The sequence below is a fragment of the Pinus tabuliformis genome, chromosome 5_2 (genome assembly GCF_031772625.1).
Source record: "Pinus tabuliformis cultivar Carrire ecotype Pingquan chromosome 5_2, CPIR1, whole genome shotgun sequence".
Taxonomy (NCBI): domain Eukaryota; kingdom Viridiplantae; phylum Streptophyta; class Pinopsida; order Pinales; family Pinaceae; genus Pinus; species Pinus tabuliformis.
In genome coordinates this window covers 379,953,000-380,025,088 of record NC_142306.1, presented here as the reverse complement: position 1 = coordinate 380,025,088, position 72,089 = coordinate 379,953,000, and positions in this window count along the sequence as shown.

Here is a 72,089-nt window from a genome sequence, read left to right as displayed (position 1 = left end):
TTAATTCCATAGTCACCATAATCAATGTTCTAAATTTATGGTCAACCCATAGTCAACCATATTTATTTTAGTGAACTAGGCTTATTTGAGGGTTGATAATTTTTATTTTAGGATTTATATACCTTAGTTTTATAATACCAATCCATTGGCTTTAATATTATTCCCTTTCCTTTATAACACATTGTAGTTTTAGAATTATTCCCCGGTGTTTATTATTCCCTTGGGTTTATAATATCAATCCCTTAGGTTTATTAATGTAAGGGTTTGTATTCCTTGGGTATAATATTATTCATAGGGTTTATAATATTAATACTAGGGTTTAATATATATCCCTTGGGTTTATAATCTGGTCGACCATGGTCCAATGTCACATTGTAACAAAGATTGTGTGAATATGAACCTAAGAGATTAAATCCTTCGATTTATTAACCACTTAGATTTATAATATTAATCAAATAAGAGATATTATTAAACATGATTAATATTGTATTAACCATATTATTAATATTTTTTAATTAATAATATTGTTTTCAAACTCATTATTATTAATGATAATTTTTATTTATATATATTTTTAAAATATATTATTTATTTATAATAATAACTATTATAAATTTATAATCACTAATATTTAAAATGTTATTTTTAATATATATATAATAAGTAATCTTTAAAATATTAATTTTTAATATTTATAACCATTAATATTTGAAATGTTAAGTTTATATATTAGTCATAAATTTTAAATTGCAATGAAGAATTTATAAATAGGATAAAATTCTCATATCTCATCTCCACTATTTACTTTTTTTGTTGAATCAAGTTTCAATCCTTCTATTTCATTGATCGGAAAAATAGTTTTCAATAAATACAAGTATCTCCCCGATGCCCACGGGACAGAAAAAATTAGTGAAAAAGCCCCTAGGGCAAAACTTCTTAGGTTTACAAAATAAAATCATTAACCCAAGAAATATAATCCACAAATGCCTATTGGTCATCAGAAACCCCACGAAGACTCCTGCCGAATCCTCGGAAGTGCCCCAAAGATTTGGGTTTTTCATGCCCACAATCAAACCAATGGTTGAGGTTGACATCACTCCGACAAGATGACCAAAGTTTAACGAACCAAACCTTCAAGCTGCATGAATAAACTTGATCATTGATCAAATCTACTAGATCCAACAGTGGAGAATTATATCACACCGAAGAACTTGAACCCAAGATAGTGTGTGATGAAGGATGGTTTCCCAAACCATCTCCCTGCCACGCATCAAAAGCTGATTGTGATCGCTACAAAATCACAAATACTACTTCCCGACTTAGAGCAGTGCGATCATTCGAAAATCTCTTGGGAAGCTGTTTTTCTCTATGAATCCCAAGAATTAGATTAATCCGGCTACCGGAAGAACCAGGATTCATCTCGCGTTTGCTTTTCCTTCTCACCTTAACATGGAACCTAGAAAGGAAGAGAGATGCTCCATTAATGAGGGAACTGTGATGACCGTGAACAGTGATATCCGTCTCACTGACTCAAGGAATTTTAGTGGTCATTGATATTTTACCCCTCACCGACGACCTGATTGCCTGAAACTGATAATGCATACAGAGAATAAAATTTAAGAGCTTGAATCATTATCTTTGTGTCTGAAAACTCTCCTATCCTCTTCCGCCTGTTCAAGGCAAAGAGTTCTCAGTCTACTTTGGCTCAACCCCTACCACTCCATCAAAACCTTATCCTCTCTATAGCTGACACCCTAGTTTGCAAGAAGATCTGCCGGCTTATTGGCCTTTCTGCGAAAATGATGGAAACTGACAGTATGGAGGTTTTGTATATAACCCTGAATTCTTTGGAAAACCTGGATTAATTTCCAGTGCTTGGAGACTTTTTCCGGTGTTGTTCCACTATTTATTCTTTTCATTGAGTTAATGATTAACTCAGAGTCCACTTCTATTATCACATTGCAACAGCTATTTTGACTCAGAAGATCCAGACATTGCTCTATGGCCATTAGTTCCACCATGTTGTTGGTGGCTTTCTCTAGGTGACAATGGAATATGAAGATAATATTTACCTTAGCATCCCTAAGGACTCCTCCATACCTAGTAGTTCCTGGGTTTCCTTTTGAAGCCCCATCAATGTTGTATTCCAAAAATCCTTCTCGGGGAGGATGCCAGAAATCCTTCTCCATGTCCATTGAAATGACTTTCCTATCTAGGCCTTAAGGAGTGAGCCACAGCATCCCCAGCTGCCTGAGAATATTGGAATCCCTATCGAAGGGAGGGTTTTTAGGGTAGTAGCAAATAGTGATTCTTACAGTCTCCTTAAGCTGTTTCAGGATTAACTCAAGCTGGCGGTATGGGGGATTATTTTCATCCTTAAATATTTTTTATTTCTCTCCTTCCATATGTTCCAGATAATGAAACTTGGAGCAAGGACCCAAGCCGAGTTGAGTAACTCATAATCTGAAAAATTTCTTCTCCAATTATTGACGGTATTAATGATGCTACCTCTGTCCTTGTTAGATTGTTGAAAGATGGTGGAAAAAATGTCCCATAACCAGGAGGTGAAAATGCAGCTGTTGAGTAAATGCTCCATTGTTTCCTCTTGAGCCTCACAGAGCTGGCATCTTGAAGGCCTGAGAACACCCCTTTTCCTAATTTTTTCCCAAGCCAAGATTTTATTGTCGTATACCAACCACATAAAGAGTTTAATTTTCATCCACCCTTGGTGCCTCCATAGGTTCTGCCAGATTTTGTTAAGAACTTGGGAATCCATCTCAAGGAGAATGCTTTTTGCCTCCATAAGATTAAAGGTTCTCTCTTTTTTATTGCCCCGCCTTAGTTGATCTTGCCCCTCTGAAACTAAAATCTTCCTCGGTTCCACCATTTTCCTGAGTGTCTGTACTTTTGAAATCAATATTTCTCCAAATTCTCCACTTATCCATGTGTTGAGTATGGTTTGAGAAGTCTTTTGCATTAACTAATCCTTCGGAATTTGTTCTCTATTTAAGGTCGAAGAAGTGAGCTTTGAATACTATTGGCTCTTTTTTCCACCTATCTTCCCAAAAAAGAGCTAGATCTCCTTCTCTGATTTCCCAGAAACTATTCCCTTGCACTAGGCTTCTATTCTCCCAGGCTTTGTTCCAGATGTGTGAGCCCTTTATATTTCCTGACATTCTTATCAGATCCCTGGTTTGCAAGGAGTTTGCATATTTTTCTTTCTAGATATTTGCCCATTGGGTCTCAGGATTATAAACTCAACGCCACCAAAGTTTGGCTCCTAAAACTTTGCTGAGTATTTCCTGATCATCCAATCCTAGCCCTCCATGGTTTTTGGGTTTACAAATTTTTTCCCAAGACACTAAGGCCCATTTTCTCCTTGTTTCCTCCTTACCCAAAAGGAAGTTTCTTTGTATATTTTTTAATTGTTGAAGGATTCCTTTTGGAGCTAGGAGGGTTGATAACATGAAAATAGGGATAGCTCAAAGAATAGATTTTGTAAGAACTAACCTGCTAGTAATATTTAAAGATCTCATTGTCCATTTACTGACTTTATCATGCAACTTATTAATCAAGGGTTCCCAAATAATTTTGAGCAATGGTTTAGCAGTTAGAGGAACTCCCAAATATTTGGAGGGAAGGGAATCCCTCTGAAGGCCAAGAATTCTGGAGATATTTATCTGAATAGCAATACTGGTATTGAAGAAAAATATTTTTGATTGGGAGAGATTAACTTCCATACCTGAGGCTGAGGCAAAGACATTCAGAATTCTTTTGTAGGTTGAAGCTTCTTTGACTGTGGGGACTCCCTACAACATGGTATTATCTACAAATTGTTGGTGAGTCAGGGCGTAACCATTCTCAGTAAGTAGGAGACACTTAATCTTTCTTGTTACTTTAGCATGCTTTATTGACCGACCTAGTACTTCCATCATAAGGATGAAAAGGAAGGGGGAGAGTGGATCTCCCTATCTGAGGCCTCTTGAAGGACTGAAAATCTCTGAGGGAGAGCCATTAACAAAAATAGAAAAACTAGATGAAGTCACCAATGCCATTACCCATCTGACCCATCTGACCTAGTTGTGATCAAATCCAAAAGCTATAAGAACTTTTTTGATATAGGACTAGTTCACCTTGTCGTAAGCTTTGGCAATATCCAATTGCATGATCATACCTGCCTGCCTCTTACTAGTTAATGAGTGTACCACCTCTTGAGCTTGAATAATGTTGTCCAAAATTTGTCTACCTTCCACATATCTTGATTGTTCCCCTGAAACCAGAACACAAAGTAAAGGTTTAAGTCTGTTAGCCACTCCTTGGATATTATCTTGTAGACCACATTGCATAGGGCTATGGGTCTGTATTTATCCGGTGTTTGAGAAATATCCTGTTTGGGGATTAAAGAGATGAAGGAGGTATTAAGCGCTTTCAGAATAGTTCTGTTCAACCTGGAGTCCTCCACTACTTACAAAATGTCTTGTTTAAAAATATTCCATCAAGCTTGAAAAAATCCACATTGAAACCATCTGAGCCTGGTGCTTTTCTATTATTAATGTCCATTAGGACTTCACTAACCTCCTCTTCCATTACTAGCATGTTAAGGTTGAAATTATCCTCTATGGATACCAGTTTCGGTATGTTATTAGTTACCTCCCTGATGAAGTGCTCTCTATCTAAATTGTTCTCCCGAGTTATACCTGGGAAATGCTGGACTAGTAGAGCTTCTATCGCTTCATGGGAAATATGAAGCTACCCCTCCTCATTCTTGATCGAAGATATTCTCTTGTGAGCCCTATTGGCAATGGTGGATCTGTGAAAAAATTTGGTATTACGCTCTCCCTCTTTGAGCCATTGAATTCTGGACTTTTGTCTCCAAAATATTTCCTCTTGTTTACATAGATTCTCCAACTCTTGCTGATGTTTATCCACTTGATAATTTATGGCTTTATTAAATCCTTTCATGATCAGAGCTTGGTTGAGAACCTGCATTTTTTTTTTTCAAATTTTTTTTTCACAAGATTATTGCCAAAATCCTTCTTGTTCCAATCTTTAAGTCGAAGTTTGATGTGCTTCAGTATTTTCTGCAGTAGGTACATTCTTGTCCCCTATATCTACAAATCTTTTGACCACCATTTCTCAATGTTGCTGAAGAACTCTGGGTGGGACAACCATATATTCTCAAATTTGAAAGGTTTGTTCTTGGGAGTTCCAATGCCCTTAATTTTCAATTGAACCGTCCAGTAATATGAACCTCCAAAGTGGAGAACTATCATTGTTACTTCCTTATCTGCTATCATAATATCTTCTGAGATTAGAAATCTGTCTAAATTTGAGGCCACATGGCACTCTCCACCTCTTTTATTATTCCAAGTGTAGAGGCCAATGTTCCTGTTTGTGTCAACCAGATTCACATCGTCTGAAAAGGTTTGAAATGCTAAAGAGTCTTTACTTAGAGCTCTGGTACCCCCTTTTTCTCTGAAAGAGATTTGAGCATGTTGAAATCACCTCCCATGATCTAGGGTCTCTCTGAATGTTTGTCCCTAAGATCCACAAGAAAGTCTAGAAACCTCATTTTGTCATCTGTTCTCTGAGGTCCATAAACATTTGTGACCAGAAAGGTATCCTTGTCTCCTACTGTTTGGATCGCTACTGATAAATAATTCTTGGAGGCCTCAGCATACAAAATGTCAATTTTTTGAGGATTCCAAAGAGTGAATATGCCCTCCGCTGTGTTCTCTACTTTGACATCTACAAACTCGAATCTACTAAGCCACTTGCTATGAATTTGTCTTACTTTTTGAATGGAACATTTGGTTTCTTGGATGAAGATAATATCTGGCATATCTTGTTTCATTCTATTATTAAGCATTCTCTGCTTTCTCTTACTCCCTATACCTCTAATATTCCATGATGTAAACTTCATATTTAAAGGTTTGTGAAGGAATAGCTGGCTAGGTCTTTCATCTTACCTGAATCTATCATTAGCTTTCCACATTCCATCAAGAGTTCATTTTCCTTTTTCTAGCCTCTTTTCTTGCCTCGGTTTCTAGTAGCTAATCCCATATTCGTTTTTATTGTTTTCACTCCTCCGTTGTCCTGCTTGTCTATGAACTTTCCTTTTTCCAACGCATTAGCATGTGTTTTCCATAAAAACAACTGTTGTATTCTATTGAGCTATTCTTGAGGTAACTAATCTACTACTGCCATGGTTCCCTGAATCAAGAACCCTTCCAGATCTACATTTTCTTTCTCAATAATTTCTTGTAGTTCATGGTCCTCTAGGTCCATCTCATTCTAGGTCATTTCCTGATCCATCTCCAGTTCAACATCACTCATTATGGCTTCTTTCTGGTAATCAATATCCTGTGTTTATTCCCGGTGGTACTCTTTCTCATTATTCAATGGACTTCCTTCCCTTGCTTGATCTTCATTTGAGATCTCTTCATCCTCCTCGAGTACCTGGAATTTGTTTTGACTGGTCTTTTGTCCTTCATCATGATGTTGTTTCTGTCCTATTTTGTTGCCTTTTCCTCGATTCACGACTTTCTGAAAGTTGTATGATTCCTTCATTATGTTAGTTTTGCTCTTGTTTACTACTTTACTTAGCGAACAATCTGTAAAAAGGTGTCCATGTTCATGACATCTGAAACATCTGAATGGAATGTGCTCATAGTCTATTATTTGCACCCATTCTTTATCAAATACTTCCAAGATCACCTCATCCAGTAGAGCTCCTGATAGATCCATTTCCACACATATTCTGGAAAAGGAATTATATTTTCCCCTTCTTGTGGCTTCAGAAGCTTTAACAAGATGACCTAATTTGTTGCCTATAGCGGCCAATGGTTCATTTTGCCAATAATCAAGATGTAGAGAATAGAGCCTTACCTAGACTGGTGCTGAAGTAAACATTTCACGCTCTGGAATAGAATTCATCATCCATGGCCTCATGTAGAGTCCAGCTACTGCATAGAAGTAAGGCCCTCCTTCAAATACTATGTCCTTGTCTTCGATATTAGTAAACACCATAGTAAAGAAACCCTTTGACCCAAGACGTAGGTCAATTCTACCTTAAGGTATCCAGTGGTATTTGATCCACAACTGTAAATATTTTTCAATGCGCCTTATTCGCATGAATATACAGATGATTTCATACATTTGCATGTGATCCTTGTGTGCGTGTAGAGATGGACCATTTAAAATAACTTTGTGTGTGATTCCTTCTTTGGGTTTGCAGGGTCCCTTTTGTTTTTTGTCTTTAGTTCCCAGATTTTTGTCTTCTACCTCATCTTTTGTGCCATTATTTTCCTTGATGATGGCCTCTCCTATCTCCTCTTCCAAGTTTCTTCTCCCTTCCTTCCCAGTTCCTCTAGCCCTTTCTAGAGGTTTCTTGCCTCTACTGGCTACGGCCTGCTTATAGGAGGGAGTGGAGCTTCGTCCTCTGTTTCCCTCCATAAGTATCACCGACTGCAACTAGCTACAACACTCGATGTTTGCTCCCACTGTTTCCTCCTCGTATCGAAATAACTATCATTTCCACTATGTACAATTTAAGGCTGTTAAATATTTAAAAAAATTGACATTATACATATCAATTATTATAAATATAAAAAAAAATAAAATTGAAATATGAGTTATTATAAATATTAAAAATAACATTTTAAATATTAGTTATTGTACTTTGTAATAGTTACTATTATAAATAAATAATATATTTTAAAAAATATATAAATAAAAATTATGATTAATAATAATGAATTTGAAAACAATATTATTAATTAAAAAGCTACTAATAATATCGTTAATAACATATCAATTGTCTTTAATAACATCTATTATTTGATTAATATTATAAATCTAAGTGATTAATAAATCTAAGGATTTAATCTCCTTGGTTTATTAGTTCCATAGTCACTATAATCAATGTTCTAAAGTTGTGGTCAACCCATAGTCAACCATATTTATTTTAGCGAACTCGGTTTATTTTAGGGTTTCTAATTTTTATTTTAGGATTTGTATACCTTAGTTTTATGATATCAATCCCTTGGGTTTAATATTATTCCCTTGCGTTTGTATTCCTAGGGTATAATATTATTCATACAATTTATAATATTAATCCTAGGGTTTAATATTAAAACTAAATCCAATATACTAGTGGTATATATATATATATATATTGCGCTGACAAATTCATAAATAAAATAAAAAATTCATATGTGATTTCCACCATTTACAATTTTAGGTTATTAAATATTTCAAAAAATTTAACATTTTAAATATTAAACAAAGTCTTTTAGTAGAAATCACATGAGAGAATTTTTGGCCCATGCGTTTTGATCCAACAAGTGTGGTTCATCATGAGGACGAGATGAAGAGGCACACCATGGCAAAGGCTTAAATAGAGAGCAATGTAGAGACATAAATAGAGAGAAATGTAGAGACATAATTTCAAGTAACAGCTATATTTGAATAATAGTGTTTAAATTATAATATTAATTTATCAATATATTAAAAACAAATATTATTAAGTAACGACTATATTAAACTGCTAGTTTTTGAAAGATAATATTTAAATAATAATATTGTTTCATTAATTTATTAAAAATATTAATAGGTAACAACAATATATATTTAAATTAATTTAAATATTATTTTTCAAATTTAAATATTATTGTTTATTATAGTCGTTACTTAATAATATTTGTTTTTAATATATTAATAAATTAATATTATAATTTAAACACAATTGCTCAAATATAGCCATTACTTGAAATTATGTCTCTACATTGCTCTCTATTTAAGCCTTCGCCATGGTCTGCCTCGTCATATGGTCCTCATGATGAACCACACTTGTTGGTTCGAAACCCATGAGACAAAAATTCTCTCATGTGATGTATACGAAAAGACTTTGTTTAATTCATCATGGATCACAGAAGCTTGAATATAGAAATTTTAAATATTAGTTACTATAAATATTTAAAATAACGTTTAAAATATTAGTTATTATAAATATTAAAAAATAACACTTTAAATATGAGTTATTATAAATATTAAAAATAACATTTTAAATAGTAGTTATTATAAATATTAAAAATAACATTTTAAAAATTAGTTATAATAAATTTATAATAGTTATTATTATAAATAAATAATATATTTTAAAATATATCAATAAAATTTATGGTTAATAATAATGAATTCGAAAACAATATTATTAATTAAAAAAACTATTAATAACATCGTTAATACTATATTAATCATGGTTAATAACATATTTTGTTTGATTATTATAAACCTCAGTGATTAATAAATCCAAGGATTTAATCTCTTTAGTTTATTAATTCAATAGTCACCATAATCAATGTTCCAAATTTTGGTCAATGGATAGTCAACCATATTTGTTTTAGTGAAATAGGTTTATTTTAGGGTTTATAATTTTTATTTTAGGATTTATATACCTTACCTTTATAATATCATTACATTCTGTTTAATATTATTCCTTTTGATTTATAACACATTGGGGTTTTAAAATTATTCCCTTGGGTTTATAATATCAATACCTTAGGTTTATTAATGTAAGGGTTTGTATTCCTATGGTATAATATTATTCATAGGGTTTATGATATTAATCCTAGTCTTTAATATCAAAACTAAATCAGATATATTAGTGGTTTTATATATGAATTGCAACGATGAATTCATAAATAGGATAAAACCACATATGTGATCTCCACCATTTACAATTTTTGGTTATTAAATATTTAAAGAAAAATAAAATTTTAAATATTAGTTATTATAAATATTAAAAATGATATTCTAAATATTAGTTATTATAAATTTATAATAGTTATTATTATAAATAAATAATATATAAATAAAAATTTTCATTAATAATATTGAATTTGAAAACAATATTATAAATTAAAAAACTATTAATAAGATTGTTAATATAATATTAATCACGTTTAATAACATCTCTTATTTGATTAATATTATATACCTAAGTGGTTAATAAATCCAAGGATTTAATCTCTTTGGTTTATTAGTTCCATAGTCACCATAATCAATGTTCTAAAATTGTGGTGAGCCCGTAGGCAACCATATTTATTTTAGGGGACTATGCTTATTTTAGGGTTTATAATTTTTATTTTAGGATTTATATACCTTAGTTTTATAATATCAATCCCTTGGGTTTAATATTATTCCCTTGGGTTTATAATATCAATCCCTTAGGTTTATTAATGTAAGGGTTTGTATTCCTTCGATATAATATTATTCATAGGGTTTATAATATTAATATTAAGGTTTAATATTTATCCCTTGGGTTTATAATCATGGTCAATCATGGTCCATTGTGACACTGTAACAAAGGTTGTCTGAATATGAAAATCAACCATAGCCTAACGTCACATTGTGCTAAATATTGTCTCAATATGAAAATCAAGCACGGTAAACCATGTCTATTTTTTGGTTTATAATATTTATCCCTTGGGTTAAATATTATTCCCTTTGGTTTTTAGTATTCATCCATTTGGTTTCTAATATCAATCCCTTATATTTATTAATTAAAAAATTTTCATTGCTAGGGATTAATATTATTCATAGGATTTATAATATTAATCCTTGGGTCTAATATAAATCCCTTTAGTTTATAATCATTGTTAACCATGGCCCAGCGTCACATTGTGACAATGATTTTCTCAATATGAAAATCAACCATGGTCAAAAATTGCATTGTGAAGAAGATTGTCTCAGCATGAAAACTAACCATGGTTAACCATGATAATTTAGGGTTTAGATTATTTATCTTAGGGCTTATATATCTTGGGTTACTTATCCCCTGTGTGTAATATTATTACCTTGGGTGTTTAGTATTGATCACTTGGGTTTATTAATCTAAGGGTTCATATTCCTAGGGTGTACTATTATTCATAGGGTTTATAATATTAATTCCATAGTCACCATAATCAATGTTAATGTTACTATTATTCAATCCCTTAGGTTTATTAATGTAAGGGTTTGCATTCCTAGGGTATAATATTATTCATCTGATTTATGATATTAATCCTATTGTTTAATATTAAAACTAAATCCAATATATTAGTGGTTTCATATATAAATTGCAATGAAGAGTTCATAAATAGCCATCCCTCCTATTGGAATTGGGTATTTTAATCCTTTTTCTAATTAACTCCTTTGATTTGATGGTCTAAAATAAAATATTCCAGTATATTCTCATGGTAGCCACTCCTTCAATGGATGAAATTAAAATCCATAACTTCCTTGCATAATTAAATGAGTTTTTTAAACCCTACTTAAATTAATTTTTTTATCGAAAATAATAATAATAAAAATGCAAATTTATAATCAAGAACAACTAAATAGCAGGGAGCGTAGGGTCACAGGTTAGGTTTTGAAGCATGTTTGCCTTGGAAAGCCTGCAACAGTACTAGAGGGTAGGGGAATCAGTAGAACCTGACAATACAGCACAATAGAGGATCGAAATTCAAGACAAAGGGAGACAGGAAAGGATTGACGTAGGCAGGATGAACCTGGAAGGGGGGGGACATGATCCCCTCCTATAAGAATGTTACAGTAGGAGAGACGAAAAGAAATGGGATGAACAGACCACAGGGAAAGGGAAGTAAGACATTGGTCATGGGAGCGCAATGGCACGTGGTTTTGGGCGGCAAATGCCTGCCCAGAGCAGTTATAAAACCCAGGTTCATCATTCCTAACAAAAAACTGGAAGAGTAGAGGGGTTATATGAAAAATCATGCATTGATCTGTAAATTTATAGGAGCCTGGCCAATAGAGAAGGAACTCATTATGGATCCAGCAATGTTGGCAACCCAAAGGTCACATAGACCTGAAACTAGGAGTGAAAGGATTATTTTCAGTAGTTTTTGCTCACCTAGTAGACAAGGAGAAGGTCTTCGAGGAGGGGCCCGATTTCTCTAATAATGCTCACCTATTTATACGACACTGGGAGGAATGCTACAACCTAGATCAGGAAAAAATGCTGGCACCGCCAATTTGGGTCCGGATGTTTGGCCTCCCAATGGATTTTTGAGATCTAGAAATTCTAGAAGGGATAGGCAACTCGATTGGAATTTTCTTCAAAGTGGCGGATACAACATGAAAAGGAAGGTACACTTCTTATGCCCGGATATGTGTGTATATGAACATAACAAAACCTCTCCCTGATTGCGTAGAAGTAGAATATCATGATGAAATGTGGCAACAGCCACTAGATTATGAGCATATACCGTTTAGGTGTAGGAGATGCCATGAATATGGCCACCTATTCAGATCTGGCCCCCACAACATCCCAGAGAACACTAAGGGAAATAAGAAAGAGGAAGGAATGAGTAAGGAAATGGAAGGAGGCTTTCAAGAGGTCCACAAAAGGAAAAGGAATCAAAAAACACTGGGTATCCACAAAATTCCTCTGAAAGAGAAGGAACAGGAGAACCAAAACAAATTTGTATTGCTACAAGAGGAGGAAATGGATGAGGTACTTGTGGAAAGTAGTGAATAACCTGATGAGCCAAAATAGAAAGAAAAAGGAAAACAACAGATACAGACAAAAACAGTGGAAGAGAGAGAAGAGGAAGTAAATAGAGAACAAATCGAGCAAAACCAGATGGAGATAGACACATAAAAGAAAAATTTTAGTGAAGAGGAACAAGTAATGAAGAGACTACTGCAAGAGTGGAGGCACCTCGATGAGAGGTTCATTCCTGAAGATAAAAAAAAACTATACAAAGAGATGTTTCAGCAGTATAAACTAAAACGGGGAACAATAGTGGTTAATCAACCTAAACATCTTGGATCACAAGGAGGACAAGTCCTGTAAATGGGAGCATCAGGCAAAGCAATGGAAAAAAGGGGTAGAAGACCCATGAGTGAATCCATCCAAATGGTAGGAGAAATTCTTGTTAACTCAGGAAGAGTGGTGCCATTGTCGGAGGTATTTCACAAACCAACCAAACTATTGAAATGATAATTATGACATGTATCATAAGAGGTCTGAACAGTAAGGGGAAACAAATATATCTCAAAGATAAGCCAAGTGTTATGCTACTACAAGAAACTAAGATTAGTGAAATGAAGATGAAAGAGATCATGGGAAACTTCAGGCCAAGGTATGAGGTACTAGGACAAGATGCCAATGGCAGTGCAGGAGGATTGGTTATACTTTGGAACCTAGAAGAGGTATGATTTGAGGATTGGACAAGTATGCCAAGAATACTCTCTAGAAAATTTAGGAACATTCACTCAGAGGAATGGGTCCTACTCTCAAGAGCTTATGGCCCCCATATCCCAGGAGAAAGGAAAATTTTCATTAGCAATATGAAAAAAGTGAGAAGCCTGTATCAAAATATTCCATGGATAATAGGAGAAGACTTCAATATGATTAAATCACTAAATGAAAAAAGAGGAGGAATGCACAGGGTGGATGTAGACATGGAGCTGTTCGGGGATACCATAAATGAGCAGAGGTTAGTGGATATCACAACCACTAATGGAACTCATACCTGGAATAATAGAAGAGGGGGAAAACATCAAATTTCCTCAAGACTCGATAGATTCCTAATATCTGAAGAGATAGTAAGAAGAGACATTTTTGAGGAAGTAATGATCTTGCCTAGGATGGGATTAGACAACTGGCTGGTGAGATTGGAGATTGAACTCAAATACAACCCTAAAAATCGACCCTTCTGATTTGAAGCATTCTGGCTTCGAGACCCTAAATTCATAATCAAGGTGGAGGAATGGTGGAAACAGAGTGAAGAGAGGGGTTGAATAAAATGCAAACATTCCAGTGAAAGCTAAAGGAAATAAAGAAAAAAATAAAGGAATGGAACCAATAGGAATTGAGGAACATAATGAAGGACCAACAACAGTGAAAGCAAAATATGGAATAAATCCAACAAGAAATTATAACGGAAGGGAGAAGCACCAAACTAGAAGTAGAAGAGGGAAGACTGGTTAGTCAAATAGAGGAACGCAGGAAGCAGGAAGAGATCGTATGGTGACAGAAATCAAGAGTGAACTAGCTAAGAGAGGGAGAAAGGAACACCAAATTCTTTCACAAAGCAATGATACAACAAAGGCAGAGAAACAAAATCTTTTCACTAAAAAAATGAAGGAGTTGAATGACAAACCCAGCATGAGGAAATGGAGGAAACATTGGCAAGACATTTCAAATAACTCTTAACGGAACCTCATGAGGAAAGACAGGAGGCCATGTGTAGAATTTGCAATGAGATCCCCAAGTTAATTACTAGAGAGCAAAACCTTGCAATCATGAGAGTAGTTACAATAGAAAAGGTCGAAGAAGTGGTACAAGGATTGAAGAAAAATAAGGCCCCGGGACCGGATGGCTTTACGACGGAATTCTACCAAGCAACATGGAAATTTATAGGCAACGACATAGTTGCGGTGGGGGATGAATCCAGAAGAAATCAAAAGGTATGTCCAGGACTAAATGCTACCCTTCTTTCCCTCATACCTAAATCCTCTAAGTCGGAGGAACCACAGGGATTTAGATCAATTGCCCTGTGCAATGTTATCTATAAAATTATCTCTACTTTAATAGCTAAATGACTGAAATTGATTCTTTATAGTATTATATCTCTTGAAAAAATAGACTTTGTAGAAGGTATACAGATTTTAGATGGTATAATAGTATGCCAGGAAGTGGTGCACTCACTAAAATCAAAAAATATGACAGGAGTGATGATAAAATTGGATCTATCCAAAGCCTATGATATATTAAATTGGGAATACCTAAGAAAAGTATTGGAAGCTTTTGGATTCTGTAGAATATGGATAAAATCGATTTCTTCAATGATATCTACTCTGGTCTTCTCGATCCTCCTTAATGGAACTCCGATGTCCACCTTCAATGCCACAAGAGAGTTAAGATAAGGGGATTCCCTATCACCCTTCCTATTTATTATAGCAGCAGAAGGTCTATGAAGGTATATCAAAAAGGAAGTATAGGAGAATAGAATTAAAGGAATAAGGGTATGGGGGAATGAACTCGCAATAACCCACCAATAGTTCGTGGATGATATTATGTTATTCTGTAATGTATCTCGTCGGGAAGTCAAAAGAATGAAGGACACCCTGGATCTGTTCAAGGAAGCCTCTGGAATACAAATCAACAAAAAGGAGTCTTGTGCCTACTTCTTCAACACAAATGGAAATGTCAAATCTTATGTAGAAATATTATTGGGTTACAGGGAAGGTGAGCTCCCAACTAAGTCTCTTGGCATACCCCTAACAATCAATTCATTAAAACTAGTAAATTGGCAACAAACTATATAGAAGATCGAAGATAGGATTGCCAACTAGACATTTAGATTCCTAAACCTCGCAGGAAGTGCGGTCCTACTAGAATCAGTCCTACAATCCATTGCAATTTACCAATTATCACAGATGGAAGCTCCAAAAGAAGCTTGCTCCAAAATGGTATAAATACTAAAGAAATATATTTGGGGAGGCTCACAACAACAAAAAAAATGGGCATTAATGTCATGGCAAGTGATGATTAGAAAAATGGAGGAAGGAGGCCTAGGATTAAAGGAACCATACCACACCAACCAAATTATGGGGTCCAAGCTATGGTGGAGGTGGATGACTGGAGGAGGGGACCTCTTGAAAACAATTTGGACCAAGAAGTATAACATGCCAGGAAGAACAGAGGATATCATAAGACATATAGAAAAACCACAAGGATCCAACATCTGGAACTTGGCGAGCGAGAATAGGGATATAATCACAAACCATGCCTTCTGGGAAATAAGAGATGGCAAAACAACAAAGTTTTGGGATGAAGCTTATCAAAAACTTGAAAAATTAAATGGCAAGCAAGAACTCGGAAGTCTTCTACAATATTCAAAATATGTAGGATTAAATAGAGTGGATGGTTTTTGGAAGCATGAAAACAATGAGGAAAATTGGAGAGTTTGGAAGAACCTAGAAGAGTGGGGCCAAAATACAGAGAGAAGACAAAGAAATATCTATAGGAAAGAAATGGAAACGTGAAAAATTTCAATTAGAGCTGGACCAGATATTCTGAGATGGGGATAGACAATGAAAGGTAACTTCACAGTAAAGGAGGCATATGATCTAAAGGTCGAAAAGGAATAGTAAGGGAACCGGTACTTATGGAAACAAATATGGAAGAGCAAGAGGTTGCTGAAAGTGGCCCATTTCTTATGGCTAACATGTAAAGGCAAAATTTTGACATGGGATCAAATGTAGAGAAGAGGAATGGAGGGACCAACACGTTGTGACCTGTGCAGGTAGGCAAATGAAAACCTAGAACACCTTCTGAACTCATGCCAATTTGCAGAACGATAGTGGGGAGCTATCTATGAGGGTTTTGGAAGGATGGACAGGAACCCTCAAAGCATAAAAGAGATGATCCAACAATGGGGATGCGGCCACTATAATAGTTCGGTACTAAATAGAGCACGGGGGCTAGCTATAAGCTTCAATCTATGGATGATATGGAAGGAAAGGAACAGAAGGATCTTCAAGAATGAAGAATTTAAACCACAAAAGGTATGGAGAGGAGTAATGGATCATATAACAAAAGCCATACTAGCAGAAGAATGGAAGCAAGAAGATTTGGAGACCATGCCGCAGGAAAAAAGTATACTAAAAAAGCTTAACCTAACAAAGGAGATGGTGAGAACGAATGCTTGGAAATTAGCAAGAATGAGTGGGGTCACACCTCAAAATTGTAGTAGACCAACAGAGGGCTTCATCAAATTAAACTTTGATGGAGCCTCCAAAGGTAATTTAGGAAATGCAGGAATATGTGGCATATTCAGAGATAGCCAGGGTAGGACTCGTTTGATGTACACGGCCTATGGAGGCATGATGAGCAACAATGAAGCAGAACTCATTGCAACAAGATAAGGGATAAGGATAGTTATCAGGCTTGGGTACAAACAACTCGAAGTGGAAGGGGATTCATTAATGGTAATCAACATGATGAGGAAATTATATAATGGGATGGCATGGGATAGGATTTTCCACAGCTGGAGAACAGCAAGCCTCATACAAGAACTAGGTAAGATCATGAAAGGATTTGACTATATAATAATAAAACACATTAAAAGAGAAGGAAATAAAGCAGCCGATTTCTTAGCTAATTGGGGAAGTGATCCACAGTTGGGACACATGGAACAAACCTGGCCTATCTAGCCAAAGAACGTCAGAATGGACCCGATGAATGAAATAATAACCAAAGATGAAGAACATGAATAATAAAAATAACAAGTATTATAACAGGTCCCCGATCGAGGTGATGGATTGGGTAAGGAGCCATAATGGTGACGTCAGGAGCTGGTCGGAGAAAGGACTACTTACCGTAGACCACATGGGGGAAAGGTAGAATGTGGAGAGGTATGGCTGAATAGTCGATAGAAGAGACATGAGAAATGTCAGAATGACGAGAGGTGGGAAGGACGGCGAGGAAGGTAGGATGGGAAAGCAGGGTGATGGGAGGAGGTATGATAGAGGGAGTAAGGAAGGAAGGAGAGTTAGAGCAAGATAGAAACGAAGGAGAAGCACTATGAGGAGGTCAGTTAATTAGCCAGAACTCAGGAAACGAAATACCAGGTATGTTTACTATCTTTGCCTTGTAATTCGACCATAAAATTATATTATGTCGGATGGGCTTAGAACCAGGGGTCGGGGGGAGAGGGCAGGACCTTGTGAGGAGGAGCTGGTGCACAAAAAACATGGGAATTGGGTGAGAAAAGAGCCTGGTAGCCTAACTTCGAGGCAGGAAAAGAGAGGGGATATACATATTGATTGGAAGAGACTTAGGGAGTCCAGAACCAAAGACATAAAGATGGCAATCGAGAGTGATAGTGAGGCTGGGAGGTATGATAGCTGGGAGAAATTAACTAGCCAGGGAGTCGGGGTAAGGAAGCGAAAATTGCATCACAGAAGGGAGCAAACTGGGGAGGGGAAATTAGGTAAGAATCCTAGAAAGAGGGAGAACACCTCCCAAGGGGGGAATCCTATTGCGAAAGGGAGCTGTATCAGTCAGCAAGGGAGGATGGGAGATAAATATGTTAGAAAAACCCACGGGGAAACCATACCAGGAAAGCCTCATCCATGAGATAGCCAGCTAGAAACAAAAGGGGGAGACCATGGAAGTGACACTAAGACAGTTCCCAGAAACCTGAGTGATGAGAAGGGGTGGAATAACCTGGGCCCTTTGTGGTATTTAGGAACAGAGGAGTGTAGTCACAAGCGAGATAGGACAAGAAGACAAAAAACAACTGAGATTATGGGAATTTGGTTGGAAAACGATTTTATTTTTATGCAGCACTATGTGTATGGTGAACAGATAGAAGGAAACGAAGATATGGCTCAGGTAACGAAAGTTCGCGGTCATGGTCGCAAGGGCAGGAAAAATGTTGGTCCATGCTCTCAAGACAGTGACACCAAAGGCAAAAGGCTGGGTCGTCGTCCCATGGACAAGACCGTGAGGGAAGCAACCAGAGGCTGTATGAAAGATACAGATGTTGGGATCAAGAGAATTATTGATGAAATGGAAGATAGGGTGAAGGAAGAGGATTCATAGGAAGAGATGGAGGAATTGTGAGATCTCATTCTAGACCCTAGAAACATGAGAGGTTGAATGTCTCAATAGAAACAAACTCTCTATCTACACTAGCTCATGAAGAGGATGATGTTCAAGGCAGTGGAGCAAGTTTCAATGGGAATGGCACTGATAATTAGGGATATTCCTGATTACAAATGAGACATGCATACCATTCAATTCCAGCTCTGTAAATAAGATATGCGCTTAGACCACATATAGAGACATTTCCCCTGTATTATGGAAATGGCACCAGCAGAAGAAGGCTCAGCGGAGGATCCAACAGTTGTTGAGCCAATCTAGGATGAACCAAAAGAATGGACTGAACATATGATCTGAGGTCTCTATTTTGTTTAGTGGCTGGTTTTTCTTTTTATGCATGTTTATGGGAACTGTAGCTAAAAAATGGTTTTTTAACAGCTCTGTTTATATGACCTAGGTAGAAATACTTCTAACTTACCAATTTTGGATGGCGTATAATATGCATAGGTCGCCAACATACTTGGTTTTCCATTGGGAAAGTTGAAACCACCTATGGACAGTATGTGTTCTCTGTTTGATCTTATATAAATAGAAAAAGGACCTACCTAAGCTTAGAAAACGAAAATAAATTACCAAATGATGATTACAATTTTATTGTGCCTCTCATTTATCTCCACGTATAAGGATTAACAAAAATGATATTAAAAAAAACAATAAAATCTATATGAAATAATATAGAAACACCTTTCATTCTATATGCATAACCTGATACATGTAGTTATCCCATCATTTAGTCATGAAACGTTTATCTCCATGTATAAGGATTAACAAAAATGATATTAAAGAAAACAATGAAAAGTATATAAAACAATATAGAGTGACAATTTTCCTTCTATATACCCGGCACATGCAGTTAACCCATCATTTAATAATGAAACACTTGACATTTGACATTCTCCTCCACTACTAGAACAAAGCACTCCAAATCCACTACTTCAATTCAATAATTCAAATCACAATTATTTCCTACATCCAAGAGAATGTAATCTAGGGATTGGGATTTAGGATTGTCATGGTCACTATGGCTATGGCTATGACAACTAATCTGATATTCACCCTATGAGTGCCATCAGTTAAAGATTTATTAAACTAAAGGTATTACAGACTCATGTGCTGGTGTGTGTTATTTGTTATTGAAACAACGAATTGATCAGATTACCAATACACAAATTAAAATGGAAAAATAGCAGAGAAATACAGTAAGCAAGACAAAGACATAAACCATTTTAATAAGCAGTTCACTCTATTCTCCAGGGCTACTTCTCTGATCCAGTTTCAGTGGTGGCCCTATTTTTATTGTGTCTTTCAGCAAAGAATTTACAATACAGGGACTCAATATGAGTTCTCCTGAAGTAGATTTTTCTTCACAGGGTGATTCTTGGATTGCCCAAGCTGCTTGGGGTAGACAAATTATTCTTCTCCTACCAGCTCTATGACCTCTTGGTCTACAGTGGAAAGAGCCAAATGTGATGCTCAATCTGCATAGATTACTCTATGGGAAGGCTTGTTTCTTCAAGCTCTCTGGTGCTCGACGCTGTCCGTGGTCAGCTCAGCCCTTTGTCTCTTCTGCTTAGCTTTACTCTTCTTTTTGTTCAGTCCTCCTCTTAGGGTTCACTATTCATTGTCTCTCTTGGTCGCTTGGATTGTTCTCAATTCTGATTCCAAATCAACTCTAACTGATTCGACTATCTCTATTCATGGCTTTAGCCATTCGATCCCTATGCCTGTTCAGTTCTCTTCCGCCTGTGCTGATTTACCTTCTGCAGTTTCACTTGGAGTTCCCTGCATTCGACGTCATCATGAACGCTCAAGGAGTGGCCACTTGTCCTCCTCTAAATGGTGCGATCATGATTTTTTGGTTTGTTTCTTTAGTTACACCATGGATGCGTTCTTCCTCCACCGTGGCGGTCAAACGTATTCCAAATCACTTTAGGACATGGCTTAATTCCCCGTCGATTCCGCTTCTTTCCATCGAGCACAATCTCAACCATCCGATCTGGGCCCTCCAGATCTGCTGCCATATGCACATTTCACACAGTTGACTTGCTCGACCAATAGTGCGTGATCAACGGCGGTTTTCTCTCGCCTCCACCTACCATGCGTCGATCGGTGTATGGAAACTCTCCGCTCCTGTCCAAAACCTCTTACTATTCAAGGGCGCTTTGATCAAAACCGCTAGTTTCCAGATCGCGGGTCCCGCCTTTGTACTTTAGCACTTTTACCTTTTCTCGCCATGGTCCTCTAGTTCCCCCATGTGACTGAGTGCTCAGGCTTGCCCATTTTGGCCCTGTTTGCCTAGCGATGCGCGATTACGCTAATCGCGCATCAAAAACCTCGCCCTTTTCCCATTCTAGGGTTCCCAGGGACTACTTTGGCCTCCTACGTGGTCTCTATGGGCCTCGGTTAGTGGGCTTTGACTGAGGTCCTCGTCGTTCCACATCAGCTGCCATGGCCACTGGTTCAGGGTGTTTTTGATATTGTTTTGGATTTCATTAGAAATTTGTTCCACCTGATTCAGTCATGGTTCTTGAAAGTCTTTCTATGGATCCAATTCAGATCATGGCCTCCATATTGAAAAAGCTTTTGGACCACCCAAAGTTGGTTTTTAAGCATTGAATAAGTGAGGATACTATTTCTTCACTTGTCCAATCTCAATCCACTTTGTGTTGCTCGCCTTTGAACCTTTGAGCCCAATCCTGAGGTACTTAACTTCTCCCTTGCGCATTGTCATCACCTTCTTGTCCAGCATTATGTCTTCCTACAACTCATTGAGGTATTAAGGTAGTAGGTCATCAATAGAAGGCAATTGACTTTGCTCTTCAGGGTCCTCAATCATTGAAGGTTCAAACAATCTCAAACAATCTCCATTTATGACTGAGTAGATGTGCATGCAAGCTGGTAGATCAAGGCGAAACACATTTTCACAAATCCTCTCAAGTATCTGAAAAGGTCCATACCTAATAGGCTTTAGGTTTTTACCTTCACTTTGCATCCTGCCTTTGCTGATATACAGCCAGGCTTGGTCTCCAACTTGACAACTATGCTCCATCTGATGCTTATCATGCCTAGCCTTATACTTGGCTTGGTTCTTTTCCAGCTGTTCCTGTACTGCCTGATGGATCTCCTGGATCTGTTTAATGAACCTCGTTGCCTTATCCACATCATTGTGCCCATCAACCATGGTATCTTTACCAAAGACAAAATCCAAAGGATACCTTGGTGTGAAACCAAAGTAAGTCTCAAAAGGAGGTCTCTGTGTAGAAGAGTGTTTGGCTCTATTGTAAGCATACTGCACATAACACAAATGTTCATCCCAAAGCTTACGATGTTTACTGCAATATCCTCTCAGTAACCAGATCACAGTCTTGTTTACTACTTCTGTATGGCCATCTGTTTGTGGATGAAAAGCTGTGCTTTTCTTTAATTTGGTGTCCATCAGCTCCCATAGACTAGACCAAAACTTCCACAGAAATCAGATGTCCCGATCAGAAACAATGGAAGTGGGTAATCCGAAATAAACCCATACATGTTCAAAGAACAATTTTGCAGTCTGTTCAGCTGTGACCTGTTTACTACAAGGTATCAAAATTCACATTTTATTGAACCTATCCACAACAACGTATAGATAATCATGACCTTTCCTAGATTTAGGCAGTCCTAAAATCCATGGAAACGCTTTCCCAAGGGTGAGAAGGAACTAGCAATGGAGTGTACAAGCCTAGTTTTCTATTGTTGGGCTTGCTTTTAGCACACATGGCACACCGTTTTACATATCTAGAAACTGTCTCATTCATTTTCGGTCAATAGCAGAATCTTTGCAGTTGTGCAACTATTTTGCTTGTACCACAAAGTGACCTGATATCGAAGAAGTGTGTGCTTCCCTAATTATCTTTATCCTCTCAATTTGTGGAATGCAGAGTTTCCCACAATGGTATAAGAGTCAACCCTTTATATCATAGTCCAATTCTTCTACTCTTTTTCCTTGACTCAAAGTTGCATATACATCTTTAAAATCCATATCCTAAGCATATTGTTCTATGTAGCTTTCATATAGTATAAAATTATGCTTAATTATGATAGATGCATTTATAATGGGTCTAGATAACATGTCTGCAACCTTGTTATGTATGCCCTTTTTATATCTAATGACTAAGTGAAACTATTGTAGAAACCCCATCCACCTGTAATGTCTTGATTGTTGCAATTTAGTCTGGGAGTGCAGATATTGGAGTGGCTAGTGATCAGTATGTATTACTGTCTCTTTGCCCATTAAGTAATGTTTCCACTTTTTCATACTCTGAACTAATGCATACAATTCTTTATCATATGTAGGATAGTTAACTACTCCAGGATTAAAAGTCTCATAATGATAACATATGGGTTTGTCGTGTTGTGTAAACAATGCTCCCATGGCATAGTCAATGGCATCAATTTGGATCTCAAATGGTCTTTGCAAATCTGGCAGTGCTAGTACAGGTGTTGTACTTATTTTTTTTTTTCAAGGTGTCGAAGGCTTTCTGATGTTTGCCTCCACACTGAAACACCTTATTCAATCTTGTTAAAGCATGTAAGGGAGCTGCAATTATGGAGAAGTTAGAGATGAACGTCCTCCAATATTTTGGTACTCCTAAGAAGCGTCTCACTTCTGTCACAAACCTCGGTTTAGACCAGTTTACAATGACTACCACTTTAGAGGGATCTATCTTCAATTCACCTTCCCCTACTATGTTACCCAAGTAGTTTAGAGATGTTTTTCCAAATTCACATTTTTAGAGTTTAACATAAATTTTTTCTCCTTTCAAAACATATAACATCTCCTTAACATGCTTTAAATGTTCTTCCCATGTTTTACTAAAAATCAGAATGTCATCCAGATACACAATAAAAAAATCATCAAGAAAAGGTATGAGTACATCATTCATTAATCTCATGAAAGTAGCAGGAGCATTAATTAAGCCAAAAGGCATAACTAGCCATTCGTACAATCCCTGCTTTGTTTTAAAAGAAGTTTTCCATGCATCTTGCTCTGCAACCCTGACCTAATGGTATCCACTGTGCAAATCCAGCTTGGTGAAATAAACAACTTCTTTTAATTGATCTAATATATCATCTATGCAAGGAAGGGGATAAAAATTCTTGATTGTTATCGTATTCAGTCCTCGATAATCAATGCACATTTTCCACGAGCCATATTTATTTCTCACCAAAATGATTGGTGACCCACATGGTGATGTGCTAAGCTTGATGAAGCCCTTCTCGAGCAACTCCTACACCTGCTTCTTGATTTTACCATTCTCTAAAGTAGAAAACCTGTACATCCCAATGTTAGGCAATGGAACATCCTGCTGCAAAATAATATCACTTACTATTCCATTTTTGGGTGGCAGGCCTTTAGGTTCTTGAAACAAGACATCATACTTTGAAACAACCTTTTCTATATCAGCTAATTTTTCATCATTACGACCCTCAAATACATTGGTTTTACCAGGTTTCTTTTCCTTTACAATCACGAGTAAGAATTGTTTGCACGAATTAATCATTCTTTTCATATGTCCTGAGTTTATGAGAGTATAGCTATTCTCGAGCTTATGAGCTCTTACAAAGTATGCGATTCCATCTTTAACCAATAGATACTTATTCTGAGCTCTATAGAAGATAGCCATTCTATCATACAAGTAGGGACTTCTTAAAAAAATTCCACATATATCCAAAGGAATTATATCTAACTCAACCTCATCTACAAACGCTGATCCAAAAGTAAACTTGAGTTTCCACTGTCTAGTCACTTGTAGTTGTGCTTTATCATTCACCCATCCTAATGGGTATGGTTTATTGTGAGGTGTAGTTGTTAATCCCAATTTCTTTATAATTGCTTTAGAAATCAAATGTACTTGAGAGCCACTATCAAACAAAGTATCAATCTTTTGGTTTTTGGAAATAACTCGAATATGGAAAAGCTCATGTCTTTTTCTCTCATTTTCTTCATCAATAACATATTGAGCAAAAATACTAGTAGATGCTTCAGAATTCTTACCTTTTATACCTGTGGCTGCTATGGTTGTTTCATCTCCCGAGTCTGAGCCCAAATCTCTCTGAATAGTTGCAACTGTCTTCTTCTTCTTGCCCTCAGACTTCTTAGGTCTCAACTTTGGGTGTAGAATGTAGCAATGCTCATCATCATGCCCCTCCTTTTTACAGTGAGCGCATGAAGCTTTGGCTTTCTATGTAGTGTTAGCCTTCCTTGCTTTCCACTTCTGTTTTGTTTTCTCCTTGCTCTTGCTTACAGTGGGTTGGGATGGTTCCCCAACTTATGGATTTCCATTCTTTCCTCTAACCTCTAGATGAGTAGCTTGTATAGATACCTCAACTATACTAGTGGGATTAAACATGAGGATGGTATGCCTCATGTAGCTGTGTAGACAACCAATGTACTTCAAAAGAGTCTCTGGTGAGTCTAGTGAAAATCCCAATGTCAATGCTCTCTTTCTGAACTCTTGAGTAAACCCTTGTACACTTTGCCCCTTCAACTGCCAAAGAGTTTGCCAACTCATCATGGCCTGTTGCATGTAAGCCAATGGATAGAACTGTTTCCTGATTGCATAAACAAAGTTACTCCAGATAGAGACAGTCTTACCATGGCTTTTCATATCAGCTTGGGTTCTACCTTCCCACCAAACCAAGGCAGTGCCTCTCAGGCATAGGTTTTATAGCTGAATCTTACTCTTGTCTGAGTTTTTGTTTTGTACCCTGCAATACACATCAATTTGTCTAATCCAATTGTCTAATTTTTCAGCATTTAGCTCTCCATCATATATAGGCAAATCAAATTTAACTTCTAACTTAATCAAAGATGTTTTCTTATTATTTACAGGGCTATTAGGAGGTGTGAGAAAGTTTTCCTCTTTCCCTTTTCCTTTGGAGTTTTCATGGAAGTGAGACTCATCTTCTTCTTTCTCTTGCTTAGAGCCTGATGCATCTTCCGCCTTTTTCTTTCTAAAGTCTCGGTACATTTCTTAACCCATGGACTTTATAGCTAGGAAACTCTCTATGAATTGAGGGTCTGGCCCCATAGAAATTTCTTCTAAAATGGTTTTTCGAGGATAGACTCTTCTAATTTCATGATTAGTTTCCACCAACTCTCCTTCTCCTAATTTGAGCTTTGATCTTGTGAGCATTCACAGCTATACTAACACAAGCTTATCTAACCTTACAACCTTAAGCTCTGATACCACTTGATCTGATATTCACCCTATGAGTGTCATGAGCTAAAGATTTATTAAACTAAAGGTATTACAGACTCATGTGCTGGTGTGTGTTCTATGTTATTGAAACAACGAATTGATTATATTTCCAATACACACAAATTGAAATGGAAAGACAGCAGAGAAATATAGTAAGCAACACAAAGACACGAACCATTTTAATAAGGAGTTCACCCTATTCTCGAGGGCTATGTCTTCGGTCCGGCTTCAGTGGTAGCCTTCTTTTTATTGTGTCTTTCAGTAGAGAATTTACAATATAGGGACTCAATATGAGTTCTCCTAAAGCAGATTTTGCTTGGTAGGGTGGTTCTTGGATTCCCCAAGCCACTTGGAGTACACAGACTCTTCTTCTCCTACCAATTTTGTGACCTCTTGGTCTGCAGTGGAAAGAGCCAAATGTGATGCTCAGTCTGGACAGATTCCTCTATGGGAAGGCTTCTTTCTTCAAGCTCTCTAGTGCTCGATGCTGCCCGTGGTGAGTTCGGCCCTCTGTTTCTTCTGCTTAGCTTTACTATTCTCTATGTTAAGTCCTCCTCTCCGGGTTCACTGTTCACTCTCTCTCTTGGTCGCTTGGACTCTTCTCAATTCTGATTCCAAATCAACTCTAACTAGTTCGATTGTTTCTGTTCATGGTTTTAGCTATTCAATCTCTATGCTTGTTTGGTTTCTCTTCCGCCTGTGTCAATTCACCTTTTGTAGCTGCGCTTGGAGTTCCCTACATTCAGCATCATCATGAACGCTAAGAGAGTGGCCACTTGTCCTCCTCTAAATGGTGCGAGCATATTTCGTCAATTTTTTTCTTTAGTTACGTTGGGGATGTGTTCTTCCTCCACCGTGGTGGTCAAACGGATTCCAATTCCCTTTAGAACGCGGCTTAATTCCGTATCGATTCTGCTTCTTTCCATCGGACACAATCTTAGTCATCTAATGTGGGCCCTCCAGATCTGACGCCATAGGCATGTTTCATGCAATTGACTTCCTCAACCAATAGCGCACGATCAATGACAGTTTCCTCTCACCTCCACCTACCACGCATCAATCAGTGTATGGAATCACTCCACTCCTATCCAAAACCTCTTACCGTTGAAGGGTGCCCCAACCAAAACAATCAATTTCTAGAGTGCGGGTCCCGCCTTTGTACTTTAGCACTTTTACCTTTTCCCGCCCGCAGTCCTCTCGTTCCCCCACGCGATTGAGTGCTCGGGCTCTCCCATTTTGGCCCTATTCGCCTAGCGATGTGCACATCAAAAACCTTGCCCTTTTCTGATTCTGGGGCTCCGAGGGGCTACTTTGGCCACCTGAGTGTTCTCCATGGGCCTCACTGAGCGCGCTTTGACTGAGGTCTTCGTCGTTCCTCGTCGGCTACCATGGCCACTAGTTTAGGGTGTTTTTGATATTGTTTTGGATTTCATTAGAGATTTGTTTGACCTAATTTATTCATGGTTCTTGACAATCTTTCTGTGGATCCAATTTGTATGAGCGACTGTACTATTTCTCGCTCGTGGGAATCCATTATACAAACACGAGGTTTCTCAATGCAATGCCATCACTGGAATAGCTCAATTTGCAATGGCTACTATAAGAAAAAGAAATATCATCATGCCTTCATACATAAGTTTTCTTTACTAAAAGGATGAGGATGTTGAGTTCATAAATTATGGTCCCAAGCTGCTACTCAACACAGATAATTTTTAGTAACTTTTTACTAAATTTTTCAGAAAAATTCAATGAAAACATTATTATCTTGATATCTCATTTTTCATTGGCAATGTATTATGTTTCTATAAAAAGGTGTTATAATGGTGCCAAACTCTTCAACATTGAATACTGATACAGGGAGAAGAAAAGAGCCAAACCCATGGTATGTTTGCCCAGTAACTCAAGTGGAGGAAATCAACCTTATCTTGAGGGCAGCACCCCTCTCGTTCTCTTGCTTAATCTTTAGAATGGTATTCTCATTAAGCATATCGCTCCTTCTAAAGCAAGGAAGTACCATGGATAGAAAACTAGGTCCCCACTTCCGAGTGCGAGTATCTTCTCTTCTCGTAGTCCAACCACTTTCTGCACTTGTTTCAGTGGTTATGTTTAATCTTTGTATGGTACCACTAGCCAAAATAATATCACGGAATGAAATATGAATAATTGTTCTTCAAAGGATTGGAATCGGCTTCCTTTTACGTATACTATCCATCGTGTCTGCAGTTACAGTTATCCATGTACTAACAGAAATTTATGATCAATTTCTTCCCTACACTTTATCTTGCTCCAATATTTTATATATATATATATATATTCTAATTCTACATACTTTATTGAAATAAAACTCTTATGTTTTATGTAAAAAAAAATTAAAATTAGCAAACATAAATTATCTTTTAAATAAATATTCCAAAATCTTTTACAACTCTTAATTAAATTAGTCGAGTAGAAAATTCAACATTTATTTTTGTTTTTATTACTTTTGTAAAAGATATTTAAATAGAAATGGGGTGATATAACTACTCTTCTATTCTTTAAAAAATGCTTTATGGTATTGCTAGGTAAAATATTGTGATTAAAATATTTTATAATTAGTTTATTTTTCATTCCACTTTAATTTACATCTATATATTCATAGATATTCAAGTTTTTATTATTTTAAATTGTATTTATTTATTTTTTAATTAATTAAAAATTATTTTTAGATTAAGCCTCTTCTGTTTCAACCTGCGGTGGAAGAGTAGATTTTGTTTTTCTTAATAAAAAAATTTTGACTGATCAGAAGCATATTTATGCACATGCAGCTGACATGCAACTATGGAACATGAAGTGCCCTGTGGAAAATATAATGTCAGACGAACCTAAACACCATCAATTCATCTCATTCCATTCCGGTTCATAGTGTTATTCTGGTTCATCTCATGGTGCTTCCATACTCTGCCAGCATATGATGATGGCGCTCTTTTGTCATTGTCGGATTAGCGGAGAAGAAATGATTGAATGAGGGGATAGCTGCATGTGCGAGGTTACACATAGAAGGAAAACTGTTTATCTAGGCGAGCATTAGAATAACTCAAGGGGACTCCATGCTCAGCCAGTGAATAAGACACTATTTAGTTTTACACACTCATTATGTTTTAACCAAAGTTCACATACATATCTTCAAATGGTCTCAACTTTGTTAACGCCAATTGTTCTCAACTTTCTCTGGCAAGCGTTCATAGTGAATTTTGAGTTTTTTTATAGGGAAGATACAGAGAAATAAACCCAACAAAACAAAACCAACCAAGAATGGTTCGATATTTTCTGATATGTTTACTAAGAGTTTCGCTCATTTTTTGGTACTTCTAATTTTCCATCCAAGTTCAACACCAAAGTTGCATAGACTAGATACATCTACAAAGGCATCTTGTTCCTCGGATTCGAAGGAACATTCCATGGTTTTTCTTTGCATGTATAATATTTGATATCTCGAAAAGCATGCCGAGATTTCACTCACAAAATTAATTTGAATGCACAGACAAAACCAAACCAAACCACGATGAATGAGATTTTTGATATCTAACAAATGGTTTTAATTTATCTAATATTTGATTTATACTGATCTAGCAACAAAATATATTCCAAGTTTGAGTCCTTTACAGTGTACATAGTCCGCTAAAATATATTCCATGTTTGAGTCCTTTACAGTGTACATAGTCCGCTAGAAACTTTGAAGTTTCCGGAGTAGATTAGCCCTACAATCCATATGCTCTTCTTACAATGAACTGAAGATTATAGAACAATTAAATTTTTTTAAATATATAACAAATGAAGGAGCCTTATAATTTATCTTCGCATCTGGATTTACAGAAACTAGTGGCCCCACTTCTATATTTGTAAGTTGAATTACAAAGAAAATTACAACTTTATCATTTAGCTAAGTGCTTAGAAAATACCAGAATGGTTACATGTTATTGATATAAATCGTGTCGTAAACTCAATCCTTACTCCATCATGTTCTTCGACATTTACAACCTGTTAAAACAACTATTTATTTACACCACTTAAAAAGGTTTCTTGACATTTCACAATAACATGTGAGTAGTAAATATGAAATAAGTAAAACCCTAATTTTAACTGAATTAACTAAAAGAGGGGACGCCATAAGTATTATTTATATATATGTGATCTCCACCATTTACAATTTTAGGTTATTAAATATTTAAGAAAATTAACCTTTTAAATATTAATGGTTATAAATATTAAAAATTAATATTTTAAATATTATTTATTATATATCTTAAAAATAACATTTTAAATATGAGTTATTATAAATTTATAACGGTTATTACTATAAATCAATAATATATTTTAAAAAATATATATAAATAAAAATTATCATTAATAATAATGAATTTTAAAAAATATTGTTAATTAAAAAATATTAATAATATAGTTAATACAATATTAATCAAGTTTAATAATATCTTTTATTTGATTAATATTATCAACTTAAGTGGTCAATAAATTCAAGGATTTACTTTCTTAGGTTTATTAATTCTATAGTCACCATAATCAATGTTGTAAAATTTTGGTCAACCTATAGTTAACCATATTTATTTACTGAACAAAATTTATTTTAAGGTTTATATTTTTTATTTTAAGATTTATATAGCTTAGTTTTTTAATATCAATCCCATGGTTTTAATATTATTCCCTTAGGTTTACAACATATTGGAGATTTAGAATTATTCCCTTTGGTTTATAATATCAATCCCTTAGGTTCATTAATGTAAGGGTTTGTATTCCTAGGATATAATATTATTCATAGGGTTTATAATATTAATCCTAGGGTTTAATATTAAAACTAAATCCAATGTACTAATGGTTTTATATATAAATTGCAATGAATAATTCCAAAATAGGATAAAAATCTCATATGTGATCTCCACCATTTACAATTTTAGGTTATTAAATATTTAAAAAAACTAACATTTTAAATATTAGTTATTATACTTTGTAATATTTATTATTATAAATAAATAATACATTTTAAAAAATATATAAATAAAAATTATCATTAATAATAATGAATTTCAAAACAATATTCTAAATTAAAAAGCTACTAACAATATCGTTAATACACTATCAAGTCTTTAATAACATATTTTATTTGATTAATATTAAAAACCTAAGTGATTAATAGATATAAGGATTTAATCTCTTCGGTTTATTAATTCCATAGTCACCATAAGCAATGTTCTAAAGTTGTGGTCAACTCATAGTCAACCATATTTCTTTTAGCCAAGTAGGTTTATTTTAGGGTTTTTAATTTTTATCTTAGGATTTATATACCTTAATTTTCTCATATTGATCCCTTGGGTTTAATATTATTCCCTTGGGTTTATAACACATTGGGTTCTAGAATTATTCCCTTCAGTTTATAATATCAATCTGTTAGGTTATTAAGGTAAGGGTTTGTATTCCTAGGGTATAACATTATTAGTAGGGTTTATAATATTAATCCTAGGGTTTAATATTAAAAATAAATCCAATATACTAGTGGTTTCATATATAAATTGTAATGAAAAATTCATAAATAAAATAAAAACTCGTATGTGATCTCCACTATTTACAATTTTAGGTTATAAAATATTTAAAAAAAATAACATTTATAAATATTAGTTATTATAAATATTTAAAATACCACTTTAAATATGAGTTATTATAAATATTTAAAATAACATTTTAAATATTAGTTATTATAAATTTATAATAGTTATTACTATAAATAAATAATATATTTTAAAAATATATAAATAAAAACTATGATTAATAATAATGAATTTCAAAACAATATTATTAATTAAAAAAAATATTAATAGCATCGTTATAATAATATTAATCATGTTTAATAACATATTTTATTTGATTATTATAAATATCAGTGATTAGTAAATCCAAGGATTTAATCTCTTCAGTTTATTAATTCAATAGTCACCATAATCAATGTTCTAAAATTGTGGTCAACCCATAGTCAACCATATTTATTTTAGTGAACTAGGTTTATTTTAGGGTTCATAATTTTTATTTTAGGATTTATATACCTTCGTTTTATAATATTAATCCTTTGGGTTTAATATTATTCTGTTTGATTTATAACACATTAGGGTTTTAAAATTATTCTTTTCGGTTTATAATATCAATACCTTAGGTTTATAAATTTAAGGGTTTGTATTCCGCTCAAGCAAACGGGGTGGAGGCGAATGGAAACTAGGCGATCGGTGGGCTAGGGTTTGTAGGTGGAATAGAAGGGAGCGCTGGAAGAAGCGAGCGCAGGGGAAAAGAGCAGGGGAAGTCGGGGCGGAGCGGTGGGAATAACAAGAAACCCTGCACAGGAGCGGAAATTTCTCAGGGAGCTGGTGCTGAGGGAAAAAATGGAAAACCGGCAAGGGAGGGGAGAGATCCCCTCCTATAAAAACATAGTTGTAAGAGAGGCAAGCGGCAGCGGCATCTAGAATGAGGCCAGGGTGAATAATAAAGAAGCACCAGTGATGGGCAAGTTGTGGTAAATGAAGACCGGAGGAAAGTGCTTACCTAGGGCACAGAAGAAACCCAGATACGTCATACCCAACAACAAGATGGAGGAGTACAACAGTTATATGAAAGATCATGCACTGATCTGCAAGTTCGTAGGGTATTGGCCTACTGAAAAAGAAGTATACAGGTGGATTTAACAAAGGTGGAGACCAAAAGGGCATGTAGAGTTAAAACTGGGAGCAAAAGGATTTTTTACAGCAATATTTACGAATCTGGGGGATAAAGAAAGGGTTTTTGAGGAAGGGCCATATTTCATGAACAACGCAGGACTGTTCATGAAATACTGGGAAGAAAGATACAATCCTGACAATGAAAAGATGTTGGAAGCCCCGATCTGGGTCAGATTGTTTGGATTACCAGTGGAATTTTGGGACCCTGAGATTATGGAAGGGATAGGTAACACGATCGGTGCCTTTTTCAAGGTAGCGGAAGCAACGAAGAAAGGAAAGTATACATCTTACGCAAGATTGTGTGTATACATGAATATAGCTGAACCTCTGCCGGAATACATAGAACTGGAATACCACAATGAAGTTTGGAAACAACCATTAGATTATGAGCATATCCCCTTCAGATGCAGAAGATGTCATGAGTATGGTCACCTATATGGACAATGCCCTTTAAACAAGGAGGAAGAATACACAAGGAAAAGAGAAGAACAGCAAAGGGAAGCAGAGAGAACCGAGGAGACAGACAAGGGTTTCCAACAGGTTACCAGAAACAAGAAAGAAGGTAAAGAAGGAATAAGAGCGCAGACACAAATGGAATCACTGAGCATTGAAAGTAAGAACAAGTTCAAAATCCTCCAGGAAAACAGTGAAGAGGGCGAGGACAAAGTGGTAGAGGAAGAAGATCCAGAAAATGAACCCATGGAAATAATCAAGGAAACCAGAGAAAAAGATACAGGAACAAGAGAAATGAATGAAAGGCAAACAGCTGAAAAGATAGAAATACTAACGGACCAATCCCAAATGGAGACGGAAAGTCAGAAAGAAAACGAGGTAGAGGAAGAAAGAATTATGAGAAAATTAATTCAGGAATGGAAAAACTTGGACGAAAGATTCATACCAGACAGCCAAAAACAACTATATAAGGAGACTTTTCAAAAATATAAAGAAAGGAATCGGGAGAATATGGAAAAACAGGATACCACATCAAGAGAACAGGAAAAAGGTCAAATTGGAATAGGCGGGGCTGGCAAAAGCAGCAGTAAAAGAGGGAGGAAAACAATGAATGAAACGATCCAAACAGTTGGCGAAATATTGATAAACTCAGGTAAAGTGATACCTCTGTCCGAGGTATTTTTCCACTCCTCCAAGAGTTTAAAATGATTATTATCAGCTGGAATATTAGGGGTCTGAATAGTAAGGGTAAGCAGAGATATATGAAAGAGAAACTAAAAAAAGACAGGCCAAGCATCATGATCCTACAAGAGACAAAGATCACCATGCAACAGATGGAAGGAATAATCAAAAATAGTAAACTCCAATACGAAGTCATGGGATAGGATGCAATTGGTTCATCAGGAGGCATTGCAATATTGTGGAACCCAAACGAGATAATTTTTGAGAGTTGGACCAGTATGACCAGAATCCTTATAGGCATGGGAAGAATAGCAGGGACGAAGGAAAGGGTCATCATCTCAGGGGTGTATGGACCTCATACTCCGGGAGACAGAGAAAACTTCGTTAAAAATTTGCAAGCAACTCGAAGACTACACTCGGAGACAACATGGATTGTAGGAGGGGATTTCAATGTAATCTGGTCCCTAAAAGAGAAAAAGGGAGGTATAAGGAAAACATACCAATATATGGAAATGTTCAATGATATGATAGATGGTCTGAGACTAGTTGATTTACCAACTATCAATGGAGTCTACACATGGAACAATAGGAGAGCGGGTAAGAATCAGATAGCATCCAGATTAGATCGGTTCTTAGTATCCAAAACAATTATGAACAGATATGTATTCATAGAAGCAAAGATCATGCCATCTCTTGGCTCTGATCACTGGCCGATCAGACTGGAAGTGGATATTAAGGCTAATCTTGGCAAGAAACCCTTCAGATTTGAAGCTTTTTGGCTTAGACACCCGGAATTCTTAGAAAAAATGGAAGAATGGTGGTCGCAAAGCACAGTACAGGGAAAAGGAAAAATGCATACCTTCCAACTTAAACTCAAGGAACTAAAAGGAAGGATAAAGAAATGGAACAAGGAAGAATTTGGAAATATCATGGAGGAAAAGCAGAAGCTGGAAGAAGAAATGGAAGCTTTGCAACAAAGGATAATAAATGAAGGGAGAACAGAGGAAAGCAGCAGAAAAGAAGGGATAATTTTAGGAAAACTGGAGGAAAGGAGAAAGCAAGAAGAAGTCTTATGGGGACAGAAATCTAGAATAAAATGGCTCAGGGAGGGGGAAAGGAACACTAGATTTTTTCATCAAGCAATGGTACAACACAGGCAAAGGAACAAAATATTTTCTATAAAAAACGAGAGTGGAGAGAGGATTGTTGATCAAGAAGGGATTGAAAAAGTGTTGATGGAATATCACAAAGGAATATTGATTGAACCTCAAATAGACAGGTCTGAAGCTATAAAGGAAGTTTGCACGACAATTCCAAGGGTTGTAACTGAAGACCAGAATAGAGCCCTAATGAGAGTAGCTAGTTTGGAAGAGGTGGAGGAAGTAGTGATGAGCATGAAGAAGGGAACAACACCAGGACCGGATGGCTTTACGGTTGATTTCTATCAAGTGGGTTGGCACTTTATGGGAAAGGAAATTCTGGATTTGATAGAAGAATCTCATATAAACCAAAAGGTTTGGCCAGCTCTTAACTCCACTTTTTTCACTTTGATTCCTAAAAACGATAATTCAGAGGATGCTAAGGGATTTAGACCCATTGCCCTATGTAATGTTATCTACAAAATAATTGCATCCCTGATGGCCAAAAGACTGAAACCCCTGTTAGATAGTCTGGTATCTCCTGAACAAACAGGTTTCGTAGAAGGTAGACAAATTCTAGATGGTCTAGTGGTCACTCAAGAAGTAATCCATTCTCTGAAGGCAAAGAAGCAAAAAGGAATGATGATTAAATTAGACTTGTCGAAAGCTTATGATAGAATCAATTGGCAATACTTGGAAGAAATTTTGGGAAGTTTCGGTTTTGGGAAGTGGGAATAGGTGGACAAAGTGGGTTCAAGGAGGCATACTATCTGGCAGACCATCACGGAACCACTGAAGAAAACCAAGACTGGAAGGTCATTTGGGACAAAAATTGGTGGCCGAAAATGACCCTTTTCGCATGGCTAGTAGCTAAGGATAAGATCCTGACGTGGGATAAACTACAAAAGAAAGGTTTCAGTGGGCCTTCAAAATGTTATTTGTGTAATAAGGAAGCGGAAACTCAAGAGAACCTGTTAATCAAGTGTGTTTATGCCAGGGACCTATGGATGGAAATCGGGAAATTATTCCAGAAACCTGAGAGGTGTCCGAGAGAAACAAATGAAGTTATTTTCCAATGGAAGAAAGAAAAATTTCAATGTAAAGTAATCTGAAAGGCCTGGGATCTCATTGCCGGTTTTGTGATTTGGATGGTATGGAAAGAAAGGAACTGCAGAGTTTTCCAGGACAAATCTAAAAACACGGTAACAATATGGAACAGAGTAGTGAACTTAACTAGAGAATCAATTCTGGTAGAGAAGTGGGATGTGGAAGACTGGAAAGCAGATCAGGGAGAGGAGCAAATTCTAAAGAACCTAAATTTAAATTATGAAATGGTGCATAACAAAAAAATTGATAGATTTAGTACGAGACCTCAAAGCTATGACAAGTTTGCATACCCCAAAGACAACTTTACGAAGTTAAACTTTGACGGGGCTTCGAAGGGGAACCCAAGCAATGCTGGATTCGGAGGAATCTTCCGAGACAGCCAGAGAAACACCAGATGGATCTATGCAGAGTGGGGTGGCAAGATGACAAATAATGAGGCCGAATTATGGGTGATTCACCAAGGTTTGAGAATTGCGATTCGAAACAGCTATAGAAACTTGGAAATAGAAGGAGAGTCACAGATGGCAATTGAAATCCTAAAGAAACTGAATAACGGGAAGAACTGGGAGCAGGTCACCAATAGTTGGCGAACGGCAGGGATCGTTCAAGAAATAGTGGATCTTCTTAAAAGAATTGAATATAAAATCTTCAATCATGTGAAAAGGAGTGGAAACCGAGCGGCAGATTTCCTTGCGAATTGGGGTTGCAAGGGTCGAAACGGCAAGATTGGCAATCAGTGGAGAACTTTGCGGCCCAATAGAGAGTGGGAGGAATTGGCCAGTATTATTAATTATGACCATGAACAAGCAACGAATGAAAATAATGAACAAGCAACAAACGAGAATCATAGCATTCGTACGACGGGCAGGTGAGATGGATCGGCAAGCCCAGACATTTAATGAATGTCAGATATGGCGAAGAAAGGATATCATGGACAGGCATGTTGTAGTACAGCAGAAGTGTGCGACGACAGGAATGAAGAAACCACCTTGCAGCAAAACAATTAACGCAAGTGATCAGAGAGGAGGAAAAAGAGGCATGTTAGAATCCATAAATGGAAATGAGGGAAGACGGATAATTGATAGGAAAGGCAGAGGGCGAAACAACAGGTGGCAGCGGAAGGCCAAGTTGACAGGTAAGCGGATTAGAGTAAGAAGGATTATAAATGAGCGGCAACAAAGGATTCGACAACGAGAAAACTGCTTAGGAACATAGAGAGCGAGGAGAGGAAGGGTGGTGGAGAGCTGTTACAGAGTGAGGTTGTGCCGAAAACCTACTGAGGTTGCCATGGAAACCAGGAAGAGAGCAAGGATTGCAGAAGAAATGGAAGCCGAGGTACGCAGAGAAAGGGGCAGAAAAGGCAAGGTGGTTGCGAAGGAAGAGATAGTTGAGGAGATATATGAAATTTACGATGATTCTGAGGAGGAAGAGGATTGGCAAGATAAGTGCAGGCGGGATAAGGAGCGAAGCCGAACTGTAGAAGGCTGGGAGAACCAGCAAACCAGCGACGAGCAGCTGGGACAACGGGGAGGAAGGGTAAGGCAGAGTGGCAGACAGAGGGGAAGCAGACGTGTGGGAAGCGGGATGGAACCGAGCAGCACGAGAGGCAGAGGAGCGAGCAGATACCGAGGAGAAAGGGGAGGACGATGAGGGCAGAGGGGGAGACCGGGCAAAAAGACAAGCCGGTCGCTGGATAGGAAAATTCAGCAAGCAGAGAAGGCATATAACCATAACATGAACCCCAGAATTAGAAGAATTATCCAGAATATGGAGGAAGACGCCATTCAAGCCCAGTCCGACTCCGAGATGGAGGACTGGGAAATCCTTCTCCACAACCCTGGTAACACTAGGGGTAGAATGTCCTTATTTAAATAGTCCCTACATATATACTGGGTGATGAAAAGATTGCTGGCTAAAGCTCTGGAGCAAGCTGCAATAGAGATGGATGAACTTGCGCAGGGAGTTCCCAACCTGAGGAGGGAGCTCAGAATTATTCAGATTACCTTGGAGATGCAGGAAAAGAAGCTGGAGGAAATCCAGCAATTGATAAAGGAAGGAAATCAGAATGCAAACAAGGAGACTACCCAGCGTCCAGAGGCAGAAGCCGAGTAATTATAGATATGTATCAATTTTGATGAAACTGCATAGTATAGATAATTTCAGTGTGCTTCAAGTATTAGATGTAGAAAATTGTCATATGCAAGCAAGTAGGATTAGAAACCTGAAAGACTGTTTAGTGTATTTATCTTGGATAACCAGATTATGGAACTTTTATTTTTTGTCGGCTATTAAGAACTTTAGGTGGCTTAAATACTCGGTTTCCCCAAGAGGGCGAGTTGAAGGCAACCTTATTTTGATGTGTATTTTGATTTGAAGTAATAGAAAAAAGAGAGCAACACCTTAGCCTACATAAAAAAATGTAAGGGTTTGTATTCCTAGGGTATAATATTATTCATAGGGTTTATGATATTAATCCTATAGTTTAATACTAAAACTAAAGCAAATATATTAGTGGTTTTATATATAACTTGCAACGAAGAATTTATAAATAGGATAGAAAACTCATATGTGATCTCCACCATTTACAATTTTTGGTTATAAAATATTTAAAAAAATTAACATTTTAACAAGTTCTCAATAGAAGTTTCAAGTAATAAAAGAACTAGCAAAACCAACCCATGGTATGACAAAGATTGTAAAAGTGTGGGGAGAGAAATTAAGGAAGTTGTTGATGAATCTCTTAAAATTGGCAAGATAAAAATATACAAAGCTCTAACTAAAAGGAACAAAAGGAAGCATATTCGTAAAAGACAAGAGAATCTCTTACACCTCTCTAAGGTAGCTCCTAAGAAATTCTGAAGGCAGATTCTAACTAGGAAATCTAAAGATTATAAAAAAAATTGCTTTACACAACTCGAATTCCTATTTCAAAAAGTTTTATGAATCTCCAAATCTCATGGATAACTTTGAAACCCTGCTCACAACTAAATAAGTTTTCTCATTTGAAGATATTTATTTTGGGGTTAATCTCTTGGCTAATGGGAAAGCTAAGGACATTGAACGTTACCACACGGAAATCTTAAAAATTGGAGGTCATGTCCTCATCCCCCACATTCACAACCTTTTCAATGAAGCAGTCAAGCAAGGGTTCCCTAAACCATGGACTTAAAGCCTCATTGTCCCTATTTTTAAAAGTGGGGATACAAATAACCCCTCTAATTATCGGACAATTATGATTAGCCCTCTACTAGCCAAGTTATATGGTATTATTTTGGAAAGGAAGTTGAGCATATGGCTTGAAAGTGAAGGTAAGTAGGTTAAAGTTCAAGCGGGCTTTAGAAAGTAGCACTCAACAATAGACCACCTCGTTATGCTTAGGATCATTTTGGAGGAATGCCGATAAATCGAATCTCTTTTGTTTCTTTTCGCACTTTAGAAAGACTTTCGATATGGTTCTTAGAAACAACCCTTGGAATAGATTAGAAGAGCTAAAGTCTCCTTTTGAGTTGAGAGCTTCTCTATAAGGTTATACGAGAATGTAATTGCCGAGTTAAAGAGCAATCAAATGTGGTCAAAAGATATTAAGTGTAATATCAGAGTTAAACAAGGTTTCCCCCTCTCCTCTACCCTATTTGGCATTTATATCAACATGCTAGAAGGTTATTTAGAGGAAGCAGGATGTGGTGGCACGATCTTAGCTAGGATAGTCATCATCCTTCTTCTTTATGCTAACAATATTGTTCTTCTCGCAAGGTTCCCATCTAATCTTCATAAGCAACTTATACTTCTTAAGGATTTCTGCTTTACCATGGGTATGATTGTTAACACTGACAAAACGAAATTTATGGTTATCAAATCCAAGAAGGACACTTACGCTAATTTTATGTATGACAATAGTAACTTGGAGGAATTGTCTTCCTACAAGTACCTAGGAATTGATATCCATCACAAGCTCAAGTGGAACTATAGCATTGAGAAAAGGATTAATGGGGGATGGAAAGCTTATTGTGGTCTTCAAAATAATTGTAAAACGACAAACCTCGTAATCTGGGATAGAAACAAGTTCCTCTTTGAAACTTTAGTCACTCCGGTTATCTTATATGGATGTGAGGTTTGGGGCTGTAGCATCTCTAGAGAATCCTCGAGAAAGATTGAGCAAATCCAGAAGCGTTTTATAATGTATAACCTCAAAATTGAAAGCAACACACCCTATCTTATTCTCCTTATAGAAGTGGGTCTTTCCCCTATCGAGAGCCTAGCTATGACTAGGCTTCTATTGTACAGGCATCAACTCAATAACATAGAAGACCATATACTTCCTAAGCTAGCTTTAAATTCCAGCCAAAACCACCTAAGGCTCAAACGAGGTTTGTATAAAGACACCAGGGCCTGGTTAAACCATTGGGAGATCGACGAGAATATTGCATTCAAAAGCATTAATAACATTAAAAATATTGTTACTTCTAAGTTCAAAGAAAATATTCGGTGTGAGAAAGATTTAACAGCTAAAAGAAAATTAAGATATTATAAGGAGGTCATCAACCCCACCCTAGAAGACCAAAAGTATCTCTCTATTTTAACTAGCTCAAAGAAGAAAATTAATATAGCCTAGATTAGAACAAACTCTCATGAGCTCCATAGTGAAACAACTCATTGTGTGGTTCCTAAAACACCATGGATGGAAAGGTTCTGCCATATTTGTGAGAATACAAACATCGAGGATGAGAATCACTTCCTCTTAGACGGCCCTGTATACAACCACATTAGATGTCAGTTTCAAAATCTTTGTTGCAATACTAACCTTCCTAGCCTTTTATGTTGTCAAAATTACAGTGAGCTCGGGAGGCCTCTCTCCAAGCTTTTTCAACATAGGAATAAAATCTTAAATCATAATAAATAATTCATTTATTTAGGTACGATAGAGCAAAGTTTGGTCTGAGTGGACGTTAACCACCACCATCATCATCATCATCATTATAAATTTATAATAATTATTATTATAAACAAATAACATATTTTAAAAATATATATAAATAAAAATTATCATTAATCATATTCAATTTGAAAACAATATTATTAATTAAAAAAACTATTAATAACATCTTTAATACAATATTAATCATGTTTAATGACATTTCTTATCTCATTAATATTATATATCTAATTGGTTAATAAATCCCATGATTTAATGTTTTTGGTTTATTAATTCCATACTCACCATAATCAATGCTCTAAAATTATGGTCAACCCATAGTGAACCATATTTATTTTAGTGAACTAGGCTTATTTTAGGGTTTATAATTTTTATTTTCGGATTTATATACCTTAGTTTTATAATATCAATCCCTTGGGATTGACATTATTCCCTTGGCTTTATAATACATTGCGGTTTTATAATTATTCCCCGAGGTTTATTATTCCCTTGGCTTTATAATATTAATCCCTTAGGTTTGTTAATGTAAGGGTTTCTATTCCTTGGGTATAATATTATTCGTACGCTTTATAATATTAATAATAGGGTTTAATATATATATCCCTTGGGTTTATAATCATGGTCAACCATGGTCCAATGTCACATTGCAACAAAGATTGTCTGAATATGAAAACCAACCATGGTCTACAATGGTCAACCATGGTCTAACGACACATTGTGCCAAATATTGTCTCAATATGGAAATCAAGCATGGTAAACCATGTCTGCTTTTTGGTTTATAATATTTATCTTAGGTTTTATATTCCTTCAGTATATAAATCCTAAAATAAAAATTATAAACCATAAAATAAATTTAGTTCAGTAAATAAATATGGTTACTTATAGGTTCACAACAATTCTATAACATTGATTACTGTGACAATGGAATTAAAAAACCTAAGAGATTAAATCCTTGGATTTATTAACCATTTAGGTTTGTAATATTAGTAAATTAAGAGATATTAATAAACATGATTAATATTGTATTAACCATATTACTAATATTTTTTAATTAACAATATTGTTTTCAAATTCATTATTATTAATGATAATTTTTATTTATATATATATATTTAAATATATTATTTATTTATAATAATTATTATTATAAATTTATAATGACTAATATTTAAAATGTTATTTTTAATATATGTAATAAATAATATTTAAAATATTAGTTTTTAATATTTATAACAATTAATATTTGAAATGTTAATTTTAAATATTAGTCATAAATTTTAAACTGTAATGAAGAATTTATAAATAGGATACAAATCTCATATCTCATCTCCACTATTTACAATTTTAGGTTACTAAATATTAAAAAAAAATAACATTTTAAATATTAGTTATTATAAATTTATAATATTTATTATTATAAATAAATAATATATAAATAAAAATTTTCATTAATCATATTGAATTTTAAAACACTATTATTAATTAAAAAAACTATTAATAACATCGTTAATATAATATTAATCATGTTTAATAACATCTCTTATTTGATTAATATTATATACTAAAGTGGTTAATAAATCCAAAGATTTAATCTCTTTGGTTTATTAATTCCATAGTCACCATAATCAATGTTCTAAAGTTGTGGTCAACCCATAGTCAACCATATTTATTTTAGTGAACTAGGTTTATTTTACGTTTTCTCATTTTTATTTTAGGATTTATATACCTTAGTTTTATGATATCAATCACTTGGGTTTATAACACATTGGGTTCTAGAATTATTCCATTGGGTTTGTATTCCTACGGTATAATACTATTCATAGGGTTTACAATATTAATCCTAAGGTTCAATGTTAAAACTATATCCAATGTACTACTCGTTATATATATATATATATATATATATATATATATATATATATATATATATATATATATATATATATATATAGACACATGTATATATATATATATATATATATACATGTGTCTATATATATATATATATATATATATATATATATATATATATATATATATATACATTTCACTGAAAATTTCATAAATAAAATAAAAAAACTCGTATGTGATCTTCACCATTTACAATTTTAGTTTATTAAATATTAAAAAGAAATAACAGTTTAAATATTAAACAAAATCTTTTGGTAGAAATCATATGAGAGAGTTTTTGGCCGACGCGTTTTGAACCAACAACTATGGTTCATCATGAGGACCAGATGAAGAGGCGCACGATGGCAAAGGCTTAAATAGAGAGCTATGTAGAGACATAATTTCAAGTAACGGATATATTTGAACAATAGTGTTTAAATTATAATATTAATTTATTAATATATTAAAAATAAATATTATTAAGTAAGGCTTATATTAGATGGCTGTTTTTGAAGAAAAATGTTTAAACAATGATATTATTTCATTAATTTATTAAAAATATTAATAGGTAACGGCTATATTAAACATCTAGTTTTTGAAAATTAGTATTTAAAATATAGTCGTCACTTAATAATATTCGTTTTTAATATATTAATAAATTAATATTATAATTGAAACACTATTGTTTAAATATAGCCATCACTTGAAAGTATGTCTCTACACTGCTCTCTATTTAAGCCTTTGGCATGGTATGCCTCTTCATCTAGTCCTCATGATGAACCACACTTGTTGGTTCGAAAAGCGTCAGCCAAAAATTCTCTCATGTGATTTCTACCGAAAGACTTTGTTTAATTCATCATGGATCACAGAAGTTGGAAAATAGAAATTTTAAATATTAGTTATTATAAATATTTAAAATAACATTCCAAATATTAGTTATTATAAATTTATAATAGTTATTATTATAGATAAATAATATATTTTAAAAATATATAAATAAAAATTATGATTAATAATAAAGAATTTGAAAACAATATTATTAATTAAAAAAAATATTAATAACATTGTTAATAAAATATTAATCATGGTTAATAACATATTTTATTTGATTATTATAAACCTGAGTGATTAATAAATACAGGGATTTAATCTCTTCAGTTTATTAATTCAATAGTCACCATAATCAATGTTGTAAAATTGTGGTCAACCCATACTCAACCATATTTGTTTTAGTGAACTAGGTTTATTTCATGGTTTACAATTTTTATTTTAGGATTTATATACCTTAGTTTTATAATATCAATCCATTGGGTTTAATTTTATTCCTTTTGATTTATAACACATTGGGATTTTGAAATTAGTCCCTTGGGATTATAATATGAATACCTTAGGTTTATTAATGTAAGGGTTTGTATTCCTACCATATAATATTATTCATAGGGTTTATAATATTAATCCTATTGTTTAATATTAAAAGTAAATCCAATATATTAGTGGTTTTATATATAAATTGCAAACATGAATTCATAAATAGGATAAACAACTCATATGTAGTCTCCAACATTTAAATTTTTGGTTGTTAAATATTTCAAAAAATTGACATTTTAAATAATAGTTATTACAAATATTAAAAATAACATTTTAAATATTAATTATTATAAATTTATAATAGTTATTATTATAAAAAAATAATATATTTTAAAGAATATATAAATAAAAATTATCATTAATCATAATGAATTTGAGAACAATATTAATAATTTAAAAAACTATTAATAACAACATTAATATAATATTAGTCATGTTTAATAACATCTCTTGTGTGATTAATATTATATACCTAAGTGGTTAATAAATCCAAGGATTTAATCTCTCTCGTTTATTAATTCCATAGCCACCATAATCATTGTTCTAAAACTATGGTCAACCTGTAGTCAACCATATTTATTTTGGTGAACTAGGCTTATTTTAGGGTTTATAATTTTTATTTTAGGATTTATATACCTTAGTTTTATAATATCAATCCATTGGGTTTAACATTATTCCCTTCAGTTTATAACACATTTGGGTTTTAGAATTATTCCATGGGGTTTATTATTCCTTTGGGTTTATGATATCAATCCTTTAGGTTTATTAATCTGAGGGTTTGTATTCCTTGGGTATAATATTATTCATAGGATTTATAATATTAATACTAGTGCTTAATATACATCGCTTGGGTTTATAATCATGGTCACCATGGTCCGCTGTCACATTGTAACAAAGATTGTGTGAATATGAAAATCAACCATGGTCTACCATGGTCAACCATAGTCTAACATCGCATTGTGCCAAATATTGTCTCAATATGAAAATCAAGCATGGTAAACCATGTCTATTTTTTGGTTTATAATATTTATCTTAGGTTTTATATGCCTTGGGTTTATAATATTTATCCGTTGGGTTAAATATTATTCCCTTGGGTTTTTAGTATTAATCCATTTGGTTTATAATATCAATCCCTTATATTTATTAATTAAAAAATTCTTATTCCTAGGGCTTAATATTATTCATAGGATTTATAATATCAATCCTTGGGACTAATATAGATCACCTTGGTTTATGATCATGGTCAACCATGTCGCAATGTTGCATTGTGAAAAATATTGTTTCAACATTAAAATTAACTATGGCTAACCATGATAATTTTAGGGTTTACAATATTTATCTTATTTTTTATATATATTGGGTTACTTATTCCTTGTGTGTAATATTATTACCTTGGGTGTTTAGTATTGATCCCTTGGGTTTATTAATATAAGGGTTCTAACTCCAATGGTGTATTATTATTTATAGGGTTAATAATATTAATTCCATAGTCACCATAATCAATGTTCTAAAATTATGGTCAACCCATAGTCAACCATATTTATTTTAAGTAAATAGCCTTATTTTAGGGTTTATAATTTTTACTTGAGGATTTATATACCTTAGTTGTATAATATCAATCCCTTGGGTTTAATAATATTCCCTTGGATTTATAACACATTGGGGTTTTATAATTATTTCTTGGGGTTTATTATTCCCTTGGATTTATAATATCAATCCCTTAGATTTATTAATGTAAGGTTTTGTATACCTTGGGTATAATCTTATTCATAGGGTTTGTAATATTAATACTATAGTCTAACATATATCTCTTGGGTTTGTAATAATGGTAAGCCATGGCCCAATGTCACATTGTAACAAACATTGTCTAAATATGAAGATCAACCATTGTCAACCATATTCTATCGTCATATTGTGCCAAAGATTATCTCAATATGAAAATAAAGCATGGTCAACCATGGTAAACCATGTCTATCTTTTGGTTTATAATATTTATCTTAGGTCTTATATGCCTTGGTTTTATAGTATTTATCCCTTCGGTTAAATATTATTCCCTTGGGTTTTTGGTACTAATCGATTTTGTTTCTAATATTAATCCCTTATATTTATTAATTAAAAAATTCCTATTCCTAGGGCTTAATATTATTCATGGGATCTATAATATTAATCCTTCAGTCTAATATAAATCTCCTTGGTTTATGATCATGGTCAACTATTGTCCAACGTCACAATGTGATAAAGGGTTTCTCAATATGAAAATCAACCATGGTCCAATATTGCATTTTAACAAAATATTGTGTGCATATGAAAATAAATCATGGCCAACCATGTTGCAACGTTGCATTGTGAAAAATATTGTCTCAACATGAAAATTAACCATGGTTAACCATGAAAATTTTAGGGTTTTTAATATTTATCTTAGGGTTTATATATCTTGGGTTACTTATCCCTTGTGTGTAGTATTATTACCTTGGGTGTTTAGTATTGATCCCTTGGGTTTATTAATCTAAGGGTTCATATTCATAGGGTGTACTATTATTCATAGGGTTAATAATATTAATCCTTGGGTTTACTAAATATCCTATGGATTTTATTAATTAGATTGGGTTGATAATATTAATCCCTTTGGTTTAATATTACTCCAAACAATAGTCAACCATAGTCAACTATAGTCAACCATGTCTATTTCAGGGTTTATATTATTTATTTTAGGGTTTGTATACCTTGGGTTTATAATATTAATCCCTTGGATATAACATCCTTGGTCAACCATGTAGCAACATCGCATTGTGAAAAATATTGTCTCAATATGAAAATAAACCATGGTCAACCATGACAATTTTAGGGTTTAATTCCCATGGGTTTAAACCATGGTCCAACTTTGAATTGTAACAACAAATGTCTGCATATGAAAATAAATCATGGTCAACCATGTTGCAACATTGCATTGTGAAAAAGATTGTCTCAAAATGAAAATTAACCATGGTTAACCATGATAATTTTAGGGTTTACAATATTTATCTTAGGGTTTATATATCTTGGGTTACTTATCCCTTGTGTGTAATATTATTACCTTAGGTGTTTAGTATTTATTCCTTGGGTTTATTAATCTAAGGGTTCATATTCCTAGCATGTACTATTATTCATAGGGTTAATAACATTAATCCTTAGGTTTACTATAAATCGTGTGGATTTAGTTAATTAAATTGGGTTGATAAAATTCATCCCTTTGGTTTAATATTACTCCAACAATAGTCAATCATAGTAAACTTTAGTCAACAACATTTATTTTAGGGTTTATAGTATTTAATTTAGGGTTTGTATACTTTGGGTTTATAATATTAATCCCTTGGATATAATATCCTTGGCCAACCATGTTGTAACGTCGCATTATGACAAATACTATCTCAATATTAAAATCAACTATGGTTAACCATGACAATTTTAGGGTTTAGTTCCCATGGGTTTACAATATCAATCCTTTAGGTTTATTAATCTAAGGGTCCGTATTTCTCTCGTGTACTATTATTCGAATGGTTCATACTATTAATACTTGGGTTTAACATAAATCTCATTGATTTAACTAATTAAATTGGTTGTCTCAATATGAAAATCTCCCATGGTCAACCATGATAAAGTTATGGTTTAGAGTATATATATTAGGGTTTATATACCTTAAATTTATAATATTTATCCCTTGAGTGTAATATTATTCCCTTGGGTTTTTAGTATTAATCCCTTGGGTTTATTATTTCTATGGGTTTATAATATAATTCCATTGGGTTTATTAATCTAAAGGTTCATATTCCTAGGGTGTACTATTATTCATAAGGTTCATAATATTAATCCTTAGCTTTAATATCAATTGCATGAATTTAATTAATTAAATTGGGTTGATAATATTCATCCCTTGGGTTTAATATTACTCTCAACCATAGTCAACCATGTTTATTTTAGGGTTTAAAATATATATTGTAGGATTTATATAACTCAGCTTTATAATATTAATTCCTTGGGTTTAATTTTATCTAGGATGCTCTCATCTCGCATTATGACAAAAATTGTCTCCACATAGGGTTTATATAACTTGGATTTATAATATTAGTCCCTTGGGTTTAATATTATTCCCTTAGGTTCATAATCCCTTGGGGATTTAGTATTAATCCCTTGGTTTATTGTTCCTTTGGGTTTATAACATCAATCGCTTCGGTTTATTATTCCCTGGTCAACCATATTCCTAGATGGAATTGTGATAAGGATTGTCTCAATATGAAAATCAATGATGGTGAATCATGTTTATTTTACTCTTTCTAATATTTATCGTAGGGTTTATATACATTGGGTTTATAATATTATTCCCCTGGGTTTAATATTATTCCCTTGATTTCATAATCCCTTAAGGTTTTAGTATTAATCCATTGGGTTTATTATTCACTTATCACAATTCTAATTATTATTGGACCATTGTTGTTATCATGAGTTGATATAATAATAATAATAATAATAAGTATAATATTAATAATTATAATATTAATTATTATTATTATTATTATATAATTATTATATTATTTTAATAATATAATGCTAATATGCTATTATTATCCGTTATTATTATTACTAATTAATATTATTAATATTAGTAGGAGTTAATAGTATTATTATAATAATATAGTAATAATTATAATACATTATTATAATAAAATAGAATTATTACTAAATCATAGTGAGCCATGCTCAAATTTGATTTTGCGACAAAGGTTGTCTCAATATGAGAATCAACCATAGCTAACCACGGTCAACCATGGTCCAACGTCACATTGTCACAAAGAATTAATTATTATTATGTAAAGATGAATTAATTATTATATTTTTATTTAATTAATTAATATTCATACTATTATTATTTAATAATATTTAATTAAGAAAATATTATTATTGTTTAACAATAATTAACTATTTAACTATTATTTATTAATTTTTTTAGTATTTTTTCATTATTAATATTATTGTTGTTATAAGAACTTATAAAACAAAACAAAATAAAAATATTTATATTTTTTCTTATTATATACGTATCGATGGTTTGTGTCATAGATAGAAATGAAGCCTTGTAGGTATATCAGCCACATTTACTAAAATAATTATTGTTATGAAGATTATTATTGTTAATTAATATTGCTAATATTATTATGAGTTAAAATAATAATAATAATAATAATAATAATAATAATAATAATAATAATAATAATAATAATTATTATTATTATGAAATATTATTATTATTAATTAATATTACTAATATTATTAATATAAGAATCACAGATATATAAGTATATAATAATATGATTGTTATTATTCATATAGTTGGTTTTTAAAAGAAATACACATAATAATTATTAATGTGGTTGACATAGCTAACCACATTGGAAAATGTGGTAGCATATATCTTCATATAGGTCTATGTGTGTATATCAACCACATTGGTAACTGTGGTTGTGGTAGTAATTAATTGTGGAAAAACTGAGAAATTTGGGGAAGTTTAGCAGGGAAAATAGAAGTCATGGGCTACGTGCTCTGTGTAAACCCCCCAAATTTAGTAGAAATTCATCCACATTAGGCAATAAGCCCTCCAAATTTGACAGAGAGTTTGTCATTTGCATTGTAGCAGACTGCAAGAACTCCATGCAACCATGCGAAAAATCCCTTTGAATTTTGGACCAGAAGTTCAATTGAAAGGTTTTTCAAATAGAAATGATAGCAATGGTGTTAATATTATATTTTCCAAGCAAGAGATTAGGTTTTGATTTGGTGACATTGAAAGTGGAAATGAGGTGGGATTTTATTAAAAAAATGATGATGATGACAATTCACATTTTGCAATGAGTGGGGGTTTTAGTAAAGAGAGTTGACCCAAGTGAAATGATTTTGAAGCTTCTGTCACTGATACAGATGGTATTCTCATTCCAGTCCTACCAAATAATTTGGTACAATTATGCTTGATGTGTGTTCCTTTAGTCAAGTATGATACCTCTTTAAGGAAGGTTTCAAAAGGTTTGAGAAATATACTATCATCACAAGACTTTTATGCCACATGAGCTGCATTTAAAATAAATATAACCTTCATTTCATTGGTTGTACATGGTAACAGAGTCCAAATATTCCATTTGCAGGAGCATTCATGGTTTTTCCTTCCTCCTCTACCTCTGGATGGAGTTGTTTCTTCTCTCGAATAGAACGTTGATCCTTATGAGTGGTGGCCGATTGAGACAGATTCTGCTTTGCATGGAAAAACATTTGTGATGGGAGGTGATAGAGAAATAATATAAATGGTAAATATGGCATTAACCATTTAATAATCTCACCAAATTCCAAATCTGCATTGGATCTGTTGTTTGCGTGGATGCAAAGGGCTACCAGCGAACCTTCCATGAGTGTTGTGGTATGAATTCCCTGAACTTGTCTCAGAATCCAAGATCCAAAGAAGGCCTTCCCAGTCTTAGTAGATTGGATGGTGGAAGCATTATTGTGCAGCAATGAAAGGTTATATTAGACACGGTGGTAGCATAACACATCAAAATCAGTCATAGCCTAGTGCAAAACAAGTTCCAACTTGGTGCCTTTGCTTGGGAGACTCGTGGCTATTGTGGAAATCCCGAATTGACATTATCAAATTTTATCTGCTATGTGAGGATCTGTGTTAGGATCTATTGTTTAGGAAAGAAACTATGGATGTTGTTGAGGAACTGCCTGTGAAGTGATCTACATGGGGCTAGTGAGAACCGTGGGATGTTGCCAGCAGTGTGAGGAAATCTCTCATTGTGTGTGTATTTTCCTGAAGATGAGACTGTTTGACCTATCTGTGGAGTCATAGGGTTGGTGGAGATATCCGAGTGTTCAAGGAGAATTTGGCTGTGGTGGATTGACTTCTAGATCCAGAATTGATAGGGGAGAGAATGGGTCTTCAAAGTAAACTAAAAGAGTCTCGTAGAAAACTAAGGAGAAAGCATAAAAAGGCGAAATGAAAAATATTGTCTAGTTGAATTTAGTGATGTGTTTCAGGTTGACGCTGATGGACTTGTAGCTGATCAAGATGCAGATTTGGAATTTGGTGAGCTTATTAAATGGTTAATGCCATATTTACCATCTTTTTTAGGTATGAAATATGAAATATGGGAAAATGAAATAAAAACAGTACTATGGAAGGTAAATTTACTAGATTATGTTGAAGATGTTATTAATGATAGTGGAGAGGCATCAACATTAAGTCTTATAACATTTGTAGTAGACGACAACATCACACTCACCATAATATATGAATATGGAGAGATTCTTGGTACAAAGTTTTTATGGGATGTTTTAGAGATGAAATACTGTTTGAATGAGGGCAAGGATGCTGAAGATATTTCTCTTGAAAATCATCCCATATTTGATTGTGAAATTGAAGATGCAATGATGGGTGATGAATGTGTGTTTGTACTTGAAACTTGTGATGATCAAAACACATCCATTATTGTAGAGCCTGAAAGTTTTCCTCATACGGAAATCAAGTTTGATGAGATTTATATACCTCATCATGATTGGATCAATTTGATGATTGAAAAACATCTTATTGATGAATTACTATTTGGTGAGAAGGAAGGCCTATCTTCACATACAGATCAAATGCAGAACATGCTTGCAACAACAAAACTAAGTGAAGACGCTGAAGGCATAACTATGTCAGCAGAGAGGGATGGAGTAGGGAGAGATGGAGAAATGAAAGCTATCCTGAAGGAGCAAGAAGGCAAAAGAAAATGTTATCCTCTTTATAAATCTAACATTGTTTTTTGCACAGATATTGGGAGACAAGAAAAACCAATCAAGTTTGAAGAACAATTGAATTTTCTTGAAGCATGGCTTGAAACACCATTCTTTATGAATTCAACATAGAAGTTGCATTAATGAATGATGAAGACATCATCGCTGACGTTCAGATGATTGACATCGGAAATAGTGAGAAGGAAAATTATCCTATCCAGCATGCCATAATTCTGAGAAGGGAAAGAATAAGAAATCAAGCTTTTCTTCAAAGGGGAAGAAATGAGGTGAAGGTACAGCACTACCTCATGGCAAAGAAAGTGAAGATGAAGCCTCATCCACAAATGAACAAGTATGGGCTGTGCTGCAAAAAGACAAAAATGAAAGCTCCGTCTTTTGCCATTGTAAGCCTAGCTGAGACTAAGACCAGTAGGCGTCGTATGCCATTTGAGTTTTTTGGCGAACTCTTTCTCCATTAAGGTGGAGTGTTAGCATTAATGGATAAAGTTAAGCTTTCCTATGTTTAGGTGTTTGTTTCTTTAAACAAGATTGAGATTCTATTTGTTAGGGAGTGGTTAAAACCACCTGATTATGTGAAAGCATATATGTACTAGGTTTTTCTCTTGATCTAAGATGTAAGAGTGTGTGTATGAGTGTTTATTCACTCTCCAGGTATCTCAAATAGAGAGCCATTTAGGTAATAAAATCGGTTCTTTATCACATTCGTCCAACTGGGCTGACAAATATTGAGCATAAATAGTATTTCACAATGATAAGTGGATCAAAGTTGCCCCAATGTAGGTACCTCGATTGAATTTGATAGTTGTAGCCTTAAAAAAAGTATTGTTGTAGTTGGAGGTAATGAAGAAATGGAGGAAGATGCTCCTACAAAAGTCTATGATCCTATGAAAAACTACTGGAGTTTTGTCTCAAGGATGCATTCTTCCATGAAAAGTTGTGATGGTGTGGAACATAGACGCATGGTTTATGTTAAGGGTGAAAATTTAGGCTTAGGAATCCAAATAGAAAGGGAGCTATATGATCCTGTAAAATATTCATGGATTAGAATGAATCTTGGTCTTCATCGAGGACATTCACGAGGTCTGACTGCCTCAACAAATTCACAACTCTTTGTTACAGATTGGAAAGATTGTCTACTCAAAGTGTATGTAATTGACAATGATTCTTGGGAAATCATTGATATTATTCCTACAAAGATAAGTCGACTTGTTTGTCACAAGGATAAGCTTTATGGTCTTACAAGAATGATCAAAGTAAACCTATATAACTGCCATGTAATATCTAATAGTCCTAATGGGATCTAGCAACTTGATTTAGGGAAAAGGATTGGATCTGAGAGAAGAGATTGGCTTGAATCTGTAACCAGAAGAAATTGCATTCGCGAGTTTGATTGGAGGAGGGAGGATATTAGAGAGTTTGGTGAGATATATTTAGGGTTGAATTCAATTAGCTTGGAGGCTAGAATTGAGTTGAGGATGATTTCAATGAGAGGAAGAGAAACTGTTTTAAGTAATCAACAAAATATGTTACATGGTTTAGGTAGAGAGGATGATGATGGTTCGAAATTCTCAAACATGATTTGTAATACTAAAGATAACAAGGAATATGTATGGAATTTCATATGATAAGAACCAAAGAAGAATTTGAAGAGAGGTTCCCTCTCCTGGGTGTCGAGCAGTGCTCATTGTGCTCTACTTGAGGACTAGATGGTCCCTTTGGACTGCATATTAGGTTTTCATATTCAGCTATCAATTTATCAATTCATGAGGATAATTTTTTAGCTCAGTGAGACCAATTCATTATTCAAGAGTTTCTACTCAGATCTTTCTCATATTATGCACATCACTTTCTACAAGCCAAGTTTGAGGATTTCAAGTCTTAGGCTGTGAAATTGAAAAGTACAAAAACATTAATTAGTTCTATTAAGCATTTTTGAAAATCCGTGTTTTGACCAGATGCTTTGGCATATTAGCTCTTTTCGAGCTTTAAAGGGAACTGATAAGTGATAAAGTATAGTGATAAGAGATAATTGTTATTTATTTAGATCACCCCTAAGCAAGAATTATTTTGGTACTTTTGCCCCAATGTAAGATTTTGGGTATTCAATTCATCCTCTCGTTGTTTTGGGTTTGAGTTTCCAAACATTGGACAAGATTTTTGGTGCCTTATTCCACGAGGAAATGTAATAAAAATTGTATCATTTGAAGAGATCAACATGGAAATGGTGCTAATTCGTGGTTTTTTTATAGAAAAAAATAGTAGGCTATCAATCAGTTTGGTTTAACTTATCGAGTGGTTGGGCTAGTAACCCAAAAATTGATCTTCCATTTTCTATCAATTTCAGAATAAAAATCACATGAATCTTATATGATGATGCACTCTTTGACCTAATACATGCTTCACACTTCAATGAGATGTTTCCTCATAGGAAAATTAGGAAATATTATTCTACGTTGTAGGCATTAAACTCTTGGTCATGGACCATGAAATTATAGTTTCTTCGTTGCACTTAGAGAAAGGAAATACTGACATCGTAGGATGGAAAAATTCTGTGTAAAATTATTTTCCATTAATAGAAAAATAGAACAATCTTCACATCTGAAATTTCAAAGGTTGACAACTGAATATACATAAGGCTGTCTCTTCAACTCCTAATGATTCACAAGGACTCTACATGTAAATAAACATTTTGTTTTCTATCATTTCAAATTAATTACAGTCTTACTGGGTCAATTAAGTCCCCTGATTGTACAGAACAAAAACATAATTAGGCCTTTAAAACTACGCACCATCAACAAATTTTCATATCCATAATACGAAAAACAATAAACCTCTTAAGAAATCAATATGGTGAAAATAACAGTTTCTTGCTGGAGTTCCCATCACTAAACTCCTGCTCAGAATGAGGATTTATAAAAGTAATAAAATTAAATGAAAAGACAAAAGAAACAAGTTCTACATTTTGAGGTACCAAGGTAAAAAGTACTATTAACTACCATAAATGGGTCTAAGCTTGAATCTATTGAGAGTTTGAAGGGTACAACACAGGCAAGGTACTGACTGGTAATTCACAGAAGTTGTAGAGCTAGTAATGACTATTAATATGCATACTCTAGGTTATGAGATTGTTTAATTATGTCTCACCTCTGAAGTAAATACACCACACCAGCATTGGAAGAATGGCTGCCAAACCCAACATGTGAACTACACATGTTACAGGGTTTGCAACTATGCCTAGATGTTTTGAATCCATTGCTCGATTGCAGAGATATGTGGGTTGTTGTTCACCAATATATGTTTTTCCTTCTCTACTTTAACCATATGTCAAATTCCCTATGTAGGATTTTTAGCCTATCTTTCATCTAGTGTGATCTTCAACGGCCTAAGTCCCCATAGGACTTGAGACAAAGTATTTGTAAATGGGAGTGCAACTATGACTTATGGATGCACAACTGTAACATTTATTTCTTGTAACTGAGAGATGAAAGGAAAGAATTTATATTTATGTTTTGTGATTACTCTATGAGGATTTGGGCATATTTGATCAGACCTATGATTTTTGTCAAGTGTCCAAGAATATGTCAGGAAAAGGACATGAGAGTGTAGAGAAAAGAGAATATTAAAAGGACATGGCAGAAAGTATTTTAAAAAAATGCACTAAGCTAATCACAATTGCATTCATAAGTAGCAAAAAGCATAATACAAAAACGAAAACAAAGAGTATCTATATTTTGCATAAACTCTAAAAATTATAAAAGAGAACAATCTAAAGAAAAAATGTGTGATGCTTGTATGGTGAATTTGAAGATGGGTCAAAATCTTGTGCAAATGAGACAAAATTGTGCCCTATGGATTTGCAAATGATATAAATGAAAAATATGAAATTTACAAAAAAAAAATCTACTTTCTATTTAAGAAAAAATTGGCATTTCGAATGGATTTGCAAGTAAAAGATCATTGTGCATGTAGTGCAAAATCTATAATTTAAAGAAATTATGTGTACTTTCTATTTGTTTATTTATTTGAAATAAGGAATTATTTCAAACAAGGAATTTATTAATTATTAAAAAAATTAAAAGTAAAGGTTTTGAGAATTTATTAGCTTAAAAATTTTAAAAGTAAAGATTTTAGGTTTACATTTAATCACTTTGTGTTGATCCTTACGTTTTAATTTTTTTAAATTTCAAGATAATATTGAATATATTGTGTCGTTTTATGATGTAATCATCCATTGAATTCATCTTGCATCTTAAAGTGTTCACTTCAAGCAAGGCATTAGGAAGTTTATGAGTCTAAAAACTAAAGCAGTAGAAGATTACCTTCTAAAGCAACACCAATGTCCATACCATGCTTCATGTGAAAAAGGTGGCATCCCTTTTCCCACAAAATGGCATATGAACTTCCACAGTAGCCTACCCATTCATTTGGAAATTATATCCACTATCGACCTCTTGGGAAATATCACATTAGTTTAAAACTTGCTTACTCAGTCTTCACATAGCTATAAAATGGGTCATCAATTAACAGAGTTACCTTTCCATCATCTACCTTATACGTCTACCAGATCACTGATACCCTATCCCCCTATGACACGTAATGATCTATACATAGTTATTGTCTCAATCGCCGACACCTAACATACAGACGAGCTTGTAGATTTAAGCCCTAATGTCCCGATACCTGATATATTGAAAGGCTAATGGTCGGGATATCAAGCCATTGGGCCCTCTGGAAGAGGATAAAGAATGTCATTGATACTAATTATTTGATATCTTAACATCCAAAATCTGAAGATCCACGTCGTCACTATCTGGCTTCTAGCTAGCCAACACCTTGGTTCCAAGTCAACCCTCCATTACCATCTCAACATGCCACATCACTTACCACATTGGTATGCTATGTCAGTTAGACACACATTGGTGGCACCTCATAGTGACACATTAGCATGGAAAATCAACTTCCACACAATTGACATGTGACATCCCAAAGTCTACATCAACTCACCACATGATTACTCAATCAATATCAAAGTTTCATGTTGGTGACTAGTGTCCTACTTATTGATCTCTAGTACCCAATATTGTAACATTTTCATAGTCCGATATGGCAAAAAATAATACATTACATTAGTGTTGGTTGACCTTGAGGTGTCCTAAATATTGTTAGCCTGACATCTGATCTTTCAATGGGCTCTAGTCCCCAATCATCAAGTGACAGTCCTTGAACCCTCTATCTCCATCAACTAATGGATAATGTAGGATCTACTAATATCTGGGACATGTTTGACATGGCATCTAGGTTATTTGGGGCTTCTTGAACGATTATTTTATGGGGAGGGTTGTAGCTTATATTGTGTTTTTAGATTTATTTATCAGTTATATCACTATAGGGGTTCAACCTCAATGAAGCTCCCTTATTTTGTTATAATATATCAAAATCGCAAAAGAAACAAGTGTAAAAGAATTTTCCCATGCGATCAAATCAAATCACAATACAAATAGTTATATGGAGCCGTAACCAATATGTATATATGTGTGGTAGCAATGCAATTAGATCGCAATCGCGGAACGCAACAGGCATTTGTATGAAGTTACCATGGGAATCAACAATTTTCGATTGCAATAAGCAGCTAATAAAGTGTTGAACAGGCTGGATCGGAAGCATATATATATCATGTTTTATAAGCCCCAATGGGTCTGCGATCATCACATAATGTTTATATATGTATATGATTTACGTCGATTGTGATATGCAATGGCCGGACCAGATATTTTATATATGATGTACTTTATAAGTCCGGCGGGTCCACAATATCGCAAGGTTCGAGTTCAAGCACCAATTGAAAGTGTTGATTGTAATTTGTGATAGCATCATGACCCAAAAAATGATATATTGTGTTTTATAATGTCGATGGATCTGTAAAGCACCAAACGCATATGTCTTGGTTCTTTTGCTGATTGCAATCCGCGATAATGATTTCGGACCCGATGAACTATTAAATTAAGATTTATGACAAATCGAGTCTGTAAGGGTATTAAGGCATATTAAAAAGGTGAAAGGGCAGACGTGATAAGTTTTTGAAGCACTATTGATTCGTTTTCAGTTCTGTGCATCTCATCATTATTTAAAAGGCATTTGACTTTAAAAGGTGCGATGAAGTAGTAAAAGCAATTCAATCAAATTGCGATCACAAATTGCAGTGGGAGGATTATACAGGATAATACCCCTCTACCGATTGCGACTTGCGATATTGTATATATGGGAACATTCAATGGGCGGATCCAATGGGTTATGAAACATAGTTAACTCTTTTTGTGTTCTGTTTTTCATTGATTTCGCTAAATAAAGGGAAAAGTAGTGTTAAAGTCGAATTCGAAGAAAAGGTGATGGGTCAGGTTTATTGGTTTTTTCACAAATTAGAACACTCCCGGCATATATGTGCCCCCTTTCAAAGCTTTTGGTGCAGTTTTACATTTGTTATGAGTTTCAACATTTTACATGAAACAAACTTAAATAATCTCAAATAGAAATAGTTATGTAACTGTTATAAAGCAGTTCATTAACTGTTTCAAGGGATCAGTTTCCAAAACTGATTTGATAGAAGAGATAAAAGCCTAAAAATGGAATTGTAAAGGTTGTTGTTCGAATTTAGTTGAACGTGGAGACTAGGCCACTATATTCCTGATACAACTATTGATTAATGAAAGAGTCAAATGTTTCCATGAATTGTTGGGTATAATTTTGTAACCTTCTCTGACATGAGTCATCTTATGTTTTCTTCTTTCAAGTACAGTAATGAAGCTACAGGTCTTTATTTTCTTATTTAGATAAAGTTAAAATTCCTTAAAAGAGCGCTCATATACTTGAAGTTTTTAGCTTCCTTTCTAAGCTATATATAATAGTTTCTGTGTAAGGCAACATATTATCATTAACTTCTCCAAGGTTCGCAGATAGCAGTTCGTGTGTTAAGTAGCATATTATCTATGATTTAGTTCTCATTTTAATAATTCTTCTAAGTGACGGATTGTAGGTTCTGTGTTAAGCAACATATTATTTTTAACTTCTCCTTAAAGATTTCTTCATTCATCATTTATATCTAGCAACAAATGGCATTTTGAGAGTTTATGGTCACATATGTATTAAGGGTTAAATACCAAGTTTTCCAGGTCCTTCATTTAAGAATACAACAAACAATAAAGTGGCAAATAAGTGACAACAAACAATAATCATTAATGTCTTAAGAACAATTTCTCGACGGCTAGGAAATTGGTTTCTTAAGGTACAACATTAATTGGCATCGTTGCTAGGGAAAGAAGACAAGAACACTTTTCCCTGGGTTTTTCAATATTTTCCTCTAGTTTTTTAGTGAGGAGGGAATATTTTTCTGTTTTGAATAAAAGAAATTAAATAAGAGCACTTTTCCTTGGGTTTGTTAAATTTGAACCTGATTCTTGACAATGACAATTTTCAACAGTTAGTTGTACAATCACACTTGTGATTTTCACTTACAACATTGATTAGTGACTCCACTACACTTTGAAGTTTTATTTTCTAGGTGTTAATCGCTCTCCCTGCATTTTTAGTCCATAAATTTGATCCATTTGATTTTACTGGAATCACCGGCTATCCTCATGATATGCCTGCATTTTATGTTCGGAATGAGTATCTTCCAAAATTCAGTAGAAAGGAATATGAAGATCCAGCTCAGCACCTCCAAGAGTTTCATAAATGCATGGAGAAGCAGGGCGTCATTCATGAAGATGTGAAGATGAAGTTATTTTTGTTTTCTTTCAACCTAGAAGCTAGGTTTTGGTTCAAGTCTTTGCCTTGTTCAAGAATTTCATCTTTGGAAGATTTCCATTCAGTATTCAATTCTTATTGTGGAACTTATTATCCACACAAGTTTACTTTTGAAGGCTATTGTGAATGTTATGATGCTAAAGAAACTTTAAAGGCTCAAGATAATCTTGTTGATGAAAACAATGATTTTTTTGATAATATGTCAAGCATTCAGAGAGGTTATAGCCAGATTAATCAGATCCAAACAAACACATTAGAGATAGAAGAAAATTTGGTGATTGCAGGAAAAGCACCAGAGACACAACCTATCCAAGACAAGGGAAAGGAAAATATGGAATCCTCTCAAAGTCAAACATTGGAGGATATGTGTAATGCAATTAAAACTTTGTCAGATAGGTTGAATGAGTTAGAGTTAGAAAATAAGAATTCTCCAAGACCTACGTTATATGCAGTATATGAAGATGAAATTGGTATCAAAGGAGAAGATTATGAATTTTATGAAATAGATACCATTCACGATGAAAATAAAATTGATGAATATTGAAAACAATTCTCTGATTTTATGGAGACTGAACTACATAAGAAATATGACTTGAGATTGAGGAAAATATCAAGAAGTCAAGAAAATTAAAGTGAGAAGAAAGTTTTAAGTTCCTCACCAAAGGCGACTCCATAAGAATCTCAGCCTACAAAACAAGTGAATAAAGGAAATCAAGAGAGTATTCAGATGGAGGAAAATCTAAACATGAATCAAGAATTTTTGCTTAGCAGTCGAGAAGAGGAAGAAATACTTAAGTTACAAATAAATCCCTAGAGTTCCTATTTTGTTAAATTTGATGATACTCCTATCTATAATGAAAATGATTTAAGTGGGGAACAGGATGAAGCTCTTCAAGTTCATTAGTTGGGTGTTAAACATATAGGAAGAAACCAACAAGTGGGATATATTGCACAACAATATATTGAACCATTTATCATAGCAAAAGAGGATGTCTCATGTAGAAAGAAAGTTGATAATGATATTGTATATCATTGCATTGAGGAATATAAGGATGCCCATCAGTGAGAGGTAAACAATCTATTTGAAGTTGATCATATGTCATATAGTAATGGGAATAATTTCCTTTTCTTGCTAAGGTTAGAATTACAAATTATTTTCAATCAAAGCTTAGAGATGAAAAGTGGAGACATGAAAGTGACATACATTACATTAACATAAGTCACCTAGAATTGACAATGGTTACATAGAGTTAACATGGTCAATTATGGTCAACATGGAGCATATGTTAAATTATGGTCAACCAAAGGTATCATTTTTAACATGCCCATAGTCAACCATAAGCATCATGCCCACAATGAACATAGGTGCCATGGCTAACCATAGTCACAATGGGAAATATGGTCTATCTATTGGTAAAATGTGAGAAACAAAAGTCAATGAAATTGATTTTGGTTGACTATGTGATGCACTCTTGTTGTTAGTAGGGCTCTTAAAGCTGCCTACAAACTCTACTTGCCAAAACTCCCTCCTCAACTAGTGGTTATACAAAATTAAAGTTCCTATAATTTTGAATAAAGAACATTTTTGTTTGGATCTTCAGATCCTTCTCTTTGTTTTCATCCTTACACAAAGTTACAGTATGAAACACAATTTTCTTCTCGCATACTCAACACTCAGATAGATTGTCTATATCTATGTTTATAACTTGACTAATTTAAGATCACATCGTTTACTTCATCAAAATAATGTGCATCCTTATAGGATGAACCATGTGTAACTAAATTCTAGAACTTGATTCCAGGCCCCTCGAGTGGCCTGCTCTATTTTTCCATGGATTCTTTCCCCTTGTTGTGTAGAGAGGCGCATTCTACAAACCAATATGACCCCAATGTGCAAGTATGTGACTTCCTCAATTTTTACTAATGTCTCCAAATCTTAAATTATATATAACTTTTTAATCTTATTAATGTATTGTTATTAATTATTAAAATATAACTATGTATTTGAATGGATATTAAATTATGTCACGAGTTTAATATTTTCTTTATCATATACGTGAATATGAATGGATCATAAATTTACTTTTAACATGTTTCTTTACCACATTAAATTTCTAAACTAGGTAAAATTTTAAATATTTTTACTCTTTACTAAAGCCAATGTCATTTCTTAAATCAAAAGAAAAATATTGATTCAACACAAACAATGAAAGTATTTCTCCAAAATCTTTTAATATTTCTTTTAACTAAACATTTGTAAATTGAATCTTTAATAGAAAAAGTCATATCCTAGGAATATATCAAAATCTTTAAAGACATACATATTTCCACATCAAAGTTGTAATATTCGAAAATATTAAGTTGATGTAGTTTTATTATAAATGTTTCTATCATTCCATGTAGAAGACATCATTACATCTAATATTGATATTATAATATTAATATTATATTTAATATTAATATTAATATATTATATTTATATTAATATTATTAAATTTAATTACTTTAGATTAATGAAATATTAAATTTAATATAATATTCAATTTGTTATATTATAATATATATTAATTTATCATGATATATGTTAATTATAAATATATTTGGAGGGAAGATCAAAGACATATGGTGATAAAGGTGGAGAGATAGGGGGAGTGACAAGAGAGATGAGGAGATACAATGAAGGAGAGGGAAGAGGAGGAATAAAGAAAGAGAGAAAGAAATAAGCAAGAGAGGGAGAGAATGGTAAGAGAGAGATAGGGGGAGACACAAAGATGAAGGAGGGAGAGAGATAATGACCAGGTTGGAGGGAAGAGAGATATTGACAAGGTTAGAGGGTAGAGAGAGAGAGAGAGAGATGGGGGGGCATAGAGAGGGAGGTAGGAGAAAAATGGAGAGGGGAATAACCAAAGAGAGGACTTCGAAGAGAGGAGGAGAGAGGGAGGGATAGAGAGATGGAGTTGTACGGGGAGAGAGGGAGTTAAGAAGAAAGACATAAAGATTAAAAAGCTGAGAGAGAGAGAGTGTGTGTGTATGTTTTGAGGTGAGATAGATAGACAAAGGATGAGAGGTAGAAGGAAGGGGGGTAGAAGGAGAGAGGAGAGAGGGAGAGAGATAGTGACAGAGTTGGAGGGCAAAGAGATAGGGGGGGATAGAGTGAGGTGGGAGAGAAAGGGAAAAAGAGGAAGGAAGAGAGAGAAGGCATGAGAAAGAGAGAGGAGAGAGGTAGGGAGAAAGAGGGAGTTGAAGGGGGGAGAGAGGTAGGTAAGAAGAAATAAATAGAGAAAGAAATATTGAGAGAGATAGAGAGGGAGAGAGGAGATCAAGAGGAAATAAAAATAAAAGGGGTAGAGAGGGGGAGGGAGAGGAAGAGGGAGGGAGAGATAGATAGATATGGAGAAAGAGTGTGTATGACTTGGGGGTTATATATAGAGGCAAAGGAGAGGTAGAGGGAGATAGAGATATAGATAGGAGGTAAGAGAGGGAAGAAGAGAGAGATAGATAGAGGGACGGAGGGAGGCAGAGAGAAATATATATGGAGAGAGAATGTGTGTCTTTGGCGGGGGTGGGGTTGGTCGTAGGCGAGTGATAAGGAGAGACAAATAAGGAGATATGAAGGGAGATATAGATATAAATGGGGGGGGAGAGAGAGAAGAATATTTCTTGCAGAAGATGCATTGATTTCAGTGTAGATGATGATTTCTAATCATATTTGATTGCTTGCATTAGATGCATTGATTTCAGTGTAGATGTTGATTTCTAATTATATTTTATTCTTTGCACTAGATGCATTGATTTTAGTGTAGATATTTATTTATAATCCTATTTGATTTCTTTCTCTAGGTGCATCGATTTTAGTGTAGATGGTGATTTCTAATTCTATTTTATTCATTGGACTAGATGCATTGATTTCAATGTAGATGTTGATTTCTAATTATATTTTATTGCTTGCACTAGATGCTTTGATTTCAATGTAGACGTTGATTTCTAATCTTATTTTATTTCTGGCATTAGATGCATTAATTTCAGTGTAGATGTTTTTTTTCTAATCCTATTTGATTGCTCACATTAAATGGATTGGATGTTGTTAATCTTGAGACTATAAATTATTAAAAATATTTTTCAATATTTGATGGAGGAGAGAGATGGGGAATAATATTTCTTGCACTAGATCCATTGATTTCATTGTAGATGATGTTTTCTTCGAATTCTATTCAATTTCTTGCGCTATATGCATTGATTTAGTGTAGATGTTGATTTCTAATCCTATTTGATTGTTTTCTCTAGATGTATTGATTTCAGTGTAGATGTTGATTTCCAATCCTATTTGATTTCTTGCACTATATGCATTTATTTCAATGTGGATTTGGATTTATAATCCTATTTGATTATTTGCACTGGACGCATTGATTTTAGTGTAGATGTTGATTTCATTAGATGCATTGATTTCAGCGTAGATGCCATTTTCTAATCTTATTTGATTTTTTACATTAGATGCATTATGTGTTGGTAAGCTTAATGATGTATATTATTAAGAAAAAATATTTTCAATATATATTTAGTAAATACCTAAAAAGACACTATTAAGAATTAATTAGCTGTGAGAAATTGCAATACCTAGAATTAAAAGGAAATAGATGTTCATAATCAATTCTCCTGCAAAGTGAAAATTAGTCCTTAACGAGATCATCTCCCTTCTACATCACGAACTAATTACTAATATGCAATTACACATATTCAAAATATATTCAAAATTACTAATAGATAGTTGCATAAAATAATGTATTCATAATATTTAAAAGAGGAAAAAAATATATTTATAAACATTCAAAACAAATCAAAATATTCTTGAAGGAAATAAATTATTTAAAACATTAGCAAAGAAAAAAATTATTTAAAGAGTAATCAGGACACAATAAATTATTAAAACTACTCTTTATATCTACCTGGAGGAACACTTTTTATAATTAATTAGTTGTAAGAATTTGTGATATCTAAAATTAAATGAAATAGATGTTCAATATTAGTACTCCTGCAAACTATTGACAAGATTGTCTCCCATCTTCATCACTAACTAATTATTAATAGACAATTACATACACATATAGAATCAATATTGGAGAAAAGAAAGAAAAACAAATTTTTTTTAAAGAAAATATATTGCTCACTAAAAAAATGGCAAAACTCAGAAAAGCTACACTGTACACTTAATCCCGTTTATGTGTCGCTCAAAATCAATATTGAAGTGAAAAAAATATCCAATGAAATTAAGCCTGTTTCTTCATTTAATGAAAAGATTTTCTCACTGAGAAGAAGAAGAAAAAAACTCAGAAAGTTATACTCGTCACTAGTTTCTAGTTAAATGTTTGTATCTTGATAATAATATTTTAAAATATGAGGTCAATTAACCGATCAAAATTCAAGTATATATTCTAGAATAAGCATTCCAGGATTTTTATTTTTAAATTTAAAAATTATATGTAGACGGAATGGATTACATGTTTGTGAATATTTTCTTAATAGTCTTCAAATCAACAATTTGGACAAATGAAGTGATACAATTTTAGGTGGACTCGTCAGTTTTTAAGGTGCTAAGAGGAACCTTTTCAGTTTATGACGTTTCTGATAACACGTTAAACATGATTTGCTTCTGAATTGCTTAAAGGTATATAGTTATCTCAAAACACTTAAGAAATAACTATGCTAATTTTTAGCTGACATAGATCATTGACACCCGACTCATAATTCAATTTCGCTTTCTAAAAATAATTCACAATAGACTTGATGACTTCAATTCACATAAGAGATTATTCTCTAAAAACTCCATAATCTTGACCACTAGTGCTTGATGGCCTATGTCTCAGCTAAGTTTACAATACTTGAGACCAAGTCAAAAAAGTAGTGTTGGTGCAGGTTGTCCTATGCTAATTTTTCACTAACACACATCATTGACACCTCACTCATATTTCAATTTCAAGGTGATTGGGCCTTTTTATATGATTCTAGATATGAAGACTTTAAGGGAAAGTTAAGGACAATATGGTTAGGGCCTTATGTTATAGAAAAATGTCATGATAATGGTTCAGTGCAGATTATAACAATAGATGCAGAGACCATTCCTTTACCTTTTAAAGGGCACACACTGAAAGTTTACAAGAGGCCATTATCAAAGCAAGAGTTCACTAATGGTATCAATAAAATAGTGATGGTGGTGGAGCAAGTTTCAGCTCCTACCTCATCAAATCACTGAGAGAAAAAAGAAAAATAATGACTCAGGTGAAAACGTCCATGAGGCACCTGAGTCCTACTATTGGGCTAAAAACCTCTTGGGGCGACCCAATGGTGTCAAAAAAAAAGGAGAAAATGAAAATCTCTGGGTGAAAACCTCTCTTAGGGTGCCCAGGGAAAATAGCTAGGATGAAAACCTCTTAGAGGCAAACTACTTGTTTTAAAAAAGAAAAGAAAAAGAGTAAAAATCATGAAAATTTCTATTTGCAGGTAAGCAAGAAGGGCGATCAGAGAACAAATGAGGATAAAAAAGGAACCTATTTCACTCACATTTTTATTTTTCCACCCATCATCATTCATCACTCCACCATTTCTTTCAATTTTTTCACTCCTTTTCTTCAGTTTACAAGGGGACTGTGTTTTCTATAGGATCCCGTGTAAACCTACAGGATGATCCTATAGGAATTACAATGGCTCGGAAATCCTACAGGAAGTGACCCTAGGGCGAGAAAATAACCCGCCATGTCAGAAATAATAACATCGCTACATCACCACTTCATTACCATACCTATCTCCACTTTCATCACCCCTACATTCACCATAAAAAAAAATCAGTTAAAAAAAAAAACCACAGTCTTCAAGATAAGACATAGGGAAAAAAATGGAACAGAGAGCAAAAGGGGGTGCAGCATCTGCGTATTTCTCATTCTCGACAATCCTAGTATTCCTCTCAATCCATGTCATCATCCTTAAGATCCCAGTAGAATAAATGATTAGAAATTCTGAGGGAGAAGCAGCTATAGGACATCCTATAGGAAATCCTATAGCAGCCTATCCCACTAAATACAAATCATGATTGAAACAAGCTTCTAGCATGAAGATCTAAGGGTAGAAGGAGCTCCAAAGCAGAAGCAACAACATCATCTTCAACACCAGGTACCTGCACATGAACAGAATCATCATAGAGTAATAAAAAAAGGAAGGAGAAATAGCATGCAGCCAACACACAACAAGCACCTCAGGTCTTCCACAACTGCAGCAAGGTTTTAACACCATAAGTAAGTATCACACTTCACTCGCTCATTTTCGTAATGCAGTCAGAATATGCAAAAGTTACGAGTAGGTTGGTTTATAAGTGAAAGGTGGCTAGTTAACTTGGCCACCTTCCTTCAGTCGATGAAGACAAAACAGTTGGTCCTCCCACACGTGGCAACATTCAAGTCAAAGAAAGAGAGGAGAAGGACAAAAGAATTTAAGTATATGGATGCATGAACTGGGATTTGATTACGAGGAGAGGGGAATGGTGAGGTGGTAGTGGGGACCAACGGTCCAAAAATAGAAAACATACCTTCACTGTCAGCACACCACCTCATGTAACTCGGCCAGAAGAGGAAATAATCATTGATCCCCTTACACTCATGCATTCATTTCCTTGAGGCTCACTATAGAAAAGTCTCTCTCATACCCAGGCAACCTACAGAAGAGGAAAATTCCACCTTTCTCCTGCACAGGAAATTCTACAGGATTTCACAGTAATCCTACAGGATACAGACAGACAGTCTAAAGAATTTGCCAAGAAGAGTTTCAGAGGGGAAAACATGAGGGTTGGCCACAAAAAACACTATTAGGAGGTAGGCTCTATAATTACTTCCCTTTTTCAAAGAGAATTGAATAGAAAATCCCATAGTATTGAGTGAATTTGGTAGCTGTGTAAGGAAATTGTCTCCACAGTTATTTCAGTTATTACTTATTTATTTAAAAATTGTATCAACCATTTCAGCTCCTCAAAATTCACCAATAAAATGACTAGGGGATTTAATATAAAGGAGCCCATTAACACTATGAGAATCCACCAACACCCTCAGGTGTTAGAAATCTTCGCAAGGCATAATTGGATGGGGTATTTTGAAAAACTAAGAGGGTGTGATGATGAAGTGGCCCGAGATTTTTCTCTCTCCCTCATTCCACTCACCAGAGTCCATGCCACTGTTGTGGTGAGAGGCCTCTCCATAGATCTCACCCCTGAACTCATAAGCAAAATTACCACACTTCCCCTAAGAGTTCCTTGGAGAAAGGAAGACAAAGGAGATAGCCAGATTGCCAAGAAAAAGTTCTTTTTGGAGAAGAGCCCATTAAGGAGAAAAATGGAGTAAGGAGAGCAAGCCTACCATACCCATCAAATGAGGTGAGGTACCACCTTACCAAATACATATCATGTGAGGGTAGGTATAATGTGGTTTACAATATCACTTTAGGTTTCTTGAAGAATTGAGGTTTGGAGAAAAAACACCTCCTCACCACAAGCTGAGCATACCATATTTCCTTCTGCAATCACTGATAGATATGAGTATAAAGGTGTAGGAGGGAAACCACCAACATTTAGCCCACCACGGGTTAATAAGAATCATCATAGAAGATGCCATCCATAACCTCAAAATTCCTATCCAATGGGAAATTTGTAGAGACATGCAAATAGAGGAAGATATTAAAGCCCTCACATATGAAATTAGTCCTACTATTAGTGAGAAGGATGAGGAAGAAACTGAAGTAGAAGGAGAAGAAATAGAGAGGGATGAATATGAGATTGATGAGGAGGAAGAAGAGGAGAAAGAGAAGGAAGGTGATCATGAAACAAAGGACGATGTCAAGGAGGAGGCTGATAAACAAGATGAGGACATAGAAGGAGGAGAAGAGGGGAAAAGCATAGAGGTAAAGGGCAATGGAAAGAGGGGTAGAAGACAAGGAGGAGTCAACTAGGGTGTCTCCAAAACCCATAGAGAGATAAGAAACAACTACCCTCACTGCTCTTAGTACCCCTATCAAACAAAAAGGCAAAAGACAGAGGCAAACCCCCTTATATTTCGGAAACGAGGAAAAGCACAAGGATAAGGCAGCGTTAACCCCAAACTCCAACCAAAATTCCCATTGTAATTGAGGACTCACCTAAATAGGAAGAGAAAATTCCTCCTCCTAAGTCTCCTATCAGCTATGTGAGAAGGCCTATAATTAGATCCACCTCCTCCAAAGGAAAGGAAATCCTATAGGATACATAATAGGACCTACAAGAAGCAGAAGCAATCCTACAGGAGACACTACTAAACCTATAGGAGACATAAAATTGGATAAGGAGGGAAGCCTACAACAAGAAACCAAAGAAGGGAACCTAGAGCTAAGGGAACCTAGCCTCAACCTAACCTTGACTCCTACTATAGATTTATTGGACGGGGTAGGGTCATTCCACAAAAAAATTCTATTCCATTATTATTTAAGCTTGAGAAGGAGACAGCCAAAACTCATTAATGGATGCAGATTGCCAAATCCAAGGGGGTGGGAGGCAATGGTCACATGGAGGAGAATCTCAAAGAGATGGGTAGAGAGCTAAGTAGATTTAGGAACAGAGAGGCCATGATGAAAAATCAGTTAGAGACAGAAAATACATGGTTGAAAGGACAATTGTAAGAAAGAGATAATCAATTGGCATGCATGGCCAGTCTCTCTTTGGAAGTGATCCAGTGCAGGATGCCAGCTAAATCCTATGCCCTATACCTTAAGGAATAGTGGCTATAGTTCCAAATCAAGACCCTAGCACAAAGAGGCACTTTAACATTTCAGGACTATAGACTGTTCATTGATCTTTCTGATCAAAGTACATTAGAAGATAGGGCCGAGATGTCTAAGTTTTATTTGCATAACATGGACTTAACATACATGAATGCATGGGACACTAATTCCAAGATACGATATTTACAGTTGATGGCTTTAGCATCATGGATGAACCATGAGGAAGAAAGGGCTGTAGAAATGAAGAAGATATTGGCAAGAGAACAAACAAAGCCTCTTATGATCAGAGCTAAGAAGTCCAATCCAATGGCCCTCATCATTACACATAATTTAATTGCAAATGATCTTCAGCTTGCACACAAGTATCTTCCTGCCGAAGCGCAAGAAATTACACATTTTGAGGACATGTTCAGGTTGTTAGGGGATGACAACATGCAATCTTGCCTGAGCAGATGGAACACATTGCTATACAGTTTAAATATAAGAGAGTGCCACTCTCCTCAAAGAATGACAGAAGCACTGAACATGACACCCATGTACAAGTAATCTATGGAAACACTCAAAGTCAATTGGATTGGCTTGAGACTTAGTCCACCATTTCTCTTAGTGATGCTAGAAGGAAAGAAGGAAAAAGAAGAAAGGAGTCAGTGGGAGGAGGTAGGTTTATCTGCACAAGAAGAGGAAACCACAACAGAGGCATGGGATGTGAGGGAGGCCACTAGAGCTATGAAAGACATGAATATTTATTGAGTTGCTCAGAGGATGAGCAACACTTTCAGTAGGGGGTGATGATGAGCCTCATCATTGGGTAATTATATGGCCCTTAATTCACCTCCTAACTTAGTCAAACCAACTCTTCTCACAACTTATTACATGTTTTGATTATATTTTGTTTAATGAGATGAGTTAAAGTGAGATATTATGCTTAGTGGACTAATATGCATTGAATGCAGGTTTAGAAGAGAAAATCAAGGAATTTTGGCAAGACTAAGCTTTGAAACTCGAATGGGACAAGGGAGAGAGATTGTACGAAGTAAATCTTCCTCATTTAATCCTCCTCCACTTGAATATTCCTCCATTAATCACACCAGCTCGGAGTGCAAGCAACCAATTCATGAAGATAAAAAGGCAGTCGAGCAAGTGACAGACAAAGAGTTAGTTCATCTCGAGTTTGGGAGCCAAGCCTCCCTATATTTAAGAAAGTCATTGTATACTTTAGCTGTATAATTAGAGAGGCCTAGAGACTCATTAGGATTTGAATTTTTATTGCAAAAAGTTTATTTATTTTCGAGCTCCAGACTTGTGGAATACTTTGATGTAATTTTTTGTTTTGGTAATAAGAGTGAGTTTTTTCTTGATCTAGTACTGAGTTAACTTAGAGGGCTAAAGCTCTTGGGTTAGGGCCCAACCCTAACAGTAAAGGCTCCTCTTCTTGTATCTATATTCTTAGCATAGTTTCATAAATTCATGGTTAAACTGTCTTTAGAAGTACTTCATTGCAAGTAGTGAGGATTTGTCTAATTCTTTATTAGTTTGCTTCCATTTGTGCCTTATCTCAGTAGCAGGTTAGAAGGGATAAAATAAGCATCACAAATCTGTCAATAGGTTTCCTGGCCTCACTTCTTCCTTCTCGGATCATGATTTGAGGAAAATACCCTTATGTAGCCCCAAAAAGACAGATTTCCATTTCTTTCATAAGATTTAGAGTTTGTTGTACTTAAACTAGCATTTGATCATTTTTGCAAGTGTAGGATTTCATTGCCGTATCCTCTATATTCATTCTTTTAGTAGATCTCAACCATGATTCCATTTTATTCAGGAATTTCCTTATGCATAAGGTAGACAGTTAGTTTATTAAATTTTGCTTTTCTAGCTCATGAGAATTCTTCTTGTTTACATGAATTTTTGGAAATTACACATGTTGGATGCAGAGTGGGCACTACAGAAGTAGAAATATATATTATAGCAATCAACCACCTCCCAATTTCATCCACCCATATGCATTCCTTATTTTCATCAAGATCCTCACCAATTTTATCCTTTACATAGAAATTCCCCCAAGCATTTTGAGTGAATCCAACAATCTCCTGAACTTGGTTTTGGGTTCTAAGTGATCCTAGGCCTTTTCTCACTCCATTCGACCCGTAAAACACGTTATTTAAGCCTTCTATAACCTCCAAAACCATCATTTTTCTCTCGGCTGTATCCTGTAGAAATATAGGGAATCCTATAGGTTTCTAGTACATCCTGTAGTGGCTTGTTTTGAGGCCGAATTGAGGGAAAACCTCTAGAAGCCTCCCAAGGTCACCCAAAAGTCTCCCAAACCTTCCAAACATCTCTTGAACCTTCCAACCATCCACCAACAACCCTAAACCACCTACCACATCAGCAAAAGAGATTAGCTTGCACACTCGATTTTTTGATGAAAAGCATAAATAG